At 40.6% G+C, this 72,089-nt stretch overlaps 4 protein-coding genes across 9 annotated transcripts in view; 3 read left to right on the top strand and 1 right to left on the bottom strand.

Annotated features, from left to right (window-relative positions):
- LOC120782960 (nuclear receptor subfamily 1 group D member 1-like) overlaps positions 1-7,645 on the top strand; it is an 11,544-nt gene extending 3,899 nt beyond the window's left edge. For 2 of the 3 annotated variants that reach the window (XM_040115562.1, XM_040115563.1), the window contains exons 2-8: positions 2,546-2,857; positions 2,967-3,055; positions 3,176-3,320; positions 4,890-5,461; positions 5,689-5,874; positions 5,994-6,204; positions 6,297-7,644. In XM_040115562.1, coding sequence (XP_039971496.1) covers positions 2,734-2,857; positions 2,967-3,055; positions 3,176-3,320; positions 4,890-5,461; positions 5,689-5,874; positions 5,994-6,204; positions 6,297-6,493 — 1,524 coding nt within the window. In that variant the 5' untranslated portion in view covers positions 2,546-2,733 and the 3' untranslated portion in view covers positions 6,494-7,644. Of the gene's footprint in view, positions 1-2,545; positions 2,858-2,966; positions 3,056-3,175; positions 3,321-4,889; positions 5,462-5,688; positions 5,875-5,993; positions 6,205-6,296 lie in introns of all 3 variants that reach the window. The other variant, XM_040115561.1, reaches the window with a different exon arrangement.
- A 4,005-nt stretch (positions 7,646-11,650) lies between these two features.
- faim2b (Fas apoptotic inhibitory molecule 2b) lies at positions 11,651-14,808 on the top strand. Its single transcript, XM_040115806.1, has 12 exons — positions 11,651-11,719; positions 12,428-12,476; positions 12,817-12,884; positions 12,986-13,050; positions 13,140-13,193; positions 13,287-13,337; positions 13,463-13,502; positions 13,608-13,645; positions 13,789-13,876; positions 13,989-14,084; positions 14,336-14,389; positions 14,520-14,808. The coding sequence occupies exons 1-12, from the start codon at positions 11,705-11,707 to the stop codon at positions 14,667-14,669; spliced, it is 768 nt and encodes a 255-aa protein (XP_039971740.1). The 5' UTR covers positions 11,651-11,704; the 3' UTR covers positions 14,670-14,808.
- Positions 14,809-20,530: 5,722 nt separating this feature from the next.
- On the bottom strand, positions 20,531-46,500 carry LOC120783320 (RNA-binding motif, single-stranded-interacting protein 2-like). Of its 4 annotated transcripts, none has more exons than XM_040116228.1 (14): positions 46,381-46,500; positions 35,251-35,417; positions 29,551-29,609; positions 29,195-29,286; positions 25,931-26,088; positions 25,673-25,752; positions 25,436-25,545; positions 25,184-25,227; positions 24,880-24,973; positions 24,516-24,566; positions 24,129-24,239; positions 23,880-23,960; positions 21,805-21,892; positions 20,531-20,708 (listed from the first exon to the last, which is right to left on the bottom strand). In XM_040116228.1, the coding sequence occupies exons 1-13, from the start codon at positions 46,450-46,452 to the stop codon at positions 21,812-21,814; spliced, it is 1,200 nt and encodes a 399-aa protein (XP_039972162.1). In that variant the 5' UTR covers positions 46,453-46,500; the 3' UTR covers positions 20,531-20,708; positions 21,805-21,811. The 4 variants fall into 4 exon arrangements, 3 of the variants coding, with proteins under 3 accessions (XP_039972162.1, XP_039972163.1, XP_039972164.1); XM_040116229.1 differs by having other exon boundaries at positions 35,251-35,414; XM_040116230.1 differs by lacking the exon at positions 23,880-23,960.
- A 14,967-nt stretch (positions 46,501-61,467) lies between these two features.
- The window catches only part of LOC120807505 (low-density lipoprotein receptor-related protein 1-like), a 93,076-nt gene continuing 82,454 nt past the window's right edge, over positions 61,468-72,089 (top strand). Inside the window, 1 exon segment of the mRNA XM_040159647.1 lies at positions 61,468-61,566. Coding sequence (XP_040015581.1) covers positions 61,488-61,566 — 79 coding nt within the window. The 5' untranslated portion in view covers positions 61,468-61,487.

The raw sequence follows: 72,089 nt of genomic DNA, 5'->3' as shown, positions 1-72,089 counted from the left end.
CCCCCCACCAAGACATGATATAAGCATGATGTCTATACAGTTTGCCTGCCATGCATGCATGCATGCCCAGGAGATGGAAACACATGAGAGGGGAAGTCACAGAGGATGGGCAAAAGGAGGGGCGATGGAGCGTTTTTGTTTATTCTGTAGTTCTTATGGCCGTACGTGTATCCGCAGGTCACATGTTGTAACCTGTGCCTGCGTACAGCAGGGATGATATTCTCAGAGCTCATTCTAGCGCCCGGTCAAATTAGTTTCCGGGAAGTTAGGCGGGGACAGAATAGGGAACGTTTTTACACCAGAGAGGCGGGGATGCTGATCGTGATTGTACAAAGTGGGTGTGGACCCCATGTGACAGTAGGGTGTTACTCCCTTTGCTCTGCAGGTGATACACATGTCCTTAACGGTGTATCTCTCTCACACAAACACACGGGGAGCTGCGCATGCACATGTAACATTTGTGTGCGAAGTGAAGTCACAGCCTGACTGACACAGGAGCTGCCACCACACACACACACACACACACACACACAAGCTGTCAAGGCCAGAGTACCTTGTATTCAGTGTTGACACGTGTGAGCAGTGGAATTAAGGAGGCACTTAGAGCTAAACAGAAATGCAGCACGTGTTTTTCTCAAGGAGAGAAAGCGTAAGAGACGAAGGAGGCTTTTCCTCCGATGATCCAAGGTCCTTGAGAGGAAACGTACACCGTGTGGACAATTCAAGGCTATTGTCACTACTAGAGATAACACTGCCACTTCAGTTCAACTAGCTATCTTTTAACTAGACAAGAGGAAACTGTCTGATGGGATAGAGCACATATCTGATAAAAGCTGTCTTACCGGTTGTTCAATGAGAATCTTTGTCTGGTCATGACCCACAGAGTGCAATCACGATCATCATAGTATGAGCCCAGTGACACAGATTCAGAATGGAAAATGTTAAGCATGCAATTTCTGCACATGGGAAACATCTTGGTTTGTAGGTTTTTATGCTTAAATCATTTAGACAACATGACACAGTGATCTAATAGCAAATAAAAGGAGGGCAAACCGTGAACAGAAATTGAGGATCATCGATATTAGCACAAATGTATAAATTCTTGAAATCACAAATGCCTGCAATTGTAGAGATTATATTCTAATTTCTGTTTCTTGTTTTGTCACCACAATAGTATAAATTAAACGAATGACGTCAGCCTTAAAAGTGGGCAAATTAGGTTTGATGAGTTTGTCTCACCCTCACCCTTTAACACCTGTGATATGAATGCATAATGACATCCTCACCTTATTGGATTCAACCCCCCCAAGCAATTCATTTAAATGTGTCAAGTGGTCAGCAGCAACGTGACTGTTACCCTCTGCACAGTTTCTAGTGACTCTGTGGAATGCATCGACTTAAGGTAGCTGTGTCCTGCTTGCTTTCCCCTACAACTGTAGTCACAGCATTAAAGCCCTCTCTATTCCAAACGTGATCTGCTCCAGCACTTGTTATTGTACTGCTGCTGTTGTCTACACGGGACTGCGCAAAGAGCCTTGTGAGCCGGGCGGGAACTGTGTCAAGAGTCCATGTGAGCTCCCGGTCAGGTGGCTGGCGGATAGATGGGTCTGCAGGACCCGAGCCAAAGTGGGGAGGGAGGGAGGGAGGGAGGAGGAGGCAGGAGGGGAGGAGGATAGAGAAGAAGGGAGGGGCTTGGGAGGAGGGAGAGGAGAAAAGACTCAGCACTGAGAGCAAGCAGGCAGGGAGCTGGCTGGCTCAGCCTGCACGTGAGGGGCAGTCTTTCTTCTTGCAGGGAAGAACACTGTCTGCAAAACAGGGGGGGGGGGGTGGATGGGTGTTGTGTTGAGGGGTAATAGGGCATTTCCGATTTCATGTGACATCCCTAAACAAAGGCCTGTCTGTGCCACTCGTTGTCAATGTATAGTGACTAACTGTCATGTTATGACTGAGATGAGATGTTTGTATAATATTTTGAAACATGTTTAATAGAATATAATAAATTGCAGGTTATTGTATCACAGAAATTTCTGAGAGCATACAATTTAGCCATAGTGTTACTCAACCAAAGTAATACACCCTGACTATTTGCCTTATGTGGTTGTTGCTTCAACCAACAGATAAAGGGTTTTGTGCCTGGTCATTGTTTATTTATTATTTATTCACAAAAGCCTCTCTAATTGTATCACTAATCAGTAAAAGCAACACGCAAGCAGCTTATTTTCACAGTCGTTTTGAGAGTTGGCATGACAAAGCGTATTTTTTAATTTGATTTTCTAACAATTTAGAAACCAGTCTGCACAGATATCCAGGTCGGAGTTTTTGTTGCTCTAGCTGTGACATATTTCTGAATTATTTATCAGATCAAATTTCTGTTGTCCCAACACGGTCAAGGTTTTGTGTGTGTTTGCGAAGTCCTGCCAAGTAAGCACACTGAAACAAAGTAGAGTGTTGCTCAACACTTACACTCCCACCTACACTGTGCATGTGAATAGAGACCCAGATGAAGATCAGTGAAATGAGCTTTTGCTTTTCTCTGTTCCTCCAGGTGGTGTTATCTTGTACGCTGGCTCGTCTGGCAGTGCCAGCCCAAGTCCTGGCAGTCCTTCAAGTGGATACCAGACCCAGTCGCCCTCCTCCCACTCGCAGCCCTCGTCCCCAGAGGGTGTCTCCTTTCAAGAGATTGGGGCCCTGAGGCAGAGAGGGGAACAAGGGGGAGGAACTCCTTCCCCAAAAATGGTCTTCCAGTTTCCTGAAGTAAACAATGCTCCAGTTGCCCAAATAACGACGATATCATCGGCAACCTACAACCATCCCACAGTGGCCAAAAGACCTTGTGGTTTCACTGGCACGTTCACCAGTAAGTACACACACGCACTTCCCTCCTTCCCGTTCTCCTCTACGTTTACCTGCCAGCAGTTTGTCATTGTATTTCTCTCTCTGATTACGGTTGTATGCTTCTCTTATAGAGACCGGAGGTATGGTGCTTCTGTGTAAGGTGTGTGGAGACATTGCATCTGGGTTCCATTATGGTGTGCACGCCTGTGAGGGCTGCAAGGTGAGACTGAACAGAGATGGCATTATGTCATGTCTTTCTTTTTGCAGTAGGTGCACATACAGACACACCGCCACAACAGACATGCTTTAAAATCTTTATTCTTCTCATGCCTTTTTCCAGGGTTTCTTCAGACGCAGCATTCAGCAGAATATCCACTACAAGATGTGTGTGAAGAATGAAAACTGTCTCATCATGCGCATGAACCGAAACCGGTGCCAGCACTGCCGCTTTAAGAAGTGTCTCTCCGTGGGCATGTCCAGAGATGGTGAGAGAAAGGGTTAATGTTCTTGACAAAGATGTTTAGACATATGGCAAATAAAACCAGAATATTTCTTTATGGTTTTCTCAATGTAGAGCACAGGATTCAATAGATACATGTAACAAAGGGTTACGGTGATTAGAAAGTCAAAATTAGTTCCTGTTGTAGCTTTTGACCAAAGGGTGATTCCATTGTTGAAACTCTTCTTGAGCAGGTCTCACTTCTCATTACAAAAATACATTTTTTCTTCATATTCTTGTCTCTTTTTTCTCTCCGCTCTCCTCCTTTTGTCTTTTGTTACCCTCTGTCTCCCTCAATCATTGCCCTGCTGTCGGATTTATGGCAAGAGGAGCTCGAGAGTCCCAGTAGCCATCAGTCATACAGAAACTGTGACAAATATAGTTTATTTTGGGAAATTGGGGCATAAAGTTGTTGATTACGCCCTGTGCTCGCCAAGATGTACAGGCTTGCCTATTATTTTTGTTTTTACGACATAGTTATTCTGCCCTGTTAATCATAAAACCTTGAAATTAAATTAATATTACTACAGCTAATCTGCTTTACCGCATTATTTCACTGCAGGGGTCTGAACTCTAGGGAAATGGCTAAACTAGGTAATAATAAATCATGGTGTTCTGGAGCAAACATTTTTAGTTGACCCAAAAAAGCCAAAATGAGGGAGCGAAAAATTGCCTGCTAATTCATTAGATTGCAACAGGGAAAGTTTATTATTAATGTACATATGTTACACATTTTCATTTTCCGAAAATGCACACAAATTAAATTAAACAGAAAAATGTAACGTTGATCATTTGATCTACCCGAGCCAGCAGCAATAATATTATAAACCCCTAAAGCCACTTTCCATTTTCCTTTCACGTCTTTGACTTTACAGCATGATATCTGCTTGCAAATTGATTTTTGATTATCCCATTTTATTCCACCTTCAACCCTCTGTCTCTTCACCTCTCCTACCTGCCGCTCTTGTCTTTTTGACCTTTCCACTACTCACTCACTCTGTCAGTTTACTAATGACATCACGTTAAGTGCTGTTGACCCAGTGACCTAGTTCCAGAGGAAAAGAGAGAACGAGTGCTCAGCTGAAAGGCAGAAATGGGAGAGAGAGAGATGAGGGGGAGGTGGTGTAGCATACAGAGTGCTATAAATAGGGCTGTCAGTGGAGGTGCAGTATTGAAAAGGGGGGGAAGGGAGGACTGGAAAGCCTGGAGAGGAGGATGAGGCAGGCGCATGAGATGAAGGCTTAAGTGTCCGTATTGTGGTGAAACAGCTGTGACAGAGGGAGACTAGTCAGAGATAGTTACAGAGGTTTTAGGATTAGTAATCTGTGTAGGGATTACAGCCGGAGTGTCAGATGTTGAATTCATATTAGACCAAGAACTGAGTGTTGTGTATCTCTACATTGTTTGAATTTGAAATCGAATCGTTTTATCTGTCTGTTCTGCTTTTTAATGTATTAGTTAAAGTTCTGCCAGTAAGGGGCTGGCAGTGATATCAGTGCTTGATGTCAGTAAATGCTAACGGAGGATGCTCTCTTGTGGTTTCTATTCTCCTCAGCTGTGCGTTTTGGGCGTATTCCTAAACGGGAGAAGCAGAGACTATTGGATGAGATGCAGAGCTACATGAACAGTCTCAATGAATCAGCTTCCATGGAAATAGAGGTGTCCCCTCCTCCCGATGCCCCCTCCTGTCCACAGAACCAGACGAGTGAAGGCTCCATATCGCAGTCGTACCGCAGCAACTTAATGAGCGGTGACGAGAAACCACTTAAGATGGCTTCCCGCAACAGCAACGCCCGTACTTCCTCTTTCCAGAACAGTTCGGTACAGGAACCTGCTCTGACGCACCCCACAACCCACACGCAGCACACGGTTCATGGGGAGCAGGCAAACCTGACATCAAGCTACCATGTCCCCACAAACTGCCCTGTTGCCCCCACCAACAATGAAAACTCCACTAATACTAACATAGACAATGCCAAGTACACCTTCTCCAATCACAATCAGTGCCCCATCAGTGGCAGCCTATCACCTCAGTCCTACCCAGCCAATCAGAACAGTTTCCCAGCCAACGATCCTCAGAACCAAAATCCCTGTCCCTGGAAGTTGAATGGAGGCGCCAAAGTGCTGGTGAGCCATTTTTCTTTTTTGATCTATATCTATCTATATATATCTCTATATGTATATCTCTGTGTGTGTGTGTGTGTGTATATATATATATATATATATATATATATATATATATATATATATATATATATATATATATATATATATATATAATGTATATCTATTAAATTAATGTCAATAAAAAGTCCCTAACACTTCTCTTGTTCTCTTCTCTCTGTCTCCTGCAGGCATGTCCGCTGAATTCATGTCCTGTGGCTCCGGCTAGTCGTTCCAGTCAGGAGGTGTGGGAGTCTTTCTCCCAGTGCTTCACCCCTGCTGTTAAAGAAGTAGTGGAGTTTGCAAAGAGCATCCCAGGCTTCCAGACTCTTAGCCAGCACGATCAGGTCATGCTGCTCAAATCTGGCACTTTCCAGGTACATCCACTTAAACTGAATCTGCTGGTGGGATTTTGGAAATTGTAATTAACTTCCTTTCTCTTCCCTCTGAGTTCTGATTTGTTACTAATGCTAACCTGGTCCGGTTCTGTCCACAGGTTCTGATGGTCAGGTTCTGCTCATTGTTTGACCCCAAGGAGAGGACGGTGACCTTCCTCAATGGGCAGACGTACTCACTCGCATCATTGAGGGCTCTTGGCATGAGCTCCTTACTGGACGCCATGTTTGATTTCAGCGAGAAGCTAGGATCTCTGGGCCTGGAGCCAGATGAGATGGCTCTTTTTATGGCCGTCGTGCTTGTGTCAGCTGGTAAGACTCATCCACATGTATGCACATAATCACCAACTAAATACAGACACATTTCCTCATGTCTAACCCCACCTTCTCCTCCCTTTCTTCAGACCGCTCTGGTATAGTAGAGGTGGGAGCAGTGGAGCTACTGCAAGAGAATCTAATAAAAGCCCTGCGCTCTCTCATCACCAGTCGTCGCCCAGATGACAGCACCCTCTTCCCAAAGTTGCTGCTTCGTCTGCCAGACCTGCGCACACTTAACAACCAGCACTCGGACAAGCTTTTAGCTTTCCGCATTGATCCCTGAATTCAGATGGCCTGCAGCTTACTGAGGTATCTGCTTCGGGGAACCTCCTGGCTCCCCATGCAAGCCTGGCCCGCCACATACAGTACACTGGCCTCTGCATGACGGACAGGTGTTGTGGGAGCTGTGCCAAGTCTGATGCTGTGAGACAGTGGACTCGGAAAAAATATCAGTGAAGGATGGAGGCACAGCAGGAGGTGGAAGCTCCTGAACTCAAGCTGATCTCTCCTCCAGTTGCTTCCAGATTTACAAAAAAAAAAAAAATTAAAACATAGTCTGTGTTCTTCCATGGGTTCTTCGAGTCAACATCAAACTACCACCTCATCACCTCTCCCTCCCAGAGTTCGTCTCAGACAGCATTTGTTCTGAAGACCAAAAAGAAAGAGAGGGCTTTTTGTCCCTCACGAGACTTTGTCCTCCTATCCCGGCTTACAAAGCAAGCAAGAAGGAAGCACATACTCTTGCCCAGAACAAAAGGAATATGTAAAAACATTCACCAACAATGATTTCTTACTGTACATCCATGCTACAAGTGTAAAATGCACTTTCCATACATTGAGAAACCTGTTACATCAATATATAATATAGCAATAGAAATGTCTAACACACAGTTTGGAGGACGGTTTGTGTTTGCCCTGTTGAAATGACCTACGCTATTTTCACAACATGTCACCACGTGGGAAATCTTTATGAAAATAACCCATCTATGATTGAGAAATTTACAACATTTTCAAAAAATGAGAGTAAGTTGCATTGTATTTGTATGCGGTAATCAGGGAGAAATTATCGGTCATTTTAGACCGGGTCTGATGGGTAAAATGTTGAGGTGTTCTGTTGTAAATTTTTGTATATAACCTTTATTCTTGGTTCGTACCCTTGTTAGTTTGCAGATTCGCGGACATGTAAATGAAGTTAGTATTGAAATTATTGTATGACGTCACACATAATAGATTGCTCTACAGACTGCAGAGAAAGAGAAAGCAGCATTTGAACCATGCGCTCTGAGTATAAACTTTTTATCTGAAGATATATAATTGAAATAAATGTATTGTCAACTGACTGCATTGCCTTGTGAATATTTTGTAAATGTTTACGGTTGAACCATAGAGCACCATTATTAAATAATGTTATATAGCATTTTCCCTTGAGCTCATCTTTTTTCATTTTCTCCCTTAATGTGAGTCTACTATCAGCATTGCCGAGGCATACCATCGAGCGGTAGCCTGGCAACAGGCACAATCAGCCAATCATGCTCCAGGTCTGAGAGCCATTAGGGGCTCCATTACTAACAAGACACATGACTTGATTTTTGAGTGTGTGTTAACCAGTAAATGTGATTTCAAAGAGTGTCACACTTCAACAAATACAAGGTGGAGGTTATGACCTGAAATGGATTCTGTTCAGTGACATATACAACTACGACACTGGAAAGCCGACTGTCCAGTAGGTTAATTTTGGACCTGCGCATGAAAATTGTCTGGAGGTGAATAGTCAGGGTTGTAGGCAGAACAAGGGGTCCGTACCACTGCTATCATTACAGTCTAGTGGATGGCCTGGGAAAAATCAATTTTAGTATAAATGTTTGGGAACATTTTCAACAAACAGCAACTCTGGCCTTCAGAAGTCTCTGGAACGAGCTTAGTCTCTGACCCGATTGAATGCTTGATCCCTTAAATACTGCTAATATCAGACAAATACATATTTTTTTGTCTAAAACAGAATAGCACAGATTCACCTTTATATCTCTAGTCTCCTTAAGGTAATTATGATTGACTCCTCTCCTCTTTTGTATATTTTGAGTTCAAACATTCAAGAGAAGTAAAACAGTAAAACTGTCTCTAACCAATAGCGTGTATCTCTCTTGGAAACAAGAAATGAAAAATGAGCATCGCCCAGAAGCTGCACTCTGACCTCCATTTGTGTGAACACGGCCAAACTTGTTTTCTCAACGCTGCATCGGGAAAAAAAAAAAAAAAAAGAACAAGAAAAACGCTCAAGGTCTTCTACAGTAAGAGGCTAGTCTCTTTCGGTGCTCTGACTAAACCAGTTTCCCAGTCATTTCTAGGGATCATGTTGAGGGCTTTACGTGTCATCTACCGGACAGGCCGGAACAGCAGGGACTAATTTTAGCAATGATATCAGATGCAGGGACCAGTACCATTGATGGAGTTTGACTGAGTTGATGCCATTTCACTTTCATTTTTTTACTGTTACATTTTACTTTTACTTTCAACCCAAGCTTTCAAGCCAATATGGACAAGAGGTCATAAGAATGCTTAAAAAAAAAAAAAAAGGAAATTTCAACCTCCACAAATTTGTAAACTCCATCTGCTGATGAAGATAATGTGAAACCACCCAAAGCTCTGGTACAACTACTAAATGGACCTTGTGGAGAGGCCGTTTTTCTCAAGAATCGGTCTAATTTCTAACGTTCTGTCCTGTGACTAAGGTAAAAGTGACCTAATATTCTTATTCACCGTAACATGTACAAACAAACACTTCACTGATTTCCCCACCGACTTTTACATGACTCTTACACACTCGTTGAAGGCCTTGTAGTGTTACTTCATGTTTCGTGCCAAACACCCACAGCCATAAACAATTTAGACATTTAAGTGTTGCCTGAGTAATGATCATGTTCGAAGTTTAGTTTGGAAATGTCTCCCTTGTTTCCCACGGCAGTAACTTTTTACTGAGGTGTTGCGGGTTTTTGTTTCAGTGTTGAGCAGACATTTAAAACGTCGACGAGAGACGTTCGCGTTCATTTTGTTTACCTTGTTAAAAAAATAAAAATAAATAAATTGTTGGACGAGAGGGTTTGGGACCGAACAGTGAGTGCGGACTAGGTGTTGTCATAAATCGCCCTTTCACTCCACGTTTAGAAGTAAAAGGGGACAGCTTGCACTGGGTTAAACGCACGAGGTCTCAGCCCTCTCATCCATCCCTGTAACGACCCTCGGCCAAGACGCAGGCGACAGAGGTGGCACAGCGGGTTGCTCGCCGTGTGTCTGACACTGGCCTTTTTTTTCTCCGCCACCTCGAGGAATATTGTCTTGTCTGCCGGTGCCACCTGGTGGCCGCGAGAGGGAAAGGGGAGCGGAGGGCTGCGCGCGTCCTCGGGGCACGATCTCGGGTCTAGAGTGGCTATGATCAACGTTTTCGATGTAACAGCGATGTACCCACGACGATGTGAAGAACAACGGGACAACTTGCAAGGGGGGCCCGCCAGAACCCGCGGCTCCCCTCCACCGGGAGGAGCCGTGTGGCGAGTTTCGGCCCCCATTGGCCCCCACTGTCCGGCCCGCGGGCCGCGCTGGATCAGTCCACTGTCACCGCTCTCACCAGCCGGACAACGCACTTCAGAAACGAGTGACAATGTTCCCGAGTCACTGCCGGATGCGCAAGCACGCTGCCGTCGGCTTCAGCGGTGACGAGTGGCCAATGGCGGTGTTCACAGCGGGTTTCCACTGCCCCCAAGTGGACGAAAGTAAACGAATAAATGAGAATCAGTCCCTGCAGGGGTTTTTTTTTTTTATTCCTCATTTCTTCAATTCTTCCGTCCCAGGCTTTCATCTTGTCATTTTAGACATTTTAACCAACTCCGTATTTGTTTATTTCTGATCCTGCTCGTTGGTTCATGTGGCCCGAGGGATCCGGTCTGTGTGTCTTAACACAGTCTAATATTTTGTAGCAAGAAAAATTAAGTCTGACGTTTGATGCGACGCTTGTGTAAAATCCGAGAGTCGCCCCATTCACGGTGAAAATGAGATCGTTTGAATGAAGGAATGAGACACTGGTTGTGCAAATTCAAACCATTTTTGCCAGAATATAGATCTTAATATATAATATAGACATTATAATATGGCAGTGCCATCAGTTGTAAACCAGAGAGCTAACTGCAGAACTATAGCACTATATATAGCAGACTTTTCATATTAATTTACAGTGGTTGCCTGTCACTATAACATAATGGATTATGGGGGGGAAACCTTGAAATGTGATCAGTGGTTTTTTCTCATGCTTTTCCTAACTTTCTCATCTATATTGAAACGAAATCCATCCATAAAAGTATTTCATTTCTTTTAAACCCTGTAGTTTCTAATTGTGCTGTTGCTATAGCAGGAGAACAGTAAAAGGAAGATTAGGCCAAGTAGATCAAAGGTGGGTGCTTTCCAGAAAATCTCATTATTGCTGTTTGTAAAGGTTATGTTTGTGTTCCATAATGGTCTTAACTTCCATCTCATTAGTCTGGAGTGCCTCTTACTGAACCTTAATCTCTTACACAAAAAGATGATGTCATCGGCTCGCTGCACCTGTTTTGTCACTAAAGCCAAAGATTATATTTACATGAACAAATAGATACGCACAACTATCTGTAGTAGGTCTAGTTGTTCGAGTATTCCATTAACCCGCATTCACGTATGGCTGTATTTGATTTGATAGAGCAAGCTACAATTACCAGGTCATATTAAGCATAAACAAATAGTTTTGTTGTAAATCATAAGCTGTGTTCATACAAGTGTGTGTGTTTTTTTTTTGTCAGTAGACATTGAAGTGTATATGAACATATTCACAAGTGCAGGGGTTGTTGGTTTGGTTTTAATAATACATTCTTATACAGTATGAATGCATGCTGATTATAGAACATCCCCTTATATCCGTGCCTCCCACTTTCCTCCAAAGTGGAGCAAAAATAGTGATGTAATGCATTTGTAATTCAGATATGTAAGTACTTTGAGTCTCTCTGGTGAGCACTAGGATGATTATCTGTCCTGGAACGCTGTTGAGAAGGTTTGTGCCAGAAGGGAGACACATTAGTGACACCCCTGTTTCGCAGCAGCAGTGGTATAGTCTGGCTTCATGTCAGTGTTTTTGGGCTACCTGGACATTGCGAGAACGACCTCATTAGACTGAGGATAGGGGTGGCATGGGATCAGGGTTAGAGGGAGATTAACCACATGGAGGGCTATAAAGCTGCAGCGTAATCCGCACACTGGAGGCAAAATTCAGAGCAACAACTAAGCTGCGAACAACATTTTGCGCACAACTCGCAGTGTTTTGGACCACGCATACACCGTTAAACAAGAGAAGGAGAGCTGAGAAATTTCAGCTTTAAGGACTTAAAACAGCTGCTCATTACAAAAACCATCTTACCAGTGACTCCAGGATCCTCCTCAGCACCAGAAACACAAAGGAGCAAAAAGGGGAATAATCATGAAAAAGGGAAAGGTATGTTTTTTAACTTTCCAACCTTATTGTTACACTGCAGCTATATAATGCATACTGTAGTGATTGATTTCTTTAGATCCATGATATTTTAATGTCATTTCTTGGGTTGGTCATTTGAATTGTGATAGATTATAATAATTTAAATTCCCTAACTGTCCTAAAATGAGAGAGGCACAAATTACATAGTCACGGTGTTGATTGTAGATATGTGGCTCTCCTGTTTCTGTGGGGAAACTCTTTTAATGGCAACATCACAGCCAAGGTCAAAAACATACAATCGTCAATCAAATAGTGACATAAATGAAAAATGTTTTGGGGGTTTTTTTGGGTTTTTTTTGGTGAATTGTGAAACTGCTCATTGAATGAACACTGACTTCTCTGTAGTTCAACTATAGCGTAGTCCGTGCTGGCTACTAAAAGATGGAGGCCTATCACATTCATCCTAATCCTCTGAACTAAACATGGAGGCTGTTTTGTGGAGAAATCTGTTTTGGAAAATTGTCCGCAGACAGCTTTAATGTTTAAACGTAATGTGCCACACACCCTCCACAGACAAACTATTGGTGAAACGACAATTATTACTGTGCTGCTTCATGTATGTGAGAGTAAACACGTTTTTTACACTGTATAGAGGATGCAAAGACGGCTATGTTTTTATACAGCTGATTAAGAGCTGTACAGATCCCGCTGACCCTAATTCTATCCCAGCAGGTGGGTGATGACAATGAGCCCCCCAGCTATCAGGAGGCAACAGCAGGTAAAGACTAAAGTCCTCGTAGTTTGACATTTTCTATGAGTTATAGATGTACAAACACTTACTACCATGTCTTCTAGTTTTACCAGACTTAGTTGTTTGAGCCAAAGTACAAGGTGAAACAAAATAAGTAGTAATCATAATTATTCGTCCTTATAATTTTGCACTTTATTCAAGGTTACAAGTTGTGACTTGACATCACATATTTGTGTTGTAAAGGGCAATTTTTACACATTTGCAATCAAAGTCATGTTTGTATCAGTCACAATGGCCTTTAGTTTGTCTGAATAATTCTGCAGCATCATTAGAAAAAAATCAGTCAGCTTCCTTCCTCTTTCGTCAGGCTACGAGGAGATGCAGGCTCAGTTCGCGTGGGACGACAAGGCCATCAGGCGGACCTTCATCAGGAAGGTATTGACAAAAGAAGTTTATTGAAACAAATATAACCAGCCCAGGAAAACACATCACATTGACACTTCCATTGCTGTGACGTAATGTGTCTCGTCCTGCAGGTCTATGCCATCCTCATGGTGCAGCTTTTTGTGACCGTGGCAATTGTTGGTCTCTTCACATTTTGGTAACTACTTTGGTATTTCTTCTGCTTATCTGTACCATTATTTACAAGTTACATTTTTGGATTTGACCATTTCATTTTTGTGTCTACAGCGCACCCGTGAGGTTTTTTATTCAGACTCATCCTAGCTTGTACATGGCTTCTTAGTAAGTGCAAAAAAACCCCATCATCATCATACACATACTCACGGTTTTTATTTACATGGTTTACTAAGTTTGATTACCTTTTTCCCCTTTTAGTCTCATGTTTTTCACAACCTACATTGCACTGTCCTGCTGTGGAGATCTGAGGTAACGTTTCTTTGCAATATGAATAACCACACAAATGTTCATGACAGCGCATCGAGGATGCCGCTTTGATTTAAACTTGTGAATATAGGGTTAGGAAAAATGGATTTTCTCTCCTACCTAAACAGGAGGCAGTTTCCCTGGAACGTCATTCTGTTGGTTCTCTTTGTGAGTATCTCATAGTATGAAATAGGGCACATTATGCTAAAATACAGCGAGGTCTTTACACAGCATGCAACCTAACTGTGGCTGTCTCTCTTCTTTCACTCACAGACTTTGAGCATGGCCTTCATGATGGGATTTGTGTCGAGGTAAATATATATTTGAATGTAGGGGTGTGTTTATGTGCTTGCGTCTGTATGAGACACTGGTTGTCAACCATCAAAGTCTTTCCGAGGTGGAAGAGAGAGAGAGAAAGGAGCCATGTTGATATACGTGTTTGCTCTTCCTCCAGCTTTTACAACACCAAATCAGTGGTGCTGTGTCTGGGAATCACAGCTCTGGTGTGTCTTTCTGTCACCATCTTCAGCTTCCAGAGCAAGGTGAGAAGAACTCCTTAAATTATAACCTCAAACTGTTTTCAAGCAACAAAACAGACAGATGTTGTTATAATGAAATACATCCATCATGTGGTTCTGCTCTTGGCTATTGCAGATTGATGTCACATCCTGCCAGGGCGTCCTGTTTTCTTTGTGTATGGTCATGCTCCTCTGTGCCATCACCATCTCCATTGTTGTCCCCTTTGGATATGTAAGTTCACCTCCTTCACCTGTTCTAGTACGATCCATTCAGCCTTTCTGAAAGAAGTCTAAAATAGCTGTGATTAATGATGGGTTAAACAACAGTTGCACGTTAATGCCTCTGGTGCTGCTGGCTGTATTTGGGCGTCAACGGATTAGCTTCCCAGATAATCTACCAAAGCACTTTGCTGTCTTTCTTAAATTAGCACCCTGCTATCCTTCTTAACAGTGTTTTGTAACGCTTTTTATCCTGCAACACAGGTTCCCTGGTTACATGCCATTTATGCTGTGATGGGAGCCATCCTCTTTACTCTGGTGAGAATCTGATTATTCATCAATGTTAAAAAAAAAAAAAAAAAAAAAAAAAGTCATCCCACCGAATATCATTTTTTCTCTTTTACTTAATTTCTCTCTCCACCTCCTTCTCCATCTCTTTCTGCTGTAGTTCCTGGCATTTGACACTCAGCTGCTGTTAGGGAACAAGCGCTACACCATAAGTCCAGAGGAATATATTTTTGCCACCCTCAGCATCTACCTGGACATTATCTACCTGTTTAGCTTCCTGCTACAGATCATGGGAGGAGGCCGCGAGTGAAGAATCTCAACAACTTTTCTGGTCCATAAATCTCTCCGTCAGCTGCGCTCTCGAACGAACGTGGATTTACTTAGGAGTTACTCTCATGCTCAAGATGATATCACGGCTGTAATGTTTCTGAAGAATCACCATTTTAAAGTTTTTCCCTCCTTTTTTGTACATGTATCACAATTATGTAAGGAAGTGAGAGCAATCTGTTGGTTCTTTGCTTTTGGTTATGTAATCTGTCTTTACAATCCTGCTACTGGTTTTGTCCTGACATCACCTGCATCTGCATCACACTGTAGTTGTTCACTGTACTCTGGCCATCCCTGTTAATCTGGTATTGTATTACTGAGGGGTGTGCTGTGACCCAACCTTCCTACAGTGTGTGTTTAAACAGTCGTTAGGCCCCTAAGTGGATAAAAGCAGCCACAGTCACTGAGTTGAGCATAGTTTCCTAGGCTGCATTACACTGTTTAGCCATTATTGAGCCAAAAAATAAAGATTCAGGAAATCTGCACTTTCAAGCTCAGCAGGATTGAGTTTGTTTTAATAGCTGAGTGTTTCACAAGCTACGGTATGTAGATACAGTTTGTTTTATACTTGATTTTTTATGAACAGCATCATAGATGACAGGTTTAATGTTTTACTGTGTGTGCGTGTGTGTGTGTGTGTGTGTGTGAGATCGCTTCATCCTAACAGCTCAGTTTGAACATGGATGTTTTAGGGGAAAATACTGTACTAGTGAAACTTGAACCAGTGGATTTCAACTAACTTCCAGACTTAAGGCTGAAGCTAAAAAATTCCAACCATAAAAGGGAAGATGTGTGTGTGTAGCAGCATGCAGCACCTTTAGTCATTAGAGATCAGTTGCAATTCCTATGTGACTTGAATGTGGCCTTGGGGATGTGATAGGAAGTATTTCATGTTAACAAGATGATGATCAGAATGTGAGAATTAGAAATGTTTTACCGGTATAGAGAATTTTAAAAAACCTGGAAATGACATTAATATTTTTTCTAAGGACAATGAGCTGTGTATAATTAATTCCGTCATTACTAAAATAAAGCAGATTCATGAACAGTACTGTGCCTGGCTTGCATGTGTAGGATGATAAATGGTCATTATTCTTGTTCTGTATTGACATTCAATTTGTGTATTTAAGTTATTTAAACTTTGGGTACAAATAGGAAGCCACAAGCTCAGTTAGCTTTATTGTATCAGAGCAAGAAGGTCCTGGGTCTGGCGGTTTGTGTGTGGAGTTTGCATGTTCTCTCCATGTTTCCTCCCACAGTCCAAAGACATGCAGGTCAGGTGAACTGTACGTGTAACGTGTTTTAGCCCTGTGATGGACTGCGCTCGCCCCAATGCATGCGGGGACAGACTCCAGCAAGGGTAAGGTTTGGCTTCAGAAAAGGAAAACATGAATACAATTTCCTGTATTTTTATATGTATATGGAAAATACCATTGTTAAACTGGTTATTTGTCAATTTTTTTCTAAAATTAAAATCTTATTATCTTTGAGTGATGTTAAATTCAAGCATCTTTTCAGGAAAATATTGACTCTAAGTAAAAAATATAGATTCAATTATTTATTTTTAACCTATAGAACAGGCAAAGGAGTTTGTAGTATTTTTTGGGATTTTGAAATTTGAGAGGGCATCACCTCTCACTTTTTCAGTTTTGCCTACAAAGCAGCAAGACCTGGCAAAATTCAAATGCCCACAGAGTTGTGATGAAGCCTAAAAGTACTTGTCAATACAGGGCGCATAAGCACAGCTGGATGTCGCCCTCGATAGACCACAGTCACACTGATAGCTGTTTGTCTTGTTTTTGTTTAACATGGCAGGAAAACCTGTTTTTGAATGTGTTAATAAGGGAACTTGAGCACCTGAAGCAACAACAGCTGGAGGTAATGACCCATCTGCTGTCAATAATGCAGCGCCTCCACAGTCCGCCCGATCATTGAAACAAAACTTTTATTAAAAAACAAAAAAAACAAAAAATGACATATTCAAATTCAAAGAGAAAACCAAGAAAGAAGGAAATTCTTATCTCAATCAATAAAAAAACACAAGTTACAGACAATTTTAGCAACTCTGGCACAGGAAGACAAAAGTAGCCGAGTGGCTTTGCAAAATAACCAAATATCAAAACCTCTTTCCTCTAACAAAACTGTACAAAATGAGTTCTTGTATAAATAAGAAAACTGTTCACAAGCAGGAAGTGAGACAAACCCGCCGCATTTTCAAAATATCTGTGATTCACACAAACTTGGTTCAGTGTTTGGTACAGTGTTGAGCACAGAGACATGTTTTTAGTATTTCCTGTTCAGAAATGTCACCTCGAGACTACATTTCTGAGTTACAATTAAGTAAAAATAAACCTATTTAAACTGCCTGATTGCAAAATAATAGTAAACTATTTACTACCCTATTAGTATCATGAAGTTGTTATTTAAAATCAAACAAAAGAGGGCCACTAGTATCAATTAAATTAAAATAAAAGGAGACATTTTGAAAATCCGGACTGGGCAACATCCAACCACCTGTTTGGAAATCCTGTTTTAGCAGCAAAACATTTTGAAGCTATGAAATAAGCCATCATCTTCTACATAAGAATGGACAAAAAGAACATTTCAAATTAGTGTGGGCTACAAATAATAAGTGCAAGGAGATTTTTTTTTCTTTCAAATATTGTTTACTGTCTATACAGCACACCACTGACCTTAGTATTCTTACAGTTTAAATTAGGGTTCAATCATCTTAATGATGCAAATTAATTTGGAGCAACATGGCTTCCTGTTATATTATCTCTTTTACCAAATTTGTAAAAATAAAATAAAATAAATAAACACTGTATTTTAACAAGTGGTCATTTCATAGTTCCAAAATCCTGTTTTTGTATTAAAAGTGATGGCTAATACATGGAATATCATTTCTCTGAACATATAAACAATATCCATGACATTTTCCTTCATGGTGCACTGAATCTGAAAACTTGCTAGTCACTGTGTTATCTGGACAGGTTATAAATCATTAAAAAAAAAAAAAAAAATCAAGAAAACACACAAGAAGAAACAAACTGCATGGTTTAAAGAGCAAGTGGAAGGGAAAGAAAAGACTATTTACAAAATTAGCTCTCGTGTCTGAAAGCTCTCACCCTCATAAAAGCTGCACTCTGTATTTCTCCTGGGTGTCTGCTGAGGCCAATAAAGTTCATAATAAGTCTGTTTACATGCTCTCCAACACTCCATTACATATACTGAGGGAAACTCCGTTCTACTAATACATGTAAACAAAACCAGATAATTTCTTGAGTTGTTCATTTTGAAAATCAGCTGAAATATTTTGATACGTTAGTGACCAAAAAACTTCTCACAAAACCTCTAACTGTCATTGCATGTATGTAAACACCCTTATTGCGATCTCTTTTGTATCTACCAGAACCGCCAAAAAAAATAGCATTTTATCCAGCTACAAACAACAGATGACCGTCTATGGCTGAGAGCAGTTGATCTGTGACAGAGAGCTAAAAGACGGGTGGGTACAACATCTGTGGTTGCAGAATTGAACAACAGAAACACACAGCTAAAAGACGACGTGTGAAAAAAAAAAGAAAAAAAAAAAAAGACCAATCCGAGTCAGAAACAGAATCATCAAACTGCGAGCCTCGACAAAGACACTATCACACCCTGTTTTTCACAGGATTCAAACACAAATGGTTGAGGAGCGGGAAGAAAAGCTCCTTGTAACCCTACAGCTAACTTGACCGACATGACGACTAACTTCCTGGCTTTCAAACAAGCCTGTTGCCATTACCGCAGTATATACAACTTAGTGTCAATCCTAGGAGAGATTCAGGCAGTTCATCCAGAGAAAAAACATTAAGGCTTAGCTAAAAATTGTTTTTGCAGAATTTTGGAACACTCACAAATTCATTCAGAGTTGCTGTCTCACTAAAGGCTGTAAGAATCATCTTTAATGGCACTTCCATGGTCTAGTGAGCAGTCCTTTGTAAAACCATTATTTCTATTATCTACATATCTACAGTTTTTGATGTCTGTATAAATTAAAGTTCAACATATTTGGATGTACTGTATGTGGTGACATGAGCTTCACTCAACATGCTGACTGAAACATACCCGGGCTTGTATGTCCGAAGCCTCTTGGAGCCACAACACTGATGCAGCAGAAGTACGAATCTTTTAGCTCAGCACTAAATGAAGTCATTGTTTGGTTCAGCTCTCCCCTCTGGAAAAAGGCTTTCTACAAACAGGCCCGACACAATATCAGGACAGACGACACATGGATGGGAACGAAAATTCGTGCGTGAAGGAAACAGGAGAAAACTTGATGTGCACAAGAAAACAGAATCAAATCCCTAAGCAGAAAAAAGCTAACATCTACTCTCTAGGAAACTCTAAAATCTAAAGCTAAAATCTAATCTACTTCAAAGATAAAGTCATTAAAAAAATAAGGCAAATTAGCACAAAGGTTTTCAAGTGACAGACAAGAAAAAACACAGAAGACATTTATCTTTCTACAAACTAAAAATCATTGACAGAGAATCAAACTCAGGTGACAACAGCAGCATTGAAAAAAAGACTTACAGCTCCCTTTCATTTCAGACAAATTATGCTCAGGGATTTTGTTAGTCTTCTATTTGATTTCCCTCATTTCTTTTGCTAAACTATACCTTAATTTAGTAACTGCATTGTTCTTTGTACACATAATGTTTCAGTAATCTAACTGCTCAGATCTAAAGCATGTTCACTTCATCCCTTCGAAAGAGGATGAGTTAAATGATACCTGAAGGTTTGCCACAACAAAACCGCTTAAAACCACTTCTCATGGACACGGATGTAACATGGAGTTACATTATAACAAAGCAGGACGACTATTAATATGAACAAGTGTAATTCTGATTTGTTTTTTGATGGTGCATAAAGGACTGAATTGAAAGATCTCCAACCGTCATAAAAAAAACTAAAGAATAATTTTCATGAGCCAAATATTAGAGCTCATTATTAATGTTTGGGGTAAAGAACCATTTAAGTCCATTTTATTTTGTCTTTACACACTACAATATTAAATAACTTCTTTTCTATAAATGTATGTTTCAATGATCTAAAAACTCTAAAAAATAGAACTATAATTCAAATATAAATAGAAATAATTGATTGTCTTTTGTTCACTTATGAAAGAATGGTTTAAAATTTTAAAAAATGAATTTGACTAAACTATAAACAGTCAATGTTACTATCATCTGTGCATGAATAGAAATCTCTGCAGCAGTTACAGGAAGAAGTAGCTTTAAACGGTTTGCCTCCAACGGTTAACAATGACTCGACACATTAGACCAGCAAAAGTGTTTGTAAGTTTTTAAATCTGTACAAATTGTTGCCCCCGCTGCTGCAAATAGAATGTCAAACAACAGACATCAGGAAATAAAAATAAAAGTTTGCATATTTTACAAAAAAATAAAAGACACATTGTGTTTCAACTCTTCCTTGAATCACTCTGAAACGTCCAGAATGCTTTTTTTTTTTTTAAAAATAAGAATTTGTTATATTACGTGCACAAAAATAATGCTCTGTGTCTTTTCCTCCTCTCTTAAGTTTTTTTTATTTGTTTTTTTTTTTTAACTTCTTGTTATGTTCCTTTTTCAGTTATCAAAATAGATCAAAGCTTCTCTGAAGAAGATTCCCACCTTTGGTTGATCAACTCTTGAGGATGTGAGCAGAAAAGTCCAATGAAGTAAGTGTTGTCCTTTTTCTTAAAAAAAAAAAAAAAAGAAGAAGAAGAAAAAAAAAATACAGACATCCACACACACGCGCACACAAACAAACAAACAAACAAACACACGCACGCACGCACACACACACAAACAAACAAACAAACACACACACACACACACACACAACAGAAACATGTTCCTTTTGTTATCCATGTTCAAGTCCGGGTGCTTGGTGATGGTATGGAGCACAGATCTCTTCCAGCTGAATCCTGTTTGGTTGGATTCATTTCGTGCCCTCGGCCCCACCCTGCTGGGAGCTGTAAAACACACAACACAATGTTGATATACTGAACCTATTCAAAACACAGAGCTCGTGGTTTAGAAAACAGTGTATAAGATGTATTTCTACAGCTATCGATCTGCCATCCACACACTTCCCCTACAGTAAGAACTTTACATGTTTAACAAATCATTCTCTCGATTGTCAAATTGCCAAACTGCTAAATGATCTGTGTTTCTTGCAAAAACTTTATACAAGTAGGATCTTGCTATCAAATATAAAAAACAGCTTCTGTCAAACTAAATCATTTATTTAGGGTGTCTAAAATTTCAGTAGATTTTAGAGCTTCTTAGCATGAATAATGCCTTGACTCAAAAATGATCCCTCACTGGCAAGTAAAGGGGCCTTTTCAATAAATCTGCTTTACTGTTTAATACGCATGTTAATCTTAAAGCTGCATTAACTGATTGTTTTGGCCACTTGAGGGCAGCAGAACCAGCTGAAAAGACACAATATCACCATAAAAAAGTGGGCTTATCAGAGCTTTTTCATTAAAAACAATTGCCTACTGCTGCTCGAAACAAGCAGAGCTGCAGACTGAAAAACCTCAGGTGAAAGTTGAAAGAAACTACAAGGCTCTGTAATAGCAATTTATTTTCTGTTTGTCCATCACTACGAGCCGCCCCTTTCACATTACACTTAGTCATTTGATCTACTGCTTTACTGAAAAAACAATTGTTAGTGCAGTGTTAAGGTTTCCTGTTTTTCCATTTTTTTTTTTTTTTTTTGGATAATCCAACAGTACACTGCAGCGCTGCTTTGAAGCTAACAGTGTAGGTGTCATCTGTCTGAGCTCAGCACAGGGCCCCACAACACATAAACATCGCCCCTCCCCTCGAATGATGCTAGAACCCATTTCAGCCAATCAGCTCATAGGATACACCATCTCTCTTAGATCCTCAGTTTTCGCCCAGGAATCGAAACGTCCCAGTCAGACTAGAAAATGTGCCGATTCGCTGAGTGAAAACGTGTGGACCAGCAGTGTCTGAAACACGACATACTGTACATTTTAAAAACATCATCCTACATTACAGTTTGCTCCTGTAGCAACACGACATATGTCACTGTCCTACCTTAGCTTCACTTGGTGTGTTGGTACGAGTAGTTTGTGTGTTCTGCAGGAGTCTCCATGGCAACCTGTTGCTGTTGACCGCCATTCTCCTGAAAAAGGTGACTGGTTAAGAAATTTGATAATTCGTGACCACCGTGTCAGTTAAACAGCTTTTATTAATGATGCAATGAAGAGGACAGCCAGTATTTCCCACAGCCCTCCGCATCAAATTAAAGACATCATATGCCTTAGCGTGGATGACCCGAAGAAACAACACAACACTTTCACAGGTGGAGTATGTTCACTTCCACTAAAGCCAGTGCATACTACAGGACATATTTACAAGGAGGCATGCTTAACGTGCAATTTTTACCAAACTTAAGGAGTGGCTGAAGTTTATCATTGACACTAACCCACTTCACTCTACTCCAGCTTCTCTTCTCCTGCCTCTCACTTGATTTTGTTCATCCAATCACAGCCTGATTTCTTGGCTTACTACTGTGCCTCTTTCCATTCATAAACCTGCACTTTTTCTCATTCACTATGTTGCTCATCCCACAGGCTCCCAGCACTGAGCTCAACCTTCCAACAAATGACTCGAGACTCCCTGCAGGTTCAGACGTCCTCCTGCCGAGCACCCAGCCAGGATCTGCTAGAGTACTGGAGCACACAGACTGTGGAGTCTGTGCCAAAAGTCTTAATAAAATAATTCTCCAGCTCCTTCGTGAGAGGCATAGGCTTTTCTAGCTGAACAACGGAGGAGACTATATAGACCCATAGGGCGTGTTAGGACAGCACACTGCACTAAATACATGGCAATCATATACATAATATATATGAATACATTCATTAAGTAATAAAGAATTGCCATTAATTAGTCATGGAGAAAATGAAGACATAAATGCATTCTTTACACAATTTAATTCTGGATATCACCAGGTGCTAAAGAACAGTAAAAAGCAGTGAAAAACTTTATACATGGCAAAATATTTAAAGAAATGCTTAAATAGTATTATTTAAATGTTTTTTATTACAGTAAGGAAATAATCAAACTCAAAACACTGACTGCTAATGTGGTCCTAAACTTGGTTCGCTAATCAGGGCTTAATTATGCCAGTATGAAATACTAATACACATTTCATAACATCCAAAATTCAGATCTCATGCTGTTGATGCCATAGCTTTTGAACATATAATTTAGATAATTATTCAGAGCTTTATTAACTGACCTTTTAAAAAGGTAATTGCTGAAAAACTCGGTGGAATTTCAAGCTGTTTTCACATATAGACTCCTGAAATTGTCAGGAGTTGCCCGTTCACACATGTAGCACACAACCAGAGATAATCTATGTAAGACGCGTGCTCACCTACTGGAAATACCCGTTTTGGAGCAGGCAAGGGGTGGAGCTTTGGTAGAGCGTGCAGGAGGCAGGATAGAAACGTTGTCAACACAGCACCTTGCTCGCTGTGAATTCTCTGGACAACAACCGGCTCTACTCATACACTGGCTCAGTCAGACATTACACGGACTTTGTACCAGGGAGCTGCCAGGATAAAGTCCGTTTAATGTCCTGTTCAACCGATTCAGACGAGTGCATTACACACACATATAACTCCTCTGGGTGATGTCTAGATAAGTTCAGGGTTGCAGTGCATGTGTGAAAGCAGCTTCAGTGATACAAGAGTAAAGGATGCATTGTAATCAAAAAAATATGAGGGTGAATCTGAGGTTCATAAAACCTTAACAATTCATCCCATGCTTGTGTTTCATCTTTCCAAAACAGGACACAAATGATACTGTTTTTACACCAAACGACCTTCTGGCATATAATAAAGACCAAATCTCTCACGGAATATCATTACACTGCATTTACAGGATTTACCAGAGCCACTACACCTGCTTCTAGCTGTTATAAAATATCACATAAACCCTCTTTAAAATACATATGAATGAGACCTAGCAGCAGTTTTTTTTTTTGTTTTTTTTTTGTTTTTTAATAAAATACGTCCCAAGAAGAGTTATAATCAATGGTCATCCACTTAATGGATATATGAAAGTTCAAATGTAGGCAGCTGAGGTTGAGGCTAGCTTCATACCTCTACTGGGACACTGGAGGGAGGCACTGGGGTGTACTGGGGGATGTAGGTCCCCTGCATAGTTGTGTTGGCCGGAATATACTGTAGGGAAGGCAGAGAGGAAAATACAAATTGTTCGTAGTATTCAACATGAATAACTAAACTTATGGAAAGTTAGCCATGGGGACAATTTTCTGCCTGATGCTGGTGATCGCATGACTCTGTGTGCGTAAGTCTGCGTGTGTGTGAGTGTGTGTGATTGGTACTGACTGTGCCCGTGCTGCCCAGGGACAGGTGGCTTAGCTGCTGGGTGAGAGGTCCCATCATGGACGTGGGCTGGATGGACATAGCGTGATCCATTGTTGGGGTAAGAACTGTACCCTGTGAATGCATAGAAACACACACAAATATATATGAATGACAGAGTCTGAATTACTCATGGAATCACTAATGTGCTTAAGTCAGTCACATATGAGACAAACACGCAGTAATCTGTCTTAACCACACTGGTACGTGGAAATTTTTTCCATTTTAAAAAGCCAAAAATAACAGGACTGTAAATAGTAACTTACAGTTGAGCTACAGTGACTGTTAATGATGAACAAGAGATTTTTGGAGAAGTATGAAAGGAGAAAGTAGAGAGGTAGTGATACTCACAGCTGGCTGCATGAGGTATGACTGATGGTGCATCCAGGACGGGCTGTGTACCTGTAGATCAGGAAGCACATCATCAAACTCACTCTGTGTATATTTGATCTAGTTCTCCCACAGCTCACTCGGAGCCCCTATGTAAGTTTTCAGACTGGGTTCAGAGAAAGAAGAAGAAACCTGGGTAAATACTGTCAGTGCCTCAGACTGGGGGCCTTCCTGAGTGTCTGTTAACTAACATAATGTGGATTCCAAGGGCTCTGCACAATTAAAGCAACAGAAAATGTATTCTTGACATTCAGGTAGCTTAAAAAGTCATTCAGACAAAAAACAAAAACATTATTTTAATTATGGATACAGAGAAATGTCCCACCTGGTAGGATGAGACAGGAGAATGCATGTAGGGTGAGAGGGAAGTCTGGGCGATCATTCGGTTTGGAGCCAAACTGTAGGGTGAGGAGTAGAAGCTGCCGAGCAGACAGAGCAAAGTGTGAAGAAAAGGTGAAGACAGCCGCACCATGTCAACAATCTCCAGTATATCTCCAACTACATTTAACACCATTTCCATGTTCCTTCTAGTGCCCAGCAGAGGGTGGCACTTCACAGGAGATTGAGTACTGCACTTATTTTCCTGTGGGGTTGGGACTGTTTTCAGTGAGTCCGTGCATACCACTCACCCATTTTGTAAGGCTGTGGGGTCATACGCAAGCGTCATTCCTCCCTGGGAAAACAATACACAGGATTCAGAACCGGTGAGCTCATGCAAACACCGGTGCAGTCTGTACTAATACAGTCAGCTAGCACACACAGAGAATGATCAAACGGAGTACTTTTAAACATGCTCTTGCTTTAATGTCCGACATGATACGCTAACACAAAAAGACAGAAAGCTAACTTTAAGAATCATGAGTTAAAATGGTCTATGTTACCGTGTCTCCATCTCTAGCCCAGGGCCTTCCATTCTGGAGGTACTTCCCCTGATTCTGCCTCTTCTTCTGACCTCCGTCTGCAAACTTACATAATAAGGGCTCTGTGGGCACTGCGAAAGCAACAGATCAAACAAGAGAGTGAATTCAGTAATCACTGTGGGGAAGAGAAACACTGAGCTTTGACACTAACAACAACAATATCAGGTTCCTATAATACAAAATTAACATTCTACGCACCAGGCACTCCTGGTGGAGTCTTGATGAATTTCCCATTGAAATGCTGGATTATGGCCTCGCACTTCTCTGTAGACTCCATTCTGAAATAAAATCAAAGTCAAATTGAATCCTTCTTGTGGGGGGATGTTTACATTAGCTTGATAAGCCAAAACTGCACTCAATGATACTTTTTTTTAAGTTTTTTTTAGCACAAACTGTAATCAAATCACTATGGGCCACCATGGAGTAGTATATTATGTCGGGATGCTATAGACTAACCTGGCAAATCCCACACCGCGGCTGGTCCCATTGGCATCTCTTAGGATACGTGTGGAAATGACCTGGCCAAAGGATTTGAGCATGCTCTCCAGCTCTTGCTCATCCATAGACACTGGCAGGTTAGAAATGTAGAGGTTGGTTGGGTCCTGCTCTTGTTGCTGTAGAGGAAGTGGACATAGAAGTCAATTCACAAACAGATCTTTTTTAGTCATAAATGAAGGGGTGTAGTGCTGGTACTTTGTTCTATTGCAATACCACCATGTGTTTGGTGCAAAAGCAACTATTACACAGCTCTCACTGGAGGAAATGAGCCAAAACTGCTTCAACTTGTAACATTTATTTTAGCATGACACTTTCGTGACATCTTTAATATTGCATTTGCTAATGGCAAATTTCTTGTCACTTTCAAAATCTTTTTCACACAGCAGAAATTTCTGTGTAGGCAGCAGTGTGACCTGTCTTTTCATCCACACTTGCTATCACTCTTAGCACATTAATCATATTCAAACATCCAATATGGATAAAATGTTTTTAAGCAATTGGTAGTTTCAGCAATGAACTGAAACCCTGAAAAATTTTATCAACCATGCCTTCCCATGTGCCATTGCCTCCGCTGAGCCTGTTTGGTTTTTAAAAATCCACATGCACACCTAAATATACTGACACATGCAAATATGAATTTGTCTGCGAGGATAAAGTCACGCATTTTGGTGGAATGGTCTAATTAATAGATCTTGATGGCTTCACGTAAATTCAAAAGGAGGGATTATTCAGACTTATTCTATTGCACTGGCTTTAAAGTGAAACTTTGTGTGACTGTGCAGAAGCAGACAGGAAGCCAGGCATGAAGTTAAAGAGTTCACAGAGCAACAGGAGCCTGGCAACCAGGAGAAAAGAGGCTGAGCTAAAAAGAGGGGAAGGGAAAACAGAGAGTGAAGGAAGAGGATAGAGCAGAGGGAGGGTGGGAGTAATGAGGAGCTTAAAAAGCTGATGTTTTATACAGAAGGGGGGAACTGACAGGATAGGAAGTGGTGGGAGTCTTGAGTAATTTGGGTAATGAAAGAGGAGGATGAGATGTGTAAAAAGGGAAAAGAGGATAGATGAGTGTCTACTGATTAAGAGGCTCTTGTCTTTCATCAAAGTATCTTTTATCTCTATCATTTTCCATTTTCTCCCTTCTGCCTAACACTTACTGCAATCTGATAGCTCTGCAAACCACAAATAATAAAAGTTCTTTATTCATGCAGGAAAGAAACTGACGGATGCAAGTGGAGCAGTTTGAGTTATAATCATTTGAACTAGACTGGTCCAAGTGTCAGACAGGAGAGGACAGCCAGGATCCACATGAGGGTATAGGTTGGCACAACAACTCAGCCAAGTTAGACGGGTGATGATCTGACTATGAAGAATTCATAAAAGTATTTATGGTATTTAAGTATGTCAACAGCTAGTTTAAATGAAGATTTATTGCCTATTGGAGTAGCCTCTGTCCTTTGCCATGAGCCACCTGGCGAGATAAAAGAGGAGACAACCTATTTTCTGCGATTGTCGTCATTCTGGGTGTGGCAATACGACCATTATGTAACACAGTGGCACACTGCAGGACGTCATTAGCCAGACAAGACTAATGGAGTTCATGGCTATATTACAATGCAAAAAAACAAACAAACTCCCATGCTATTTTTTTGTTTGTTTATGCTTTAACTCAGCTAGTACACACAATATCCCCATTTCACATTCAAACAAATATTCACCCTGTTGTAGATATGAAAATGCCGTCGTGTGTTCTGTGCATTTTTTTGTGCCGGGCCCTAGGTAAGCCATGTGTGTTCAGGTGTGTCTCTGTGTGTTTTTAGCCGATTTGCCTGCTTCTGTGCTGAGAAGCGCATGTGAGCTGACGTCTGAGTTGGAACTGGGAGATGCTGGGAAGTAAGAAGGGTTCTATTTTTAACTCTGCCATTGTTCCCCTGCCCCTGCGCACACGGCTCCTCTGGGTCAGCAGCCTGGAGGCTGGGGTGGCCCGTTCAGGGACTGAGCATACTCTTGAGGACAGCGAGGGCAAGGTGTGGCCCGCTGTGTTTGTGAACAACACACTGCAGCAGCCATGGTGAAGGTGCAAACAGGTGAGGCTGCACTCTAGAGGTGGATATTAAACTGATTTTAGACTATTAGCTGTTTTCTCTGACCCGAAGTAACCCAGTGACTCGGAGGCAGCTGTTTATTTTTAGGTTTTTATAGTGGTTATCAACACCTCTGACTGAGCACATGTTGTCTGGGTGAGTCACGTTTTGGTGTCGAGTTGCACTTGTCAAGTATGAAACACATGATCGTGTGGCAGTCTTGCAGAGGAGGTGCAGTGAACTTAGACTCAGGGTTTAGTTGCACTGGACTGGTTTAGGTCAGCTGACAGCATGGGTCTGGTACAGTTTTCCAGGGCTGGGCTGAGGGAGACCGAAGTGCTACACTGCAGTGGGTCTGTTTGGGTGCAGGACAGAGGGAAGGGGCAGGGACACTGGGGTGGAGTGTATTAAGTGCTGGTGTCAGCCCCAGGCCTGGGCCCAGACGATGGACAATGCCAGCCTATTGTGCCTGTTCCATTGACAGTGGGTGTAGTGGCACCCTCCCCTGGGTTCCCTCAATGGGGAGCCTGAGAGCCAGAGGGATCAGCTTAATGGGCCGACAAGAGTTGCTTTGACTGCAGACACTTGGACAAAGAGCTCAGAACAAGCACTACAACCGGAGCAGGTTAGCAACATACACAAGCACAGAGATGAGGGCGTGAGGGGAAATGAGAGAGAAGGTAGCGAGGAGGTCAATGAAGAAAGAGGAGACCAAATGACAATGAAAAGAAAGACAAAAGGGATTGATGATTTCTGCTTATAACAAGTCTAGTCTGCAGCAAGCCTGACTTTATCCTTCTTACAACTGTCCATTATTGGCGTAGGTTCACCCAATGAAGTGTAACAGAACACACACCTCCCTATAAACCAGAGTTTATCTTGTACCCTTGCCAACAGGACACTTACTGGCAATCAGGCCACAGCATGTAACAGTTTACCTTTTACATGATAGAGCGGAGGAGTGTGTGCTTGTGTAGAAACGGACAATGACTCATGAGGGTCAAAGTTGAGCAGGAGGCTCTTTACATTTTGGATAAGGGCCAAACAAGACTGGATCATTAACCCAATGGTGAATGGTAAATTTGGGGGCTAGAAGAAGCGGTAGTTGTATCACAGAGCTGATGAAGAGTTTGCTAACTCTTACTTTGGCCATCTGAGCCTGGACCCCACTGGACTTCAGAGCTGTAACAGCTTTCTGTGCTGCGGCTGGACTGTCAAAGTCCACAAAGCCATACCCTGTAAAACAGACAAATTTGTGTTTAAACTGCGGTGACATTTTTTTTTGTAATGTAAAACTATTCACTTTCTTACTGAGAGTTAGACCAGAGGATCTACACCAGTCTTATAACTGTCTGTTAAATATAAAGCTGAAGCCAGGGAATGGTTAGCTTAGCTTACTGTTAAGACCGCTGGAAGCAGGGGGAGAAGCTAGCCACATTTCTCAAAATGTCTAACTAGTCCTTGAATTACTTTAAAAACAGGCAAAATGATGCAACTCACCTTTACATTTGTTGGTGGTTTTATCCAAGATGGCCTTGGTTGACACAATCTTGCCATACCTTCAAGGACACAGAAGAATACAGAAAACAAGATCAATGACAGAAGAGGTGACTACGGGGCACGGAGAGGAATCTGCTCCTACCACATGCATACCGATCCTGGCACACTTCCTCTGGCTGCCTAACTACAGGTGTCAACATGACACTGTCTGTCTTTTTTCTGCCCGTGGAGGCTGTTGTAGAGAAACTCTAGTTCCCTCTGTTGCATTGTTTTTCGACAGACAGTAGACAGCACCTCAGGGCCAAAAACTGTTTTTTCCAGGCCAGTCTTTAGCACACACACACACACACACACACACACACACACACACACACACACACACACACACACACACACACACACACACACACACACGAGACAAACAGACAAGCTAACACCTCTCTCCTAAATACAGTTCTGCTCTCTAGTATTTTTGGCTCAAATAAAGCTTAAAAGTATTGTCAGTGGCAGTGTCTATTGACTTTCAAGGGAACTTACTGTATGCTTGATCCATTTAACTACAAAAAAGTCATACAGTGTTTGAAACATAAACTAGTCTTAACCTGTTATTTCAGTCCATAGTTGTCGATAGAAAAACATGAAAAAAAGGCCAATCAGTAAAAGAGGAGAAACAGTTAATGCATTAATGCAGTATGAAAAACCTTAAAAGCAGTAAATAAGAAGTGTTACGTAAGATGTGGAGACTAATGAAATGCAGTTTTTTAAGACGTTGCATCAGCACTACAGTATAATAGTCCTGCCCTTGTCTGGTGAATTTAGCCAGTGAGGGAGGCTGGTGTTCCTCTGTTTGGGCGACATGGCGTCTGGGCGGAATGTACACTGTAACTTGATGCTTCACCCCTCCGGTTCGCCTTCCTTCCCACCACGTCCCTCTCCCTCTCTCTGTTTTTCCACCCTCACATCGCAGCACACCGCTGGGTCCTACACTCCTGCTTCGTCTCAGTGGACATTTGCCCAGATGACTCAGATCTGATTAGACGGTCAAATCAGACACCTGTGTCACGACTGACACCAGGGGTCTAGAGTATTTATGCTAAAATGTTGTGGCCTTATCTCCTCTTAGGTTTCTAACATGTACATACACATCTAGACTATACATCTTTCAATGAAATAAAAACAGTAGCAAAATGTACATGTGAACAAGGTTTATGTCCTCACTTCAGCTACCACAGTATGCCATAATTACTTATATTACCTAAAAATCTCAAAATTCATCTCATTTTACGATGCTAAAATGTATGTGCAGGACTCACTGATCTTTATCATTGTGAATTTTGGCATGAAGAATAGATACACTATAAAGGAAACTTAATCACTGAAGACATTAATAATTCATCATCCATTGCAAAATAGCCCCATGACCTGTGCATAGGCTCTGTTTACAGTTTCCCACTGTCGTCTAACAGCTGCAAAGGCGTCATTAGGCATGAATTTATACACAAGCTTAATATAATTTAACCCGTTCAAGTCCAACTGAAATCTTATATTTCCTTCCGCCTTATCTCGGGCACAAATCTAGAGACATTTTCAGACACAATCACACGTACAAAATGTACTGTTTCCTGTTGCTCAAGAGACTGTAGAACATGTATAAAGTTATAGAATTTAAAACAAAGCAATATAGTACTTGCATGTGTGAGGTTCAAATGGATGAATCAACAGAAGTTCCTCTTCACTAATATTAGGAATAAATTCAGTGGAATGTGGACACAACTCCAGTGGATTCATTAGATAGCAGTGCATTTTCAGGAACAATCTCTTTACACTGATATTAAGCCTCAGAACACACTATTTCAGAAGAACTGGTACACAAACACACACACGTGCGCGCGCAGCCCACTGAGACAGACTTTAAGCCATTTTCCTCCTTTGAGGAGACAGTGTTCCTGCATGGCCTATGGCTAAATTTAGTCTGATAAGAAAATGTCCGATTATCAAAAAAAGTACATTGAGCACTTCAAATGTTTGGTATCTACAAGCTCAGTGTAAGTTCACAATCTAAGACATATGCACATATATGTTGTGTGTGCAAATCTTAAAATTCCTATGTGGAATCTATGTAATTATCATATTGTGTTTTTCCTTTTTTTAAACAGTCCAATGTATAAAATATCAGTAAGAAATTTTTGAAAAGCAAAATGAATGACCAAACAAAAATCACATGTTACATCTTGCTTATCTTGAAGCCAAAGATCTTTGGTTGCACAGTTGAAAACTGGTATTCCTTCTCTGGTTATTGAGGTTGGCAGATTCAAAAATATTTAGGAGGAAAACAGATTGTTCAAGCTGTGTGATTTTGGAGAAATGCAAAGTAAATCCCATTCTTTGTTGCTGTAAATACTATGATGATTTGGATATGTAAAGTACAAATATAGTGAAATATTGTGGTGTAGAGATGATCAAAAATTGGAAGTTAATTTTTGTGTGTTTAACCTTTGTCTCAAACACCTGGAAAATAATTAGGATTAATTTTTATTTTTAATTAAAGACTTTTGTGAGTAATTTGTGAATTTTGTTGTTGACAAGAAAGAAAATTATTCAAAATGGTTGTCTTTATTTTCGGACTTTTTTTTGGTGTTGTTTGAAAATGTATCTGGCCTCAAATGAAGTTGCGTTTTTTAAGCCCATGCACGCTAGGCAAAGTTGTATGCATGACATAATACCAAAAAACTTTATGTCTTTTACATCGCCATAAACTAAAATGAAGCGCCTTTAACTGTGATTATTATTCTGATGATAATGATGACAGTCACTCTCATGAGCCTCTGCCTCTAATTTTCCTGGTTTCAAGCTCATACCTCCAGACAGAAAAACACTGAAGTGCTATTGATCAGTTTGAGTTTTCCTTAGAAGCATGACAAATAAAAACAAAAACTGTGTTTCATGTTTTCTTGTTGTCCTTAGCAGAGACTCCAAGAGAGTTCAAAGGTCTGAAAGCAGTGACTGTGTGACCCTCGGTTTACCTCCGTTCCTCTGCAGCAGAGCAGAAGCCGACCACACTGTGGAGGCCACAGGGACTTAAAAGACAACTCTGACCCATATACGGCCATCTGACATTCTTTCCCAGCAGGCCATGCTACTCTTTTCCCACTCATTTAAGTTTCCCCTTCAAGGGAAGCCCTCCCACCCACCCCTAAAGACCTCTCTCCACTTCCCCTGTCACTCCACAATAACTTCTCTGTTAGTCTCCTGCTTTTAAGCTCAAGTCCCTGTATTTCACAAACCAACTGCAGATTTCAAAGTTTAGGTTTTCTTTCATTGTTCGAGCTTTGACAATGCATGTGCACTTGCTTTCCAATATTAAACATGATTATCAGTTACGAGCCATGTACGTTTGCATTTACATTTGTGTATTTGATGATTCTGAGGCCTCCTCATGTAGGGTCATAATGGTTCAAATGGAGAATCTAACACAAATGTTACTGAGGGAGCAGCTGTGGTGTTGATCAGAGTATTAACAAGTCAGGTTTTATTCTTTATGGCCCATGCTTTTTCAGGGAGGCGTGTGGTTACTGTGAACGATCCGTGGAAATTACAGATGCATGGCTAAAGTTCACAAATCACCTGTGTGACATACAGCGTTGCCCTGAACTGAAGCAGCCAAAACCAGTTTGGGTGCTTTATTACTGGGTTTTATCTGCGTGTGTGTTTGTAAGGCCAACATACTATAGAGGCTTGGTTATTTATCTAGGGGTGCAAGTCTCAGTTCAATGCCTTTGAGCCAACTCAGCCTCACAAAAAGTAGAAGGTTAGATCAGGACATGAGGAGGCAACATGCTGTACCCTTCTCTGGCCCCTTCTCTACTTCTTTACCCCGGTCTCATCTTTTTCCTGACTCTCTGCATTCGTTCTCTCGTTCCTCCATTTCCCTCTGAGGCTATAGCATTTTGCTAACAATTTCTTGTGTTCCTATAATTGTCAAGATTTAATCAAACTGACTTTAGTCGTGGTAATTCAGCATCCCTATTCACAAACCACTTTTCCCTCCCTCCTGCCTAAACAGCTCCTTTTTCTGAACATCAAATTATGGCCTTAAACAATTTAATTTCATGTGTCCAACAGATGAAGAGCGACGCTCCAGACAGCACAGATGTTATCTGCTCATGAGAAGTTAGTTTCAACATGACTCTTTCTCCACTTTAGCATCAAAGATAACTATCTAAAGCAAACTTGTTCCAGTTAATGCGGACAGGAATGTACAACCAGTTACAGTCAGACTATAGTGTGGTTCATTCAAGGATAAATACTAACAGTACGGAAAAAACCTTTACCTTCTTGATTCAATCAACTCTGAACATACAATAAAGTTGTAACAAGCCTGAAACAAACAAATTACTTTTATTGTACACATTTAAAGAACATTCACTGTACTAGAAACCACTGCCAAACCTTATACAACTTTACATTTTTCATCTAGAGATCAAACAGTTTAGCCCTAGGAAATGCCTTGCCTGATCCCTTTTTTCATCTAAGTGATATTTTATCTGTGTCCTATATACCTGCATAGCTTTTACATTTTTAAAATGTTGTTGCATGATCATTTGGAGTCTGTAATCTCCAGGAGGTAACAACATAAAAGAAATAATTCAGCATTTTTGGTAAATACACATATTCATCACCTCTCTTATCCACCTGCAGCCAACACGAGTTTAGCTTAGCATAAAAACTGGAAGCAGGGGGAAACAGCTCCATAGTGCAAAAACCCGTGCTCCTATCAGCACTTCTAAATTCACTAATTAATATGTCATATCTGTATCCATAAACACACTGAAAGACAAAAAAAAAACTATTTTTCAATTTAGAAAGAGTTACAGAGTGTAACTCTCTCTTGATGAAGCAACAGTTTGTTATCTCTACTGGTCGCCAGGCACCTCAACAAGACTCTGGGAAGTCTAACTCTTTCTAACTCCCTGTAAAACAAAGTCCTTATAGGCGACTCTTGCCACTCAGCAGCCATCTTGGCAACGCCCCTGGGCAGTTATTTCAGGCTAACAAGACGATGCCCCCAACTAAATGAACGGGGAGAGAGAGCCATTTGATTGGTCACGGGGACATAAAAACTACATGTATAGAATCAACAGTCAAATCTTATTGTAACCGCTCAAAAAGTTTGGACTTTGCCCCAAAATTATGTTTAAGATGCCTTTTTTCCACAGGTTATACTTCTACTACGCATGCACAAGGTTTCGCTTGCATCCGTGCAACAACACGATTTGGCTGTCATAAAGCAGACGATTGGCTTTTGGGGGGAGGGGGCGAGATATGTGTCATACTACCGCCATCTTTGGCGTCATGGACTTTTCTATTCAAAATGCTTTAAGTAGTTTGTCTCCTCTCTTGTAACGTCTCTGCCGTAAAACCACAAATTATTTAGGGTTGTTGGTAGGTGTCAGGCTAACCGTTTCTCGCTTCTGGTCTTTTTGCTAAGCTAAGCTAACCTGCTATGGTTTTTTAGCTTAATTTCGATATACAGACAAGAGAGTGGTATCGATCTTCTCATCTAACTCTCTCCAAGAATGTGAAAAAGTGTGTTTCCCGAAATGACAAGACATTCCTTTAAAAATGGGACTTCCAAATTTCTCCTTGCTGCTTCCAAAATGAAATATTCATTTGAAAAAAAGAAGTTCTGAAATCACTCACGGTTGGCAGAGTTTGACCAGGTCTTGGTCCGTGGTCCCCGGATGGAGTCCGCGGATATACAGGTTTGTTTTACTCAGCTGTTCCCCTGCCCCGCTGCTGCTGTTGCTGCTACTGTTGTTGTTGGGACTGGGGGGTGCCATCTGGTGGCCGGAGGACACATAGGCCTGCTGCCACAAGAAAGAAACATCAGAATAAGTTTTTTGTGCATGAACACTTAACAGAAGTCGTTTTTTTTTTTTTTTTTTTTTTTTGGTAAATTAGTAATTACTGGACAAGTACAATGCTGTTAGTTTGTGTGAAAAACTAAAAGGAGTGCTGAGAGATGTCTGGAAATAAAAAAGCAATCCTGCATGAAACAGATGATTATGTGGGAGCTGAGAAAAATGATGTCATACAGCCCTCATGACAACGCTCACCAATACTGCTTTCTGAGGAGAGTATGGGGCCTCTTGGCTGCCTACTCCATATAGGGAAAAGGGGCCTCTTACGCTTTCTCCATGTTGGGTAACCTCTGTTTTACTTTTGGAACCATGAAGAAATCTTGTGGTGCATCAAAACCAAAGATTTACCAACATTTAGTTAGTCTGATGATGCAAGTTTAAATAACAGACTAGATGCTGACAATTCTTCTACTGCATTTCTTTCTCTGATTTTACTTCTACTGATAAAAGCAGGTATTTATAAATGAATCGCTCCCATCTGTTCAAGCTTGCATTCTTCTCCTTCTCCTTCCTTCCAACACTTTAATCTGACATTTCCCACCAAAACTAATCCCACTAATGTTAACAGTTAACAAGATCCTGAGTGGCAAGATGGAGAAACAAGGTTCCGTTCAGTCCACATTACACACAAAGTCTGTTTATCAAAACAAAGGAGAATTCAAAGAAACAAATAACAACAGCACACCAGGAGTTTATTAGTACATGACGATACATAGTAACATGTTCAAGCTGTGACCATGTGTAATGACCTGATGTCTACCTCAACCACCACTAATCCACCTCCTCACTACTTACTTTGGGCTCTTCTGTTTGGTCAGTGAGGTGCCAGTGAATACTGGTCATAAACTACGGCAGTCACCTAGTTGATGACTCACCACTAGAAACAGTTGCAAAACAACCAGAGCACCATCTCATCTCATCTCGCTATGGGATTCTGGCTCTCCTTGGAGAAATCCAACATAAGATTGTGTAACTACATAGATGAATATATTTGAAAGGGATAAATGTGGTTTCATTATCACTTTGCCTGTCAAGAACTCAGAAAAAAGGACCTCTCTCTCCAGGAATAGATTTTCTGGCTGTTTACCAAATAAGACTGAGCAGCACTTCACTACAGACCAGGCTCGCCAGACCGAGCAAATGTTGTGACTGTTTGCTTGAATTACTTTAATCACATTCATTTACCAGCCAAATGTTGCGAATGAAGGAATGAGAACACATATGCTTTCTGGCGGAGCTCAGCAGGGTCCCGTGAGCGTGGAGTGTCTCACTTGAGAGACAGATTGGATGGAAGCGACAGGAGTACAATGGATTAATTTCAGGAGAGAGTACAGGGTCACTGATCAGGCTGCTGGTGTTTAGGAAAAGCCCAGCAGGAAGAAATGGTCACACCAGGACCACCAGCAACATCAACCAATCCCGCTAATTAGACGCCATCCATAAGGCATGGAGCCCCTCTAAGACAGCCCCTCTGACCTCTATTGTTGTTAAAGCGGCAGCCTGGCAGCCGCCTAACAACAACAGACTAATCCTCTCTTCCTCTACCGCTGAAGTAACCTGAAAAATTTGCATGCATTTGTTCAGGTTTGGTAAGACGGAGACACGACCTGCTCAAAGAAAAACAAAGCAAAGAGGCGTTTGGGTTCTTTCCTTTCATCTCTTTCATTCCAGGAACATTTACACAATCATGTCCATGAGTAAGAATGCACAAACAACAGGATGTACATACAGGACTGGACATAAAAATGCAAGGCATTTTCAGTTAACAACATGGTGGTATTTAGTGACATTTACGTATTGCTGCTTTTGTCATGTCAAGAAACTAAAACCATTTTTAAACTGAACATTAATGCCAACCTAAATATCCATTTTAAGTTTTTTTTATATTTTTAATTTTCTTTTTTAAGATTATAGACATATATAGAATGTTTGGCGTTTTTATTTTTATTTCCTGAAATCAGAACAGGGACGTAGTGGCTATATGGTATACATCTTCACTATTACTCTACTAGGACAACCATGAGAAAGCTCCAGATGGAAATTTTGTACTTTATTCAAAGCAACAACAATAACAACGATAAACTATACCCTAAAAATCAACAAAGCGTTTGTTGCAGAGCTATTGAACTGCATTATTGTATACACATGCTAATTTTATTATGTCCAAAGTCAACCCCTGTAAATCTGAATAATAAATAAAGCCTCATTCATTTACTTTGAAAAAAAGGGCTGATTAAAAACTTAAACTTTTCATGGCCAGTCGAAAACAAACATTCTGCAGGGCAAATACAGCATGAGCCTGCCTGCAGGAGTTTATCAATCTTGTCACAGTGTAATTCATGACGAATACGTTTTTGGAGGCAGCTAATTTGTGAATGAAAGAACAGGACAGCGGAGAGCTATAATCTCATTCACACACACACTTTACCAGAGTGCCTAGCCCCAGTCAAGCTCCAGACTGTACCGGGAGCACATCATTGCAAGAGCACCCCTTAAATCATCGGCCTACAACCACACACATGCATTCATGCATACACAAACACAAACACACACACACACACACACACACATGTACACTGCTGCAGCATGCTTGATTGTGAAAATGCCGAGCTGCCTTAGATCTTAAATCAAATATATTATTCGTGACCTTTATTATGAAAAGGAATCTGAACCTCTTGTTATTCTTTGGATATTGAAAAACTAAGTTTGGTTGGGGATCTGAGTAAGTAATCTGGGCTACTGATGTGATGTACCTATGATTACAGAAACATGAAAGCTCAGCTTTGGTGAAGTAAAAAAATCGGTAAAGAGGAAATGCTCAGATGTGCTTACTCACATTCATTACACTGTCTGGTTATAAAAGTATTTTAAACTTTAACTCATCAAATTAAAGTACAAATCCTTGAAATGCTAACCACAGACCTGTTGGTTTGTGATTCACTTTCAGACTGTTTGAGGGGTTCTTATTTATTAGATTTGTATGTTTTCTGTTGAAGTCCTGTCCTTCCATGTTTTTTAGATTGGTTGATCAGTAGTTGTTCAAAGACTAATTGGATCTTAAAAGCAAATGCTGATGAATCAAGAATTCAATCTGGGGCTGCAATTATTATTTCCAGTCTCTCGATTTATTGGTATTTATAGTAATGCAGAGAGGGCCAGTAAAGGGACCGACAGGGCCGATAGAAACTTAATACATTTTTTGATGGTCAGCCGGCCCACATTATTATGTGCAAAACTGCCAATCATATTTATTTCCTTATTAATCGAAGGTGCTGTTACACTGTTCCAGATTGTTCTGGCCCACTTTAACTGACTGCAATTGACTGTAACTGACTGTAATTGAAAATCAATTTATTTTCATTAATTTCATATAAAATTTGGGGATTTTCTCATCTGAATAGATACCCACGCAATACAGTTTGTTATTTCCCACCACTGATGTAACCCTTGAAGTATTTGAAAACTGAACCCTCATGAAACAACGTATGGCTTTTTGGTGAGAATAAGGGACAACACACAAGATGAGAACGTAACCTACAGAAAAGGAGCTAGTTTTCACACTAAGATATGTTCCAAACTTTAAATAAATTAAAAAAAAGTTAAAAACTAGTTAAAAATTAAAAACAACAGGGGATCAGTTTTGAAAAAAGGTCACTTTCAGAGGTTATCGTATATCAAAGACAAGCCTTGTAAATAAAGGGCTCAAAAATATCACTGGATATTTTTAGGACTAAAGATAAAAATCAAGATCACTGCTATAAATAAATCAATTTCCTCTATCTTGATTTAAACTTAAATGAAGACTCTGAAGCTGACAGGAAGTGTCTGTCATAAATACTGCACGCTGTTGCTACTGACTGACCTTAATCTCTAAATACATCAAAAATGTACAGTACATCTTTATGTACTGAGATTAAAATATCATTCATTTGACCACTTTAAATGCTTGCTACTGTATTACAGAAGTACAACTTTTTAGTGGACCAACCCTCTTTTTAGACTCACTCCACCTCTGTTTTTATCTCCGTCTCCCCCAGTGGGGATTCTCCAGTTGACCCCAGTTTGACCCACAGAATTCCATGGATTTCCTGGCTCTTGGGGGGTCTGCCCGCCTTCCCATGTCCTGCCTGCCTGTTCCCTACTGGAGCGCTTGTCTTCTCCTCAGGCAGGAAAGAGCCATGACTGTCTGACCAGCTGACTGACTTACATACTAATGCAGAGATTTATAGCCCGGCTGAATGTGGACAGAGCTTCCAGCTTGTATAGAATTACACTGCTGAGCTGCTGCTTTGCACCAGCTTTGCTTCAGGACCAACAAGGAAAATGAGTCATGGGAAAAAGAATTTTTTACTTAAAACATTCACTTCTGAAGCATTTGAAACCATTTCCTGTTTGCCATGCTGATAAAAATCATATAGACAAAGAAAACGTATCTAACTATTAATATTTGTCACTAATCATATACCAAATTCTCTGTCTCGTCAACACTACTGTATGGAGAAAATCAACATGACAATAACCATAAAAACCTAAGCTTGTGAACTAATGTAACTAATGTAGAACAGTCTTTATGTTAGCCGAAGGTTAGGCGAGGACTGTGTGTCTAGTAAAGCAGTGAGCAGCAGTATGGCGGCAGGCAGGAAATCCTCTGTCTCTGCTCCTGATCTTATCCCGTGGCCATTTGAATGAAGAGCTCTGCATTCCAACCAGGTGACAGGGACACAAAACTCACGTCCAGACTCGTTCCTGAATCTTCCTTCCTTTCTGTCTCTAACCCACCCGTTTCTTTTGTCACGTTAAAGTGCACGCACATGCGCAGCGTAGCCCATGCATTGCGTGCCAGTTCCTGAATCTTCCTTCCTTTCTGTCTCTAACCCACCCGTTTCTTTTGTCTTTTCATGGGCAACTATTAATCTTCAAAACTGTCCGTCTATTAATGATGTTGATCATACCTTGATTTACACGCAAAGTGCAAACGCACATGCGTGCGTAAGCCATGCATGCGTGTGCAGGTCAGGTGACTGCTGGGGGAGCTGGGGAGCTTGGAAACAGACACCTACAAACAGTGGCCCTCAGTGGCTCAGCTAGAGATCTAACAAAATGCGAGGCACACCGAGCATCTGACATCACTGCAGTACTTGGCATTGGATTTCTGACAGCTGTTCTTTCTCCAAGGGCTCTGTCTCCCTCACTACCTGTTCACCTTGGCCGGTTCATGCGGTTGGCACTGAAGCTGGGGACCAATCCAAAACATCTGACACATTAAACAAAGAGATAGATAAACATATACCTGGCAGAGGGCCACAAGGACAAAGGTGACTGTACCGGAGAGTTCAGTGAGGATAAAGTCACTGCAGCGGAACAGCTGGTTTAATACACAATTGCCGAAGTACCCCAGTAGACAGCAATTATTTATGTATGTAATGTGTTTCCTGTTGTGTTACAAACATGCATTTCCACATAAGCATATCTGATATGTGTTCGATATCTTTTATACAAAGCAAGTGTCTGTGGCATATGAAAAAGAAAATGGAACTAAAGTCAGATTATCATGTCATTCTTTCAGCCTTAGAGAACACAGGATTCAGACTGGCGACTACAAGCCGACCCATTCTGGATTTCTGAGACCGATATCAGTACTTGGGAGTATCGAGAAACAATATTACGTAGGTAGTAATTTTACAGATCCCTTAAATTACTATTTTTTTGTAACTGTGACCGAGATACACACTGAGCAGGACATTTTACATTGCAAAAGTCATCTTGTTCACGCTCTCTGGTGGACAAGCTATGTAATGGACACACTTTTCTGAATTACCAAAGACATATGATTGGCATTTCTGTTCTGCAATTTATTGTTACTTATCAGCCAACATATACACCAATATCCGATTTATCAGTCTAGCCCTACTGGTGACTATACATGAAATGTCTTCAATTCAGAGTGGGTTCAAATTTAAATTTAAAAAGGCCAAATTTGTGATGACGTTCTTACTTGTAGGCATGTATGTTACTTGTGAGTTACTTGATGTAACTGCTGGTAGTCAGTCACTCTGCTCTGCTCTTAGCTTAAAACTGTATTAAATGAATTTTCACCACTAGCAGGAAGACAAACTCCAAGCTGACGGGAAAAAAGCCCACTGCCTAAAAGTCGAAGTGGCTAATGTGTTAGCAGTTGCATACTTTAGACAACCAACAAACACAGAGCAACATTATTATCCCACTGGAGAATTGTTTCTGGCTACCTGATGATTATAAGTCCAATATTTAGGGACGATCTGATTAGATTTGCTGGATTGGTACTAGAATCCAGTGTTTCCACTACCAGACAAATTCATTCAGTCGCAACAGGCCTCCAACTAAATTTTAAGTGCCACAGCATCTATGGCCTGATGTTTCCTCACATACAAATGATTCCATTGAGTTCTCTGCAGTGACATTAAAAGGTTTTCGATTTCAGAAAAGAGGCCGCTGGCAATGGATCAGTGCTCGGTACTGGCAGCTAACGTAAGTTGAGAATCGGAACCAGGAGAGAAAAGTTAGAACTGTGCATCCATATCAATATCCACTTTAACCATTCGAATCAGTATGTTTGTCTTTAACTGCCATTTGGTGCTGGGCAGGTCGTGTACAGTTGGTTAATCAGAGCTCGTTTGCTGAGAACAGCTGCCTGTGGTTGTTGGATATAGGGTTAATGAGAGCTGTGAGACTCAATCAGAAGTAATGATGCGGGCTGCAAAACTGAAAAACTAGCTAAAAGGCTAAAGGAGCTTTGTAGAGCTGCGTCACTGTTAATACATATCACGTAGTAATCCGTTTCGAGCTTTATATAAATATTTAACATCAACCTACAGTCAAATTTATGCATTTAGTTTGACTGTATCAGCATCTTTAATCTCAGGTCATTATTAGATTTTTTTTTCTCTGTTTATTGTAAACGTGTCTCCATCGACGTTTAAGGTTTTACGCAAATCATCATTGTCTGACTATTGGTGGTTTAAACTTGCTTTAATTATGAATGCAAAAAAAAAAAAAAAAAATCAACAATACGAAAGAACACTCATTACTTTAATCTTTAGTTAATGCATGTTTTAGAGGGAATGTTAATGTTATTGTAATGAATAAGTGAGATTAAGTGTTTTAAATGGATATTTGCTTTAAATAACTTTTTTTATTTTAGTGTCATGCTGTCTAATTTCTGTTTAAAAGGATAATACAAGTGGTTTTTCATGTTTTTGCCCATTTACTACAATCCATATATATATATATATATATATATACACGACTGATAACTTTAGAGATTAAACAGTGGCTGACCACGATTCCCACACGAGCACCATCCTGCAAAGGAAAATAATTCAGAAAAAAACTTTAAGCATGCAAGGTCTTCATGGAAAATTATGAAAAATGGTAGCTGTCTAGCACCCAACTTTCAAGTCAGTCAGTGTTGTTAGTGTTAAATATATACATGTATTTAGGTGAAAATATGCTAGTAACACTCCATATAAACAACATAGTGGCGCTTAATTTTACCTACAGTCTTGTGTTCAAACATCTACAACAAAAAACATTTGTTTTTGAAATGTATGTCTAGAGCAGTAACCCGTCACATCACATTTGTGCAACTCTCTGGTCACTAATTACTTCATATATGTGTCTGTAACACTGTTCACAAACCCCTCCAGTATTAAGTTTAGCTACATGCGCCAACTCCTACTAATATCAAATCAAATATCGCTTATTCACTTATCATTATCTAATCGCTTATTAATACTTTTGATTTGGTGACTGCTGGCCATCCAGCATTTTGCTGTTTTTTTCTTTTAGCCATAGGATGCTATGTTACCGAGTGAAATCAATCTTTCTTAAATGTTTTAGTTGCCTGCGTGACAGGGTTTGAGCACACTGTCATGTACAGCAGTCAAGCTCTGAGTGATCAATGTCGTAAAAGTATGAAATATGCTTTAAAAATGGAGCATAGGCTCACATAGGCCAAGAATTAGGAAACACTGGTGACGTCTGCAAGCTTTTGTAGTTGATAGTGAAAAGGTAAAAGCACTGATTTAAACAAGCAAGGGTGACTTGACTTCTGTGATTTCTTCCATGTATGAATCTTTTTTTTAGTGAAACCCTTTGCCTCCGTGTGACAATTGAACGATCCAGTTAACGCGTTTCTTTCACTTCTTTTCATATCTAGTTGTGTTTTGACTTGACGGAATATTTCTGAGGCATCCAGAGCTTTAAATCACAGCAGTGAGTTGACATTTGTTGAAAAGGACTCCCGCCGAGAAGAGAACAAAAATCTGATTGACAAGTAAAAAAACAAGCCTTTCGATGAGGCCCTGAGCGAGACGCGTGATACCTTGAGAAGCGACAAGCTGCCTCCTGTTATTTTTCCATCCAGGAAGCTTTACACGGAAACCCACCAAATTTGATTTGAGAACATTAATTTCATTTATTTGAGGGAGGAAATGAGGTGCTGAGTCAGGGGAGGAGCAGCTGCTTTAAGCACAACAGAAACCAAATGCCTTTTAGTTGTCGGGCTCTGTAATCACCTCGCACACACAAAGAGCGCTTTTCGCACCCCTTGACGTATTTATTTTGCGTTCGGACTTTTATTTTGTGTACTTTTGCAGCTCAGGTGTGGCATGATGTGAGTGAGAGATAGAAAGAATGAGAAGGAGGTGGGAGGAGGAAACATCAGGAATCACAACACAGGAACTTGACCCCTGAATGAACTTTAGCTCCACAAAATGAACTAAACTGCGACCACTAAAACAACTGGAAGAGAAAGACCCTTAAAGTACAAACTACAATGGGTCTTACTCAAAAATGTACAATTAGGACTGCAACTAACAATAATTTTCATTAGCAATTAATCTGCTAATCAGAATTGTTAAAGTCTATGAAATGTCAAAAAAAAAAAAAGAAGCTCATCACAGCTTCATTTGACCAAAAGTCCAAAACCCAAAGTGACATATGACAAAGAAATGCAGCAAATTTCCACATATAACAAGCTGAAAACAGATAATAGTTGGCTTTTTTTTTCCCCCACAATTTTTTCCTGAAAAATGACTAAGGCAATTTTTCAGTTATCAGAACAGCTTTCGATTATTTTTCTGTCTATCTACTAATCAATTTATGGACTAATCGTTTAAGACCGAAGTGCAATCTTGGCCTTTAGAATCAAGTGTATACATGGGTTAGGCCTAGCAACTACACCGTGTCTACAATAAATATATATGTTGAAAATGGCCACTTTGTTTCTATTGTATTATACATATATTAAACATATATTCAGAAAACAACCAAATTACAATAATGAAACTGAAAGTTCTGACACCTCGATTGCTCATATGGTGTGTACTTCCTTTTAAAAAGTGACATTTAACATTGTCTTGCTCCCTGGAGAGCTAAAAAAGGTTGCTTTGATAGTTTAGGGAAGGAAATGTTGTTCTAATAGTCTCCTCAAAATTGGTCCATCCTAGCACTACCTCAAGTAAAGAACAGCACTGAAATGTGTATGTAGAAAAAAAACCAATGAGAGTTCATTAAAATAAATAGCACATTGTGTGTGTGTGTGTGTGTGAGTGTGTGTAAGACAAACGATCCATAGACAATGCTGTTTTCCTCAGACAAGCACAAGTGCTGACATCAGATCTGGGAGGATGAGCAGCCAGGCGGTGCCCGAGATCACAGAAAGACAATATGTTAATAAACATTTTCAAAATGCGCTTCAGGAACACACAGCAACACGGTCAATCAGACAGAGCAGAGGGGAAGACGGAGCAACTGCGAAAATATACATATGTATTTCATGTACATCCACCATCAATAACAGGCTAGGCCATGGAGGTCCGTAGAGACAAGACACATGATATATGCGACCTCAGCCTGACCAAATCAAAATACACTACTTAGGAAAAGGGACTGTAGGAAGCAAAAAAAAGTTTTCAAAAAAAAAAAATACTGAAAATCCAGTTCTGCCGGCACCAACTCCAATAATCTGGATATTTAAAACAAATAATCAATTCTAGCATTTGGACATTTAATTTGTTCCTCTATTGTTGCACTACCGCACATAAAACATTGTTTCGTGTATTTGCACGAGTATCCTTCCCTCACATATTGGTTAGAAAAGTGACAATGTCAACAGTGAATGTAACCACGAGAGCGCTATTCATAATTCTGGGAATGTAGTCACCATGGTCTGGTGGGATTTTTCGAGGGGTGGGGCATATTCCGCTTTCAAATGGGAAACGAGGAAAAAAAAAAAACTTTGCAAACTTAGGCGGCAGCGGAGACAATGAAGACCTAATTTAACACTAGATGTGAGCTCACGGGCGAGCGGGCAGAATTCGTTTCGTAGCCGACATGCTTTTTCTCTCCCTACCCCCACTTCCACAAACACATCCCGGCGCGGACGCGCTATCCCAACACGGTACCGTTGCCCCTAAAAGTTGCTCTCCACCATTGACTTTTTCATATGAGTGAGCAGAGCCGTATCGACATCCTTACTGTAGTACGTACGCGCGCGCACACACACGCACACACACACACAAAACACATACATACACACACACACACACACACACACACACACACGCGCGCGCGCGCACACACACACAAATGCTACCAAATAAAACACCAAGCGTCCAACATGACAGGACCGAGCGGTGGCCAATTTCCCAACTAGACTTAGCCACCGAGCTCGGCGGCTACACAAGCTGGATTCCTACTCCGCGAAGTCTTGACTTAAATTCAGTACGTTTCGCTTTTCAAGGACACTGCAGCTCACTGTCACAAGCCGTTTTTTTTTTTTTTTTTTTTTTTTGTCGCGACAGACACGGGCGTGTTGCCCCGCGGGGCGAACAAGCCGAAAACCGGGGGAAAGCCCGAAAGCGTTTACCTTTTTGCTGTTTCTGCTGTTATAGCCGTTGTATGGGTTGATTCCTGCCCTTGGCGGTACGGAGAGCAGCATTTTCCTCGGCGCTATGTGCGGAGCGGCGAGCACAGCCCAGGCTGCCAGCTGACGTCAGCAGCTGGGGAAGTGAGTGCCTGGAGTCCCGCTGCTCGACTGCGAGTGGTGCTGCTGCTGCGGAAGGACGGGGGCCCCCGCCGCAGCAGCAGCCCCCCCCCCCCGGGCTCCTTCAGGGGTCCTTCGCGCGGCTCCGGGGGGTCCACCGAGAAGCAGGGGATTAGTTCGGACTCATTCGCCGGCCGATGTTCTTTCACCCACCAGGGGAGAGAGAGAGTGCCAGAACGAGTAGAAACCGCGTTTCTTGGGACAAAACGCTTGTAAAATTAGATTATTATGTACCGTCGTTTTGTCTGGGGCCCTTGTTTCACTCTCTGACCTCATTTCTTTTCATCATAAGCATCCGTTGTTCCTTGGCCTAGTTATTAGTCTGTCCTTTAAGGTACTAATTCTTCACAAATCCCATAATCCGTTTTATTGGCATTCAAATATCACAACAGTATCACCCCTGCACTGTGTAAATTATCTTCCAGAATATAATACATCTTATAATACAGCTATATTTTGACTATGTGGATATATATTTTTTTGTAGAGTGAAAAAACAGCTGAGCTTGAGGAGATCTCGGAAAATCTCTCGGGGGGCAAGAAATTCAAACCGTGAAATTCTCGCAATTCCTAGGGGTGTAAGCCAACATATAAAACCACACTCTTTCAAAAGACAGAGTGGTAAGGAAGTATCATGCCAGAGAATTTCAGACACATTTCCTTAAATTTTATACCTCCTTATCAAAAGCACTGCATCAGTCCAAGCCTATACTGCTACAAATGCTGAAACTGACATGAGCAGGGCTTCGTATCTGTGATAAGCACATACTACAAGTGTGTAAAAATTCCACCATCTTACAACCCAACCAGAGTGTCCATGTACCCTCTTTGGCCTTGTCAAGTCAAGTCAAGTCAGTTTATTTATAGAGCACATTCAAAAAACAACAAATGCTGACCAAAGTGCCTTACAGAAAGATTCAATTATGGGATTATTTGATTGATCATTACAATCAAACAAAAGCACGGGGACGATCAAATAAAAACAGACATAAATGGGAGGATATAAGTAAATTAATAAAATCATATCCCATCTGGATAAAATCATAACACAAACAGCATTGCACAAACAACACATAAAATAAAAACAAATAAAAGCCAGAGTGTGGTCAGGCATGTCTTCGTGATGACAATTAGGAGGCTAAAGGGAAGAGATGGGTCTTTCGACGGGTTTTAAAGATGTCAGTGGAGAGGGAAGATTTAACTGTTAGTGGCCAACTATTCCACAGTTTAGGGCCAACAACAGAAAATGCTCGATCACCTTTGGTTTTTAACTGGGTGCGTGGAATGGAGGGCACTGATTGGTCATCAGATCTAAGGGGTCTGGAGGTGGAGTAGAGGATGAGCAGTTCAGAGATGTAACCTGGTGCGCGTCCATGCAGTGTTTTAAAAAACGAATTAAAAAATCTTCTCTCAAAAATCAATTCTGTACTTCACTGGTAAGCAGTGAAGAGAGTGTTCTCTTGCTTAAACTTTGTTGTATAAATTTGCTTTACAAACAATGTCATACGTATAAAGTTATACAAATCGCCGGCTAGGAATGCTGGGTAAGGTACATTTTTGTAATAAACAGCCTATTTTAATGTAAAAGTTCAGACGGTGCACACAGGCAAACCCAGTCTTTACTGTTAATAGAGCAGCTCCAAAATGCAAAGATCATCCAATACTGTATTACAGATACAATTATCCAGTTTCTATTTTGACATGTTCATGTCACATTGATCAATTCTGTCTGTACCATAAAAACAAGATTTATAAACATTCTTCCACTTGATGCCATTAATTTAATTTAATTTTGCCAAAGAGCTATATCTGATTACTCAAGGCTGCTGATGTTTATGTCACATATCCCCCAGGGTAACTTGAGATTTGAGGATCACTGCGTGATTTTATAATGTTAATACACATCTTCCTAAATGGAAAAAAAAAATGTGTAAATGTGTGGAATCTGCTCGTCAGTGTACTGTAGTTATTAAAAATTTCATTTCTGCAAAAAAACACGCGTCATTTCTTTTTCTGTGATGAATGCCAGTGATGGAGCACCTCTGTAATAGAAAAGATGAGATAAGTCTTCCACATCTACTACAGCTTTAAAATGTATTCACACTAGCACAGAGGCAAAAAATAACTTAATAGGATCATAAGGTCATTATTCAGGTTTTCCTTCACCGTTGCCACTTCCATTGCAGCCATTACCTCATCAGTACCTTCAAAATGAAGCTGAAAGCTGCAAACAGCTATTTCAGGGGCTGAGGAAAAAAGACATCAAGCTGAGTATGTCGTATACAGCTTGAGGTCTACATTTTGGGCAATTTAAGTTGTGTGTGGAGAAAGCACTGTGGCGATACGGTCCACTTCTTGTTTGTGTCGTCACTGCCAACTTTGTCACAGTCAAATGGCCCTGTAGTGGGTGACACAGCTTGCGTCAGTGAGGTTAGTAATGACAGGACTATATTTTCTATCTAAAACTCTTTAGTTATATAAAAGTTACATACAGTATGATGTATCTATGTCAATGCACCTGCAAATATACTGCTCTGTTTTTTTTAAGTAGAATAATACTGTAGTTTGGACTTGTTGTCCAGACTTAAAATTTTCTCATTGAAGATTTTGCAATGCCTTATGTAATGGACGGGAACAGGTAATGATCAGAAGTCTGTTACATACTTTGGTTTGTGCTGCCTTGAATCTAACCGTAACTGCTGGTGAACATGCTGCCTTCTCCTACGCAATCCATTTCTTCCATTAATATTTTGTGATTAATTATGCAGCACAACACTGATGCAAAGCATTTTCACACGAGAGACATCAAATCCGACAAACTGAAAACTCTTGAGGCTGCAGTCAGAGGGATCAGCCATCAGCTAAGCACAGCCCATTACAAAGATCCTGTCTCTTAAATGGTCTGAAATAAACATCTGCAATTTCCATGGTGATGTGGGCTGGTCATGGTGTGATGCAGTAGGTCGAGTGTCTCTGGTTCCTGCACTAACAATGTCCTGCAATTTCCTCTGAAGGTCACAGACGAAGGCTGTTATACAGCAGACACACACACAGGGTACTAAACCTAAACATTTGCCATCAGAGTGTTAATGGGCAGTGTCCTGAGGTTACCTTTCAAATCTTATCCATGGCTGCCTAGTCACTGACTCTGGCTTCTTATCTACTTCTGCTATATTTAAAAGCCTTTTCACTTTCTCCTGTTGCCAGCGACTGGCTGGGAGATGTATCCCAACACAGATGGCAGCTGAAACCTGATGCTTAAAATGCAGTGGCATTCAATATAATCAGCCCTGGTTTCTCTACAGAGCAATGGGTATTAATGATTCTACAAAGCACTTCTGATACTGTTGAGCTATCCAGCAATTATGCAACGTTTAAGTCATATGTTCACTTTGTACGCCGTGGACAGTTCATTATGCATAGCGTATTTGATTATTACCAAGAATCAATGTAAATTTCTGATGGTTGGGACTGTATGCAAAAAAAACCCCTGGGAGACAAAATATGAATTATATTTTTTCTAGCACGCACACGAGAGCAAAACATGCAACAAGCACAGCGGTGACACCAACCACAACTTTTGTAAGCGCTAGCAGTCTGGTGGATGGCTGAACACAGTCTCAGACTGCACTTTGATTTTTTCAACAGCTGGGGGGAAGAATTGACTTCCCCTCAGAATATATGTGTCTGTTATTCAAATGAGGAAGGGGAGCTGTAAAGATCTTCCAGTCCTCACAACTGAAGTTTGTAGGTTCAGTTTGACTGTAACTGGTTTTGCTAGAAAAAAAAAAAAGGTGCAAATATGCACATTATAACTTAGACAAATAATTAAGCATGTTTAAAAAAAACAACTTTTGTTCATATTTTTAAATTATTTTATTCTATTATTTTAGGATTATTTTAAATTAAGTTAAAAATATCACAAAATGCTTGTTTTACTATAATTTCAAACACCACCCCTTGTAAATTCCTGGGCTTTCATAAAAGAGATGAAACAGGTTGCAGAATACACATGTCCCAGTCCAGTCTCCCCCTGGGCAGATTTCTGTCCCTTCACAGGCTGCCCACTTGTCCTGACTCTACATGGACAGTAAAATGTAAAATAAGGCAATGTGGGCAGTATTTCTATGAATAAGCACTGTAAGCACTTTGTGTCGGTGCCTGTTTCATTCGATCCAGCAGCTTGTCTGTGGGCTGTCACTCCGTTTGCATTTAGGAACACACCAGTGACATTGTTGCATTCAGCAGAACCTCAGTCTGGCACAACCAGCCAGTTTGACGACACGAACAATGTTTGGACATCAACAGGCTCGTTGCTAAGTAACCTAGCCCCCTCCATCCCAAGTGTTCTGGCCCATGAATCTATACTTATTACCTCTAGGGTAGCTAAGCAGGGTGTGTGTGTGTGTGTGTGTGTATATGTGTCTGCACGTATATGTGCTTGTAGGCATGTGTGTGTTTCCCTGATTTGCCTAATGGTATGTATTGAGTATAGAAGAGGTGGGGCATTGCCCAATTTTTTTTCAGTTTAATTTATTACGACCTAGATGTGGGAGAGAACCACAACATTCAAGTGTTTTGAAACGCAGGTCAAAGGTCCTTCCATAAAACTGCTTTATCTGGTTCAGTTTTTTTTTAGTTGTTATCTAAAATAATATATATTCTCAATTCTGGATTTTATAAAAGTCAATCTTTCTTTGCAGTTTCAGCATAAAGCACAACAAAACAGCTACAAATACCACCCAAATACAACCTATTTAAGGACAACAGCAAATGCTGAGGAAATACCACCCTTCCACCCTTTGCCTGCATTAACAACCAACACACCCACACACACACACACACACACACACACACACACACACACACACACACACACACACACACACACACACACACACAACAGCATCAATGCAGTGGGGGTGAACCTCTGTCATCAAAGTGGGCTGTTGTTTGGGAGGAAGGGGAGCCTGTGTGGTGGGAAGAAAGTGGATATGAATGGCGTGGAAAGGTTCAGTGAGTTCGTGTGTGAGTCAGGGGCTCGGTCATCGAGACTGTCAGTGTGGGGTTCAAGGGCAGAATGGCTAACAGGCGGGGAAAGACAACAGACGGTAGTCCAATAAATAGGAAGCGGATGAAAAGATTAAAAAGGAAAAGGTTCTGTCTCAAAAGTTAACATTTTAAAGTTGTGGGGCAAAGTTGTGAAATTTAAAAATTACACACTCTTGTTACTAACCTGTATTTTTTTTTTTTTTTTTTAAATCTTTATACTTGTGACTGCACCAGCCTTCTTGACTACATCTGACACCTGCTTCACGTCAGAAACTGGTCAGTTGTGAACTGCAACCTAAAGGCATCTCTGTGCTCAAGATAAAAAAACTGCAATATTTTTACTGATGTTTATCCGTGATAGTTATCATTACACATAAACCAGTAGCAGCAACAGTAGCTTTGGATTGCATTTGCTTAGCTTCTGGGTGTCAGAACCAAAGACATGACCATTCATATATTTTTAAAATAATGAATGTACACAATAACACATGCTACACTTATTAAAAAAAGTAGCTCAAGATTTACTCTAGGTGTAGTTTTAATGAGACACATTTTAAATTCATTGAACCACATGTGCACATTTGTAATTTTGGGGAAGACATCAGAGGGCGTGATATTTTGGTGCTGTTTACATCCCTGTTGAAGTAAATGAGAAGAAAATAAAAATGATGTGTGTTCGACAGCACAGACAAACAGATGGATGCATGTGCTTGCTTCACGTGAGAGTAGTTATTTTACACGTCCGCTGAACAGACCACACACACACACACCCTCACACACTCAGACAATCAGTCAAGCATTCCCTGTGGTTGGAATGTGTTTTTGAGGGAGAGTGTGAAAGAGGAAGTTTTTGCGAGGAAAGCTTGAGGGGAATGGTTTACAAAAAACAAATAAATGTCTGTAGCCTACGTGCATGTAACAGACATTATTTGCCCTGTTGTATTTTCATGAGCACGTGTAAATATATGTTTATGTGTATGTGTGTCGGAAAATTGCATCGTTCAACAAACAAGAGAAAGTGCTTTGTGTTTCAGGGTGAGATGTAAATGAATGTACACTCAGCAGAATTTTTTTCTTTATTTCCAAGAAGTATTTTGCAAAGTAGGTAAATTTGTGTCAGCAGGAAAATGTTTGTCAGGCTTCTTCTGTCTCCTTTTTACAGAGGCTCCAATACAAGCTAAACAAAAGCATTACAGACAAAGTTTGGGGGCTCTTGGCGTCAGACCCCCGACTGCCAAAACCCTCACCCTTTTTAATCCATCCTTACTTTCTCAGTAGGGCCAAATCTACCTAAGGCCTTCCTCCAGGAGGTTCTTTATTCAGTTTAGTGCTTAACGTTATCAACAAGCGCATACATTGTGAGCGGATTTTATGTGGGACAGGTTGTCAACAAAGTTTATATAACGTGGGAAATAAATAAAGTAGTAACTTTTACTTTTTTGCTGTTTCCTTTTTATTGGATAATTCATCATCTGTGCCCTGGGGCAACAATTGAAAATTAGCCACTTACTTTATACTTGCACATGTACAGCAGTGTTCATCAATGTGTACTACTCCTGAGAAATAAAATTAAATTATTATTTGTCGATAAAAGGCAAAAAATCCTGGCCCTAACACGTCCTCTGGCACAACATAACAATACTTCCAATGAAGTTCTGCAGAAACTGAGAGAAACCTCTTTTCTTAAATTAATTCTCATTTTTTTGTTTTTGTAAATTAGTTTTCAAGAATTTCTTGAGTGGGCTATTTCCCCCATGTTCCAGCTGGAAGTAATCTGAGCAACAGATTCGAGAGTAAAGAGGCAGAAAGAGTGCATGATGATGGAGTGGGAGGAAAGGAGAGAAGGGGATGAGGGCAGGGGGAAGGGGGAAGGGGGAGAGAGAGCTAAGCGGATGGGGGAAGGGCTGTTTGTACATGCCTCGAATTCCTTAGGTGTTATCAGCATTGCCCGCTCCATAATTGTTCCTTTCGAGGAGGAAAAAAATATACAGACTGTAAAACATTGTAGAGCTTCCTTTCTGAAGTTAGAGGACCTAAAAGAGGAGAGGGGGGTTGAGATTTTTGAACTCACTGTTGCCATTTTTGCCATTTTTGACCACTTGGAAAATGCATTGTAAACAATAGAAATGGTAAAGATTTTAATGATTATTACTAAATAATTTAAAAGTCTCTAAAACTAATAAAAAGGATTTTCCATATATCTGCTTGCAACCTCTTTTCTTCTGTGAATAGGAATTTTGACAACTTTTTTAAGCCTCCCTGTCACGTGATTTTACAGATTATTCTTGTGATTTTTACACCTCTTCTAGTTTCTCCTTTATAGCAACCATAAGGGGTTCCTGACATCCATAGTTTGTCAATCCACCCAAGACCCCTCCAGACATTTTGATCACACAATTTTCTCAAACACCACTAAAGAGGCTTCCGTGCATGGGCAAGATTAGCGGTTTCCTGAGTGACTCCTTCAGAATGAGCAGATGAATAGAGAGGGATGATAAGGGAATTACTTGAAATATCTTTTTTATTTTTTCACAGAATGTCTTCTGTGAGTTCGTCATACTATTTTCCTACTGAATAGAGACACACTGCAATGGTGGGACACATACACACACACAGGATGTGATTCTGGGAACTTTGATTGATGAGGTAATCCATCTGGCTCTGAAGCAAGGGAGGGGAGGAAGAGAGCGGCAGCGAAGGGAGGGAGAAGGGAGTGTAGAGGATGAGTGATGATGTAGGTCCAAATCATGATGCAGTTTAGAGATTTATGCATGTGTCTATGCAGTCATGTGTGTATTTATAAAGGCAAGCTTAATCTTGGGTCGGCTGAAAATACCAGACTTTATTAGTTGGTTTGTTAGAAACATCGTGTGTCTTAGCAGTAACACAGGGTGGGAACCAGTACCGACCTGTTTCTCTTCTCTGGTCTTCAACCTGGCTTCCATCAGAGCTGCAGTGAACTGGGCGGAGGTGCATCATGGGCCTAAGCTGTGGATGAAAGAATGACGCATGAAATACTTGCTCCAGTCATGACACAAACCAGATGAATGGTGTTTTCACTTACTCCGACAATAAAATCGCCCTGGAAAGAAACTCACCAGCAGAGCAGGAGAGGTCATTTAGCAGGAGACTAATAACCAGCAGTTCTCTCTGATAGTTAAGACTGATGGTTTTCCATCCTACAGCGTGAAAAATCAATCTCACAAGGAGAGAAATAGCTCGATCTGTGTCAGTGTTTTAAGAGATATTTGTTAGGAGAAGATGAAGTGGGAGACTCTTTGCTGCTGCATAATGCTGACACCTTCACACTTCTGCTCATTGATGCCTTACATTAATATTTGACATCTCGTAATGGTAGATTTTGGGGACTACTAACATCTTGCATCTGATAATGTTGACTTTTGTTTTCACTTACTGTGATACTATAACTTGAAGCTCTCTGGTGAAATTAAAAATATCAAACAAGACTAGGTAACCAGGGCTACAACAACTTGACAGGCAACTGAGACAGCAACCCTGACAAAGGCAATGAATTTTGGCCAACAAAGTGTATCTGAATCCCTCAGAACCGCAGCGTAACACATGAGTCATTGGACAGATTGAGTGTGATGTTACAACATGATGCTGCAGCGGCACAGATCAATATACCAGGGCTACAGATGGAAAAGAAAATTGCCCGGAGATGAATGAGTTGAAGCATTAATGCTGTGCAAATTGTCACATTAATGAAAGATTTGTATATACGGTATCAGTGAGTCACTTTCTAATGACTGCAGGGTCAAGTATCAGCTTAAGCCATTAAAGCTGATCCCACTGATCTCTCACTTTCTTTCTGTTTCTCTTCCACACACACACACACACACACACACACACACACACACACACACACACACACACACACACACACACACATGAACACACATGTCACATACACTCACCTCACTCGAGGAGCAAAGATGACATAAAAAAAGAGTAATCATGATCTTGGGAGATGAATCAAAGTCTGAAGTGTAACACATGAGATAGCCACAAATGATGACCGTTAAGAGTCTGACAAATTGACATCCTCAGCTTTCATCCTAAAGAGGCTCACGTGACAGATGCAGATAAATTAGTCCTTTTCACTTTTACTTTTTCTCTGATTTACTAAAAAGGAGACAATGTTATAGAAAATGCAAGAATAAAATAAAACGTAACAGAAGAGGGACTCTTTTCCACTTACCATTTTGAATATGCTCAAGATTGAGGCCTGACCTTTGAATATGAGACTAAAATAAAAGTATAGGGGTGGTATCCTGTGTGTGGGGGCCCTGAACGACTCTCCAACAGGATGTCTATCATCTGTGTTTGCTTCCATCTGCTGGTAGACTGTGACAAACACCACCACAAATATCAACATTTCCCCTTTGAGGAGCCAAAAAGTGTTTGGTAAAACAGCAATATTACTGAGTAGTCCTGTGCTCATTAATGTCAGTATGTGTCCTATGTCTTCACACAATCAAACGCTGTTTTAAGCCTGTGGTTCACAATGTTTTTTTGTTTTGTTTTTTTGGCTTTTGACCCCTTACATAACATGTAGCCATGTCTAATTGTGACCCTTTGTCACGGCGACATGTCCACGAGTTGTGAGCAGATCAGTCGAAGAGTGGTTTTCCAGTCTCAGGTTTTTTTCATTTTAATGCTTTTTTTGGACACTCGAAGCATTGGAAAAAAAAAAAAAAAAATTAGAGAAAGAAAAGAAAATTTGCGTGGCAGAATTTTGTATTTTATTACTCTCAACCCTGATAGTCACCCTGTAACCCCTAATATTTATCTGGTAACCCCCTGTGGGGGGCTGGGAACCACTGCTCTAAGTAATCAACATTTATTTGATATATCACTCTCTGTGATGTCTCTGTTCTCTTCCATCTGACTCAGCTACCCCAATAAAGGCTCAAATTGCCAAAAATATGTGCTGCCTGACTGAAAATATACCAAACGTGACAGAAACTGGACACTAAAACACATCAGCCCTGTCAGTGATGAAAGTAGCAAATTCAAAGTCTTGCTGAGTGGTGGAGTTGTTGTGCTAACAGAGATAAAAGAGACAACCACAGTGATGCTTTTAGACGAAACATTTTTACAAAATTCCATGGAATTTGGGAAACAGTGCCATCTTGAGGGAAACTGGTCACAAAATTATGTAAAACATCTCTTTACGTAAGTCTATGTGTCACACAAGTGCTTGTCTGTGGTTTGTGTGTATTTGTGTTGTGTAGTGTCGTGTTGTGTTGTGAGTGTTTGATGATGTCTGAGAAGTTTAAGAGGACTACTGTGTTTTCTGTAGTTTATGTACCACTGCGTTTCTCTCCCTGCTTTTTCATTGCATGTCTGTTTTTAGTTAAGTTGGGATTGCTCAAAGGCCTTTGGTATGATCACATTTTTGGACTGAAACTCAACATTTGATAGGTTAAGAATTTGTGCTGTGTTACTTTTGCTATGTAAGCCATGCTGCAAGCACTAAATTAAGCACCCCAGCTCTTGCCAAAACACCTCGGTGCATATAAAAACAGTATTTGGTGGAGACGGAAAGAGGGAAAATAACTGAGAATCCTGATTGAATTAACACAAAAGTTGCTTCAGCCTCATTTCAGAAAATGAAGCAGTTTCAACAAAAGAGCATTTTCCCTTCTGGCTTCCAGCAAAGTGTGAGCTTAATAAACACAGCAAAACGGTGGTGAAGCACTGAAATCAAGAGAAGATTGTCGAGATTCTAGTCACAGGTGGCATTGACGTTTTCTTTCTCAAAACAGCTCTTATAACGTTTTGCTAGACACTGTCTGTGAACCACAATTTATTATGTGCCGAATTATTTTTCTCTTCTGTATGTTATCACTGTAAAAATCATCTCTGAAAGAGGCATGCTTAGGCGTTTGAGACAGAAAACAATACTTAAGACCAAACAGTCAATTTGATAGTATGTTAAAGTCTACTTTTTCCGTTTTGACACAAAGGACCTATTGTTCTTTGGATTTAAAATTGGCAGTGTAGACCCACTAGGTGTCAGTGCTGCGCAACATTTCACAGACAGGTCCTGGTAGCTGTGAGGGTCCAAGAGATAGCGGAATGGCCTGTAGTCCTTGGGTGTACCACTTAGTACGAACAGCCGAAAGTGATACATAAGTAATAGTGCAGCAGTGTATGCTAAGCATGCCGCTGTATGTACAGGATTACCTGGTATAGAATTGTGTTTAAGATGCAAATATGATTTGACTAAAATAACTCTTGATTAAAGCTTACTTAAGACTCCAGACCCGCCAGAATATTCCTTCAATCTCTGAACGGTTGTTCCACATGTTCCCTGAATATATAGTTTAAACTGTTGGAAATAGCATGTGAAAACTAACCAGGAGAATGAGGAGATGTGAAATCTCAAAGATCAATGTCACAAAATATGTGACTTCAGCTCTGATGTAAAAAAAAAAAAAACTCTTCCAAATCGACTTTGGTGTGCATTTGAGCCAATGATATTAACTTAACCACAGGGTTGTTTCAAGTGTCCTTGTCCTGTTGGGAGAGAGAGATAGAGAGTAAAGTAAAGCGCTGTGTGCGAGCTTGCATAAACATCTTATTTTATGATAAACGCCTGCTTGTGTTTGCTATAACATTTTGTTTTGTTTTATTTTGACAGCCCGAATCTCATTTCCTGTGTAATCACATAATAGTTATTAAGTGTCTCTTTAACAAAGCATTGGACTATATGCCAGTTTTGAAATTAAGCATTTACTAATTATGTAAATTACCTTCATTTGATTGTACTCACAATACTTTGTTAGTGTTTATTTTACATAAGAAAGGACATTTCATGAGGTGAAAACACATTATGGACTCAAGGTTAGGAATCAAGATATGACTTGGGACTTGGGTGTCAAGACTTAAGACTTACATGCTAAAAAAACATTATATATTATAAATCCACTTTCTCCATCTCCATGATAATTAATAGCAGTCTTCTTTCCGATGGCTTGTTTATTATGATGGCAGAGTTTCTTTATGTAACATGGGAATAGGATACAGTCAAGCCAAGGAAAAGTGTCTGCTGTTTGTGATAAGGACTCCAAAAACAAGCTGTATTTGCCCTTGGCTTTTTCTTACAAGCTGCTTGCCAAGGTTTTCATTATAGAGTTAGAAGCAACCTTATGCTTCTTAGTTTACATATTTCCAAGAGCAATATGACATCTGTCAGACATTATTTCCTACCTTATGTGTAAATAAAAACCTGCAGAAAAAATTTAAGCAAATAAGGAAAAAAAAAGTGTTCTCTCCCTATCCAAATGTTTGACCATAAGATCAACTGTTTTTGTTCTAACTCCCAAACCTACTTACTGTATACTTAGCTTGGAATATAGTCTGAAAATTAAAAATTATATGACCACATATTTGGATGTCTCTTTTATCCAATTCAAATTCTACTTTGGGGAGCAATTCAGGGTTCAGTGTCTTGCTCAGGGACACTCTGACATGTGGAGAGGGGAGCAAGGTACCAAAGCAGCAACCCTACAGTTATTAATGGATGACTAACTGCACCACCTAAACCACAGTCAGGCAAAGATGTAAGATACATAAAACTAATTTAATGAAATTGAATTAATTAATGAAGCAATTGATTCCCACTTTATAGATGCAACTTTTTGTGCTGTACATAATGCATCGTCTTTCAAAATAATCCGTTTCTGTCAGACCCACTACTGTTAGTACATCAGAAGATCTTGGACCATTTCTTGTTGCTGTTAGTTTATATGTACAATTGGGTGTCATCAGCATAGTAGTAGATAGTAAATCCATGAAAAAAGCAAAGTTTGTTTGTCTAGAAGCTAGAAGCTGATATGTTGATGTTTAAGAAGTGAAGGGTGGTGTGATAGTCCTCAATATCTGATGCAGCTCTCAGGTCAAGGAGAATCAGAAGAATAAGCTGCCATTAGAAGATCATTTGTGATCCTAACAAGTGGTTTTTCAGCCCTTTGGGTGGAACTTGCACAGGTGGCATTGGGGCAAAATCTTCAGGGGCATCTGTATTTGGCTTTATGGGAAGCCAGTCGGGGATCGTGTGATTGGTCCTGCACTGGTGACACCTACACGTTGGTCATATTTATTAATAAAAAGTAAAATCTACTGTGGCAGTTTTTTTCTTGCTGATTTGCTATAGAATTGTTTTATTATTGTCTAATCTTTAATGTTCATTTTTTATCATTTCTTGTTGGCATCACAATGGGAAGGTATTCCACGGGCACTGAAGGCAGAAAGCATGCATCAGAAGCCAGTCATCATGGCTACAGACACAACTGAAAAGCACAGGCAACACTGTGCGGCATCAGATTTTTGAGGGATGACATTTCTCTGATAAACTTTATTAATGGGTGGACAAAGCTACTCCAGAGTCCCCTCCAAATGTCTATAGAAATTGCAACTTTCTTTTGCCAAAATTTGAAACACAAATGGTTGTGGTCATCAATATCCTCAAAAAAATTTGCATACATTCAGCCAGAATTCAGTTGCATCCTTTGAAGGAAACATTTATTTATCTTATTTTGATTTAAAGATATCACTATGTTAATTATCATGTTTAATTTTTCCTTCATGTTGTGTTTTTGTTATTTAGCAATCAGCTTTTAGATGTATTTATCCCAAAGAGACTGATTACTTCATAATTTCTTTATATTAACCCTTCTATTTAAGGACTATTCTGATGAATACCTTCATAATTGGATGTATTGATGTTTTTTTTCATTTGTAAAGGGCTTTCATTATTTTATATTTTTAGTGTCTAATTCAAACCTGATTACAATTGCTTAGTTGCTTTACAACCATTTACAAGGATCTAGAAGTCCTCCAAAAAGAGGTTAATTATTCATTTGGTGGATTGGATAGACATATTTCCAAGACATATTGAAGTGATATGGATGTGATCCCTTGATAATGAGCGAATCAAATACTCTGAACCAAACAAATTCGCAATATCCATCAGTTCTGAATGCATTAGGCTTTCACAGACCTAGCCACGTTGGTCCTCATCATCGAAATTAGCACAATAAACAAATTTGCAAAGTACTTGCACATTAAATGAAAAGACAGCAATGGACGGAGAAGAAAAGTGGGCTAAATGAATGAAACGCTACATGGCAGATGATTAAAATGATTAAGATGATGCTGCATGGCACTAAAGGATTAAAACTAGGACTCGGGCAGAGCCCAGGGCACAGTTGCATCAAGTTTACATGAGAGCGTGTGGTTTGATGGAGGTGGACGGAGAGAGGGGAGGGCCGGCCGAGCCACCGCTGCTGCGACGTCACTCAGACGGCTGACTGACGGGGCTCCGGGCTTCGGGCTCAATCTGTGGCCAGCGGCAGCAGCAGAGGTGGTGGTGGGGAGGACAGGGACGCTCGATCCGCTTCTGTATTTGCTCCCGTGGCTTCTTCGCCGGGGCAGGGAGAACAAAAGAGGGGACAACTGCCTGGCTAGAGGCGCCAGCCCTCCTTCATCTCGACTGCAAGCCAGGCTAGCTTGATGCTCAGTTCAGCCCGCTAGCCTTTGTGACAGGGCTGTCCATGCATCCAAGGAGCCCCTAGGCAACCCTGGGCTGGGAGAAGCCTCGGCTTTCTGCCTTGACAGTCGGCACAAAAAAAGAAAGAAAAAGAAATCATCCTTCAGGTGGGCAGACAGGCAGCAGCCTTGTCAGGTTCACTGCGCACCCAGAGAGCGGATTTCCAGTGAGGAGCATCATCGCCCGGCCACGGTTACACGTCGTCGCCTGCCCGCAACCACCAGCCTGACGGGACCGGGACCCGATTGATGACTAATATTCTCTCAAGATAAAACACAACGTTGCGCACCACGGCCAACATGTTGGCAACGGGATTGCTGCTCTTGCTGGGTTTGTTGCACAGCTTGGAAGTAATCGCTCCGGCAAGGGCTATTGATGGTAAGCAAAGCTGGTTCGGGGATAACCCGAGTCTTGCATAAAAATGCTCAGATAAACACTACATAAGTGTGTGTGTTCCTGCCGATTATCGCGGGACCGACTGCTGTTCCGTGCCTGCGTGCGGGGAGAGCAGACTGTTCCCCGGAGGGGATGACTGCTCGGTTGAGCGGAGCAACGTGGAGGGGACGAGACCGAGGCGAGACAATTAAAGCGGTCTTTTGTTTTCTGTCTCCCAGTGCCACATGTGAATATTGCAGTGTCACAGCAGCGACAGCACATTTCCTCCTGCCCTACGCAGGGACACGGGCGCTCTCACACGTTCTGCACTGGCAGCCAGTGATCAAACCGTAGCATAGGCCCCAGCACCTCCTCAAGCCACTTGTTTGTCGATACATGCAATTTTTATTTTTGTTTGTTTTTTTGTTTGTTTGTTTTTTTTAACTGAGAAGAAGCAGGCAGATAGCGAACAGTAGATCTTCATTTTTCCAGGGACAGAGAGGCAAACCCGCGATCGGTGTCAGTGTCTTAACAAATGTCAGCTTAGGAGCCTTCTGGCCGGCTGTGGTGTAACTATTGCGTCTGGGCTTCAGTCGGATCACGTTCAACAGTTTTTACTGAGCGGGTTACTGATGCGATGACAGCATCGGGGCTTTTCTTCAATCACACAACACTGTGCTGTTTCTATTACTCCAGTGGCGTTCTCAAGTGCGCCTGTTGGGTTTTTATTTATTTATCTCGTGCTGGAAAGAGTTTTACTGCGGTGCAGTAGTCGGTTAGTTTTCCCTCATCTATAAGCTCAGGTGGCTCAGCGCTGCCATCGATAGGTGTGTGTGTGTTGCACCGTGTCACTGTTGTGAAAAAGTGTGACCGTTGAGCTTTATCACCTGGGCTGTGCAGCGCAGGACCCCTTGACTGCCGACAGTCACACTGTGATCTGTTGGCAGATGGTGAGCAGTTCAAAAAAGCTCCCCCCTATGACCTTGTGAACACACACCTTCGCAGTCTGGAACAACTTCTGGAAACTATTAAGCCTCACAGTCCCACTCACGCGCTCCTCTGTTTGGTAAGAAAGGAAGAGGGGGTTATGGAAGAGGAGTTAGTGCAGACACATTTGTTAAATTCTTTGCAGGTGAAAAGAGAATGTGGGTTTATTTTTGCAACAATATAATGCATGACACAATGTCTGACATGTGAACGAATACTCGGCTCCTAAGAATATTTACTTTTACTGTTAGAAAATGTTCCCAAGAAGGAGCACTAGTTGCTTCAGAGCTAATCAGGTCTCTAAATTTGACATTTCATTAAATTCAGGAGGACTTTAACACGCATGACTGATTTAAACCACGAGCCATGCCTGGTGAGATTCGTCGTCAGGCCATAAATGCTTCCCTCTGCCTTTGAAGTCAACTCGTTGCACTTGGCAATCCGGTGCTGCGAGCTTCTTAGGGAGCAAAATCCACATAAATTAACACCTTGAAGATAGACTTGGATAAGCTGCAATCACCTGCAGTTTCTCCCTCCGCATCAGTCGACGGCAACAGCTGAGAAATCCTGCTTTAAAGCAAACTGTTTCCGCCTCAATGCGCTGTTATTGTCTTAGTGAGATTTTCCTCCCTCTGAGTCTTAATGCCTTGATTTGATGAGTCAGCCTTGTGCTGTACACCAGAGGAGACCACCAAACCTCAGCTCTACTTGAAAACCCACTGCGTTGCAGAGACTGCTGTGCTTGACAGAACCTCTCAAGGAAATATGCTGGGATTTGTTTACAGTTGACATGGCCCAGACACTGGCCAATATGTCATTTGTTGTACAGTGTAGGAAGCTATATTTCCTACAGTGTACGACAGTGCATTTTACCCCCTTCCAAGCATATCTAAATTGCTTTTTAACTTCTTTGATTGCCGCTTTGATTTTAGGGCCCTTTGAACCACATACGCTACTAGTAAAGTTTTTTTTCCGACTTGTCTTCAACTTCTTTTTTTCATTTTCTAGACCTCTAAAGATTTGCTCTCACTGTCTCAATACTGCAGCCGGGGCAAAGTCCCTGGGCAACGAACAACCCCTGAGTTTAATTGGGTCTAAAACTGCTCTTTTGTTTCCCAGAGGATACCTCCATGAACAGTCTCAAATTGTTCAGAAGGCGCTGCTAATTGGGGGCCCAGTGGAAAAGGCCCTAATGAAAGACTTAATATTGTTTCACTCCATGAAAGTAAAGTAATTGCAAAAAGAGATCACTGGTCCTCAGAAGTGGACAGTACTTTTACCCAAGGCTTTTAGTGGTAAACGTCTTTCGTAGAAAATAAAAATGGAGAAGTGTGCTTGAGATCTTGTCAGTGAGGACAGTTGGAATAATTTCCACTTGAATATATATTTTTTTTTCATGCGGGCATCTATTTAAAAGATTTTTAAGCAAGCCTTCTCTCTCTGAAATGTGTGGTTCCTTATTTCATGTTTACTTATTTTTCCTCCCTTAAACTTGTTCATATAAACCACATCCTTGATAATAAAAGTAGCCCAGGCTCCTTCCCTCTTAATTAACTAACCATCCAGTTATCCTCTTCTCCTGTTTCCCCCTGTGGTCTTATTTGCTGTAACATTTGGCGGTGGAGGCCTTAGAACTGGCCCAACAGTTTGGTTGTGAACGTGGTGATACCGCCATCACAATGACATTCACATGGCCAAAAGGTTACCGCGTTACTGTTTACTGACTACTGAGGGCAATATGGAAAACGGAGTACATTTGTTAGGTCCTGGTCGCTGTTGACCTTATGTCACCGAGCAGCATTTAAAAGCGCATGTAGAAAAGCAGTTAATGTACATAAAAGACAAAGAGTATATTTAACTCTGCTATAAATACGCGGTTGAGATCGGTTCCCTGGTTGCAGCTTAAATACCTTAAATGACACACCGAAAACCAGCCATCCATCCCTTACTGAGCAAATAGAAAATCCAGTACTTTGGTCAGCAGTCAACAAAAAAAATTAAGCCGCATTATTACACTGATGATTTTTTTGGCTGAACAGTAATAATAGAAATACTGTACTATAGCACAAAATGTAACTTTAGATAACACAACCGACAGTTAAATGGCCACATACTGTACCTGATGTGAAATCTTAGAGTGCTGGAAGTATTAATATGTAATGGTCACAGTAAGGTGCTACGTAAGAATACAAGCAACACTGTGAACTGCTCCCCGAATTTCTTTTGTATTCAGTCATGAAAAACAAAAACACTGTATTTTTAGCCTTAAAGGAATAGTTTTGACATTTTGGAAAATATGCTTATTCACTTTCTTGACGAGACTTAGATGAGAGGAGATTGTTTGTCTGTTCAATATGTAGCCTGCCAGCAGCCAGTTATCTTAGCTTAGCATAAAGACTAGAAACAGCCACCCTGAAGGTATCAAAAACCACCTACCAGCACCTGTACGGCAACCGGCAGAGAATCCACAAAGTCACCACTCCCAGCCAAGGAATAACAGCCCACATAACCCCAAGTAAAAATGCAACTCTTGTTTTTACACTGTGGATTTTGTAAAAGATTAAACAAACAAAATATAATTAGTAAGCCTAAGAGATACGGGTAGACTGATTTTGTTATCATCGAGGAGAGCCAGGCTAGCTGTTTCTGCCAGTTTTTATGCTAAGCTAAACTAACTGTTTCCTGGCTCCAGCTTCATTGAATAGACAGACATGAGAGTGGTATTGATCTTCTCATCTTACTCTGAGTAAGAAGGCAAATAAGCGCATTTTGCAAAACGTTAGACTATTTATTTATTCATTTTTAACTGGCAGCAGTAAGATGCTCCCAACTCATTCTGTTCAAATATTAAAAATGTTCATACGAGAGACTTTTTTCATAATTTCTTGAAAACACTGCTAAAGTTTTTTAAGAGCTGGCATCTATTTTAGCCAAAGTGCTCTGGGTACATGTGGGCAAGCTTGTCAGAACAGCGCTGTGACCCACTTTAGAGTTTTGACACACTGATTGAGATACATTATCTAGATGGAGCTATTTAAGGATAAGGAGATAGAACATGGTCTCAGTAGGCCCTCAGAACGAATATGAGCAGAAAATTGCAGAGGATAGCATTAACACACACACGTATACATTCACACACACACACACACACACACACACACACACACACACACACACACACACACATACATATATATATATATATATATATATATATATTCACAATACCAAAAAATAAAAAACTCACTGGTGAAAGCAGGCTGACAAAAATGCTAAGCCCTCTTTGCCACAAGTCTTTGATTTGTAGCTTAGACCAAATGCTGAGGTGAAGGCTGTATTGGCAGGAAAAGCTGTCTTACTCAGTAGTTATTAATTCTCTTTGGACAAAGTGACAGAAATAATTCCTGCACGATGACCAAAGGTTTAACATTAGTCATGGAGGGGAATGCCACTTTCCCCTCCTTTCTACATTGTGGAGACTAGAAACCAATGTACTGAAAATAGAGTAATACAAAACCTCTCTGAGAGTTAGAATAGGAGAGAAAAAGCAGACAGTTGAGTTTATAGATATTAATGAGTGAGCAGCATTTGTGGACAGTAATGCTAAGTTGACCCAATATTAGTTCACCTGATATAGTACACAGCATTCTGACTAAATGTCACATAGAAATTCCTACTTGCAAACATCATTATTATTGTGTTCGATGGAACTCACAGCCATACTGTATATACATACTGTGTGTATACATACTGTGTGTATATATACGGTGTATATATAAGTATGTGGCTATGGCTTTTAAGTTGATATAGCAAACTCATGAGCAAAAGGTTGCCTATTTGCACATCCAGCAGATACGGCTCATACGTTCATTTGGAGTATTGTTAATGGCCACCTGATGAACTGAAGTCCAGTATTCACTCTTTTTAGCTCTGCTTTGCTCTTCAACAACTATGTTCGCCAGCTAACCGCTAACTTTATTTGTCTGCAATTTGGTGCTGGGGCAAGCAGTGTACAGTGGGCATTTAAAGCTTTAGAAAATTACACTGTCAGAGCAGTGAGAGTGAACCAAACAGTAAAGTTGTTGGGCAGAAAACCAAAACAGTGAGCTGAAAGACACTTTAAAGCTCTGTAGAGCTGAGAGGAGCTTCAGAGTTGGGTGATCATTCTCTGTGGATGTACGACTTTCAGTAACCTCTTTACATACAAGTCAGGTAATCCATTGTCTATTAAAAATATTGGTTATAGCAGCTTTAAATCTGTCCAGACACACAGAATCCAAAACAGTGTGGAAAAGTATTTTGTCTTGTAGCTGCTTTCGTTAACGTATTGTAAGTCCAAGCGTGAAGTAATCCATTACTTTGATTTTATTACCATAGTTCACTTTAATTTAATGTGAAAAGCACTTTAATATTAATTCAGAACACTTTTCCTTGATATATAGTTCTCCGAGGAAACAACAGCCTTTCACTTTATGGTGTGACAGCAGCACTCACTATTATCAGTCTAGGAAGGATCTATTTAAGAGATCATACTTGATAATCCAGCTGATAAATGTGTATCTGCATAGGTAAGCATGTGTGCAAGAAAGAGAGAGAAAGTGTGTTAAGAAACTTCATTATTGATGAAGCTGTTACTCCTGAACAGCAGTCCTTCACATATACTGGCCATCTTTTTCAGGTATGAGAGTGATCAGAGTAGAGGTTGGGGATAGTGTCATTTTTAAGCTACTTTGTCACAAAGACTTTTGTGAAATGTCCTGACACAGCCGGCTTGTCTTTCACCACTTTCACACACAAACCCTCTGGATGACTCAGGAAAATGAACACTGATGCAGCCCACGTCTGACCATTCATAAACATCCAATAGTCATGATTAAAAAGCTGGCACCAGCATATTTACACAAGGCTCAAGTTAGCATCCGCAGTTCTGTACACATCACTGCTAAATATCAGACAATGTGCAAGTCTGTCAGTTTAAAGGGCTTTCTCACCTTTGCAATATTGTTTTTATATTAAAGATTGTGCAAATTTATTGCATCCATTTAATTTATGTAACTATATATAATCTACCTAAAGTTAGTCTATTTTGTAATTAAGTAACAGGAACCCATGTTCACCCATTCATGCTGAAGCCAGGCAGTGTCAGGGTCAGGTCGGCTGATGTGTGTTGACCCATTCACACCAACAGCAAACACGAGTTTAACTCACTCCTCTGTCAGTCTGAAAGGACTGTTTGTGTTGATGACTGGTGCATCAAGCTGTAACCCTCATTTGTCAGGTTGCTCTTACGTATTGCACAATGCAGGCCGTGTGACATATTGTTGCTGCATAAGATTGAACCTGCTTGTACCATTAATTTATTCAGATTATTAAAGTAGTAGATAAATCCCAAGAATCATATTACTTGGCTGTTGCAAACATTGGTGAGCTTCTATTCCAGTTCTGGATAGAAATGATCATTTCCTGTTTATAAAATGTTTCCAATCTTGTTTTCTGCACGAGATAAAATACAGTCAATTTTCAGCATCGGCCCATACAATAAATATCTACATTTAGATCCATTTAAGCATCTGCTACAGGCATCCTCCGTCCGACATCCTTTTTTTTCCCAGGGACAAAAGTGTGAGAGAGAAGACTTGCCCCTATTGTATATTACTTGTGAATTCATTCCCTTTAGAAAATTGAGGAAAACAAACAGACCTCATTCTTCATTACAGTACTTCCTGATAAAGTACAGTATGTACTTTATCTAACCTTCACAATTCAACATCCCTAATAGAATTCCCCACAGCTTCATCCTGGGGAGCTTTTCCAGATTGCGAAACTCTGAAATTTGTGGTCATTTTCCAGGGTCATTATTCATGCAAGAACATTGATTTAGGTGTATTTCCAAATTTATAATCCTTAACACAAAGTACCCAATGCTAACCTTACCATAAGACTTACGTAACACTAATGCCTCAAGCAGGCATTCACCCTTCACTCTGAGGCAAAAATCTCTCCAAATGGCCTTTAGTGGACCCACAACTGCTACTTCTGCCTTCCACCTGAGCAGAAACACAGTGCAGATGAGAGATGTCAATACTTGACAAACATTTAATTGTGATATCACATCCAATAAACCTCTATGAATATAATTCTGAATATTGTACACCGTTTTCAGGCAGTCTGGCATTTAGTGTGGAGGATTTCACACACTCAACTGTGTGTCTGTAGGCAGTGTGGTCTCTCTGATTACATGCATTTTGTGCTTCTGAGAAGACAATGGGCTCCTGTTTGCTCTACTAATAATAGCCTACACACACCATAACTAAATGGAATATATTTTCCAAATGTTCCCGAAAATTATTCGTCGGAATTTGGAGACTATGACGTACTTTGAAAATGGGGAATGTGTGGATTTTTACCTGCATGTTTGCGTGTTGAATTGGCTGAACTGGCTATCCAAATCACTGAAATGTTTTAAAGGGGTAGTTTGAAATTTTGGGGAAAATGCTTATTTGCCTTCTGATTGATTCCACCTTTATATCTGTCTGTTAAATGAAGGCTACAGCCAGTACCTGTTTAGCTTAGCTTAGCACATAGAGTGGAAACCGGCTGCTGGGCTTAGCCTTATATTCAATAGACAGATGCGAGAGTGCTATCGATCCTATCATCTTACTCTCCACCAGAAAGTGGATAGGCCTATTTTCCTAAATGTCAAACTGTCCCTTTAACAGAAAGTGCTCTAAACTGTCATTTAGGCTTATTGGAGATATGGTGTGCAAAACATCTGTCATGGCAGCAAACTTCAGGCGCAGATTTAAGTCCGTGTGACATTATGCACAAGATCAGTGATTAGGATTTACTGTGTCACTTACCAAATGTCTTGTTCAACATCAAAAATTCATGGTAAGGACCATTTATCGTTCATAATAGGTGTCATTAGGAGTTAAAGGTGCTAAGGTTGCTTCAGCACATGTAGAGTGAATGTGAAAGAACGTTCTAGAGATTCTGGTCTTGTTTAATGGAACTCATGCGTCACACTGAGACTTGGAACTTGTACTGGTGTAATGAAAAGGCACTAAAGAATTTCATATAATCTTCTTTAATATGTTTCCCTCGGCGGCATGCTAAGTAGGCTTAATTGTCATTTTTCTCCCTGTGCAGCTACGTACAGTGTGTGCTCTGGTGGTGGTGTGGCAAAGGGATTTGTCTAAACTGACTAACTTGATAACTGTGGATCACACCTTGTGGTTTTCTGCTTCGTCCTCACTCCGCTGCTGAATTCCCTTTAATCCTTATGTGGAAGTGAAGGAGGTCGTAGCCTCCTCCCTCTGAGCTCTAACACTGAGTCTAGTACAAATAGCAGTCATGGTTGATTACCACTCTGGGGTTGAGACATGGTGAAATCTCAGCCAGACATCCAAATAGCTCTTAATTAAGTTCACATTTGATTACTCTGCTTTGCTTAATAGGTTCTGCCTCTCAATGCCACAAAGGCTTGTGTAGACTGACTGAGTCTGACCTGTAAAATCCAAACAATTGCAGGCAGGACCATGTTGTACTGCATGACGGAGCTTCATTTTACTTGGCAGCTATCACCAGACATGAGCACATTCCTGATGTTAATTCTCCTCTGTTCTAAGTGTATGCATAACACACACTTATGTAGACGTATAAACACACAGACTGTCTTTGAAACCTCACAAAACACCTCATAAAAATAAGACTGAATTACACATTCTTCCGGAAAGTGAACAGTTGAGCGGGTATACAGGCACACAGAAACATCCTCAAACTTTCACTCATTTTGATATTTTGTCAAAATATTGCTATAATGATGTAGATGAGTACTATTACAACACGCCTATGCTTTGTCATCCACTCTCTCTGTTAATCCATGTCTAAGTTCTGTCTGAACTTTTGTTTTCTTATATCACTGTTCATTCACTAGTGAATAGAATGCCACAGTCTCTCAAACTCTGCCGGAAAGGTTTATTTAAGAGGCGCAGCTGGGGCCTCTTTTTCTCTGTTTTGTAACATGACAAATTGGAAAACTTTTTTTCCTTTCCCTCTTCTTTCTTCTCACTCTCTTCCATTACAAAGTGCTGAAGTGTTCGTGCCTAGGCTGTGGAGGAGGATGAGGAGTTGGCAGGCTACAGCCAAACTGGCCAATATAGACTCTTCAGTCATATTCGGCCCCAAGCAGAACCCACCTTAATTCAGCCCAGAGGTCAGACAAATAGACCCCTGCCCCCTCTCTTTCTTCTTTACTGCACTCTCTTCCTATACGTCTTCCCTTCTGGCTGTTTGCTGTCTCATTACTTGCCAAACTCAGTCTTTTGTCGTCTAAATCTCAGTAGAAAGTTGTCGAGGGCATTGTCTGCAGAGGGCTGTGGTGCTGCTGAACACAAAATATTAAAAACACATTTCTCACTTAATATTTTTCATGGCCTCCATTTCTGAGTTGTTTATCATTGATTTCCTGCAGAATTGCATTTTGTCAAGATATTTAGCTAGTTAGTCAAGTCAGTCTGTGGCTCTCAGTAAAGAAAAAGTGTGTATCAAGGTTTCCCCAAGTGGGTGTCAATGTCGAGATTAATTACATACAATTCAAGTTGTTTATATTGCCCTCATTTAACCTTCCTCTGCTGAATATTTGAAAACATAATGAAGCTTTATCACTTCTAGCAGTGAATAATCTTTGGGATAGCAGGACCATCCTCTCCCCTTGAGAACCTCTTGAGGTGTTTTAGTAGTGTGAGTACATGCTCTCCTTAGTAGACTAAACTTGATGCTTTTTCTCCCCAGCAAACATTGCAGCAGTCTCTGTAAGCATTTTGAATAATTCACTATGCACTTACTTCAGCCAACACACCCACCTGGTGCTATCGTGTGGCCTGCAAACTTTGTTATTCTCAGTAGTTTTGGATGAATCAGCACCAGTTAAAAGGCTCTAGAAGCTAAAAAGGTTCAGATTCTCAGATCAGATGGGAATGTAGCTTGAGAAAGTTTATTCTGTCTGTATGTAGTAAAGGAAAGCAGCTGCTTTCATGTAAAAGCATTACCTTTATGCAAGCACGACATACATTTTTATGACTATGTTGTAATTCTCCTCTGTCCTTTTTGGTCTCTAATAGTCATCCTGACATATGCAAGGTGTGCATGTGAGTGACTTAAGTCCATGAATTTGCTATTCACATTTATGCCCACCGTCAGGATGAACTGTAATAACTTTGGTGACGCTCTGATTTTTCATAGAGCACCAACATCAGGTAGAAATGTTACTTTGTCTTATACTTCAGTTTTTGAAACAATACCTGCAAATCTAATGACATTCCCATCGGTCCCAGCTTTACTTTGTGTTTTCATTGCTAATTAGCAAATGTTAACATGTTAGCATGCTTAGCATCAGCATGTTAGCATGCTGATAGTAGCATTTAGCTCAAAGCACCGTTGCACCTAACTTTAACCCCATAGAGCTGCTAGCATGGTTGTAGACATTTAGTCTTGTTATACAGGGGCTGATCAGATAGATGGTCTTTTCAGGTTTACAG

This window comes from Xiphias gladius, chromosome 21, assembly GCF_016859285.1.
Source record: "Xiphias gladius isolate SHS-SW01 ecotype Sanya breed wild chromosome 21, ASM1685928v1, whole genome shotgun sequence".
Taxonomy (NCBI): Eukaryota; Metazoa; Chordata; class Actinopteri; order Istiophoriformes; family Xiphiidae; genus Xiphias; species Xiphias gladius.
The sequence above is the reverse complement of the archived record's forward strand: the minus strand, read 5'-3'. Positions and strand labels throughout refer to the sequence as shown.

Bases quoted from the DNA above. Each gene is read 5' to 3' on its own strand.
- faim2b (XM_040115806.1), top strand. The intron at 12,477-12,816 runs GTAAAGACTAAA...CTCTTTCGTCAG, and splicing joins CTATCAGGAGGCAACAGCAG to GCTACGAGGAGATGCAGGCT. The intron at 14,390-14,519 runs GTGAGAATCTGA...TTTCTGCTGTAG, and splicing joins GAGCCATCCTCTTTACTCTG to TTCCTGGCATTTGACACTCA.
- LOC120783320 (XM_040116228.1), bottom strand. From the start codon at position 46,452: ATGCTGCTCTCCGTACCGCCAAGGGCAGGAATCAACCCATACAACGGC. The intron at 25,546-25,672 runs GTGCGTAGAATG...TTGCTTTCGCAG, and splicing joins GACTCCACCAGGAGTGCCTG to TGCCCACAGAGCCCTTATTA. The intron at 21,893-23,879 runs GTATGAAGCTAG...CACCTTTTTCAG, and splicing joins CCTCCAGTGTCCCAGTAGAG to GAGAATGGCGGTCAACAGCA.